We start from the raw sequence: 72,089 nt of genomic DNA, 5'->3' as shown, positions 1-72,089 counted from the left end.
TTGACCCACCTAAAGGGGTTAAACCCATTGGGTGTAAATGGGTGTTCAAAAGGAAAAGAGACGCAGACGAAAAGGTGGAGACCTATAAAGCCCGTCTGGTTGCCAAGGGGTATCGTCAATGTTATGGTATTGATTATGATGAGATATTTTTTCTTGTGGCAATGCTTAAATCCATTCGGATAATACTTGCAATAGCTGTCCATCTGGATTATGAGATCTGGCAAATGGATGTAAAGACAGCTTTTCTGAATGGAGAGCTGACCGAAGAAGTGTATATGATACAACCTGAAGGGTTTACATCCACAGATGAGTCCAAGGTGTGCAAGCTTCAGAGATCCATTTATGGATTGAAGTAAGCTTCTCAGAGTTGGAACATGCATTTTGATAAGGTGATCAAAATGTATGGCTTCGTTAAGAACGGAGAAGAGCCCTGCATCTATAAATAGGCAATGGTCCAGTTATGGTATTCCTTATCTTGTACATAGATGACATTCTCTTAATCGAGAATGACATCCCCGCACTACAGGGAATAAAAGTTTGGTTGTCATCATAGTTCTCCATGAAGGACTTGGGTGAAGCATCCTACATCCTAGAGATGAAGATCTATAGGGATAGATCTAAAAAGATGCTTGGGTTATCCCAGTCCACATATATAGACACTGTGCTGAAGAGGTTCAGCATGGAGAATTTCAAGAAGGGCTATCTACCAATAGGCCATGAAATTTCTCTCTCTAAGAAGGATTGTCCGACAACTCCTGAAGAGAGAGAGCGTATGAGTAGAGTCCCATATGCTTCGATCGTGGGATCTATCATATACGTCATGACATGTACAAGACCAGATGTGGCATGCTCACTAGGAGTAGTGAGTAGATACCAATCTGATCCTGGAGAAAACCACTGAAAAGTGGTTAAAGCCATCTTTAAGTATTTGAGAAATACTAAGGACAAATGGTTGGTTTATGGCGAGTCAGATTTGAAACTTGTGGGGTTTACAGACTTCAGCTTTCAATCTGACCATGATGACAGCAGAAATGTGTCGAGTTATATCTTTACTCTGAATGGTGGAGCTATCTGCTGGAAGAGTTTCAAGCAGCATACTGTGGCAGACTGTTTGTGAAGTGGAGTACATCGCAGCATCGGATGCCACGAAGGAAGCTGTGTGGCTGAGAAAATTCATCACTAAGCTCAAAGTAGCACCCTCCCTCGATGATCCGATCCTAATCTACTGCGACAGCACTGGTGCCATAACTCAGGAGAAAGAACACAAAGCACACTAGCGGACGAAGCACATTTTGCGTCGCTTCCACCTGATCCGGGAGATCATGGATCGAGGTGACGTCGACCTTCAGAAGATCAATGGAAAGGAGAACCTGATCGACCCCTTCATTAAAGCCCTAACGATAAAAGAGTTCGACAACCACAAGCCGAAGATGGGTATTAGATACTGTGCCGAGTGGCTTTAGGACAAGTGAGAGTTGTTGGAAAATATATCCCAAAAGTCAATCGTCAAACTGTTGATGGTTAAGCAACCAAATATTGTAATTGATTTGTTAATAAATAAAATATATTTTTGGTATTTTCATCATAAGCTTTTATCTTCTAATGAACTCCGTTGTTATGATGAAGTCTTTAGGACTATTTAAGTTCGATAAAGAGAGAATTTATTGATTAGTCCTTAAAACTGTTCACGACCAAATGATAGGTTGTTAATAAGGATGACAGCTTCTATCGAGCATAGGTCGTTGTAGGCCATATGGGTTGGTTGTCCTCTTAACCAAGGAGTGTGGAGACACTGGTATGGCATACAGGTGAGATGTAAGGGTACATCATCATTGAACATGACCAACTCCAGAGTATTCTGCTGTCGAAAATGTCTCTGATGGGATATAGGTATAAGTATCCCTTAGACCTGAGATCACCTCAGTGACTTGCAAGCAACTCACTGTAGTTTGGTACTGGACTAACTGAATTTCTAATTCAGTGACAGAAGGCTTCTGGGCATAGTCAAGTACTTGCGAAGTCAGAGTGTGATCGAGATGGGATTGACCACTCCAAGAGTTGGAGAAGAATGAGTCACTGTATTTCAATTTAGCAAAATCTTGGCCAGGGTAATCCATCAGATAGATTTGATATTTTGAAATACAATGTGGACAACCTGATCAGAGTTGGCGGTTGAACTCTGAGGTGTCCTATGAGTATTTTGATCAGGGGGATGAATTATATGAAAACTATATCCGCATGGGTTTTAAGGATGTTGTTCTATACATTCGACCTATCCGATCGTCGGGTACCATTACTAGATGGTCACTTCGATTGGTATAAAAATTTATTTCTATACTACCGACTTAGGTTCGGACCTATGAGGTCACACACATTAGAGTTTATGATCTGATCGGATGGTTGATCAACGATTAAGAATCGTTCTAAGGTTAAATGATCAATACGATTGACATTTAACCTAGTGCAAGTGTTGCAGGAGGATTGATTAGCAATTCGATTGCTAATTGGCTTAATTTAATTAAGCCAATAAGCTGAGATTAAGTCTAATTGAATATGATTTAATTAGATTTGATTTGGGCTTGATTGGATCAAGTTCAATTGGTTTATTGGATAAGCCAAGTGCAAGGAAAAAACTAATCCTAGTTCAATTAGGACTTGGGTCAATCTAATTTTTAATTTGATTAAAAAATTAAATCAGATTTAAATATAATTTAATCTGATTAAATTAGATTTTTAATTAGGTTAAAACTTATTTTAATTGGGTTGATCTAATTTTGGTTTGATTTGGTTTGAGAAGCCAAATTAAAACAAGTCATAAGATAGAATCCTAGTAAGACTAGGATTCCACCTTGCGCCACATAAGCCCCCCCATGCCCTCTCTCTTATTCCACGCCAATCTCTTCTTATTTTGTGTGACAAAAGCCCTCTCCCAGGTCTTTCATACATGGAAGTGGTTGTGGATCAAATCAAAGTAGGAATATGTTTGGATTTCAAATTCTATGAGATAGAGTTTTAGAAATCCAAAACTCTTTCTTTTTTGCATCGAATTTATCCAAATTTTTTTTGAGATTTTTATGGCTTTTAGGGAACATATTGTGCACTTTTTTTTGGTGGTCCATGCACAAAAATAAGGAGGAGGAGCCCAAGAGTTGGGCACCCCTTATCTTGCCATGTTTGGATAAGCTTTGACTAGGTATTTGACTAAGACAAAGACTCTAACATATCTCTCTCTATAAAATGAGTTTTTTCATGAAATTTTCAAAGAAGATAGAGATTTGAGATACCTTTTGGGGCATCTAAAAATCAAAGAGAAAGACCTTTGGATCATGGAGATATAATAGACACAGGACAGGGTGTCTAGGAGAGAGTAAAGAGAAGAAGAGGGTCTTCTTCTAGGGTTGTTAGTTTCATCTCTTCCCTTCCTCCATCTTGAGTTTTCTATGAGCGTCTTAGATCTGAAACTCCTCCTCCTACTTCTTATCTTTGGAAGAGTCCAAATCAAGAAGAAGGAGGCACCTGATCAACCATCGAAGAAAGATCAGCACAGTACTAGCATACTGTGCTGATTTTCTGAAGCAGGACTTTTGATCGAGATTCGTGGGCTCGTGTGGATGACTCCTAGAGGCCGGATATGTGTGTGGCTCGCAACATCATCCTCAAGCCTGGATCAATAAGGTTAGAACATCTAACTTGCAAGGTAATAGATCTGATCTATTGTTTAATACATACATTAGATGTAGTATAGAAACATGTTGATATGATCAACATGTAGTTCATGCTCTATATATTTTAATTTTTGATTTAATGCTATGTAATAATTATGTAATAAGATCTTAGATCTAGAGATTCTCTGATTTTAAAAAATATATTTTAATTTATTATAGTCTTTCGCTGTCTGATCTTGAAAAAATTTTAAGATCTAACCCTGAAACTTTAGATCTAGTCCCTTCATAACCTAGTGCAAGTGTTGCAGGAGGATCGATTAGCAATTTGATTACTAATTGGCCTAATTTGATTCAGTCAATGGGCTGAGATTAAATCTAATTGAATATGATTTAATTAGATTTGGTTTGGGCTTAATTGGATCAAGTCTAATTAGTTTATTGGATAAGCCAAGTACAAGAAAAAATTAGTCCTAGTTCAATTAGGACTTGGGTCAATCTAATTTCTAATTCAATTAAAAAATTAAATCTGATTTAAATCTGATTTAATCTCATTAAATTAGGTTCTTAATTAGGTTAAGACCTATTTTAATTGGATTGATTTGGTTTTGGTTTGATTTGGTTTGAGAAACTAAATTTGAACAAGTCATAGATTGAATCCTAGTAAGACTAGGATTCCACCTTGCGCCACCTTAGCCCCCCATGCCCGCTCTCTCTTATTTTGTGCAACAAAACTTTCTCTCCCAGGCCTTCACGCATACCCAAAGCTTTCCTCTCTTTCTCTCTTACATGGAATGTGGTTGTGGACCAAGTCAAAGTAGAAATTTGTTTGGATTTCAAATTCTATGAAATAGAATTTTAGGAAACCACAACTCTCCTTATGGCACTAATTTTACCCAGATTTTTTTTGAAATTTTTGTGACTTTTATGGCATATATTGTGCACCCTTTGCTAATAGTCCATGGCAGAAAAAGAAGGAGGGGGCGCCCAAGAGTTGGGCACCCCTTTTCTTACCCCGTTTGGATTTTTCTTGACTAGGTATTTGACCTAGACAAGGATTCTTCATATCTCTTTGTTTAAAATAAATGTCTTTTTGAGATTTTTGTGGATTATAGAACATTGAGAGACCTTTGAGGCATATGAAAATCAATGAGAAAGAGTTTAGGGGCATGGAGATATAATAGATACAAAAATATGTATCTGGGTTAGAGCAAAGAGAAGAAGAAGAGGGTCTTCTTCTAGGGTTGCTGTGTTCACCTCTTTTCTTCCTCAATCTGTGAGTTTTCTGAGAGTATCTCACATCTAAAACTCCTTCTCCTACTTCTTATCTTTAGAAGAGTTCAAATCAAAAAGGAGGCATCTGATCGACCATTGAAGAAGAATCAGCACAGTCCTAGCATACTGTGCTGATTTTCTGGATCAAAACTTCTGATCATGATTCGTGGGCTCATGTGGATGACTCCTAGAGGCCAGATGTGTGTATAGCTTGCAACATCATCCTCAAGCCTGGATCAGCAAAGTTAGAACGTCTAACTTGCAAGGTAATAGATCTGATCTATTATATTTTACATACATTAGATGTAGCATAGAAACATGTTGATATGATCAACATGTAGTTCTTGCTCTTTATATTTAAATTTTTGATTTAATACCATGTAATAATTATATAATAAGATTTAGATCTAAGAATCCTCTAATTTTATAAGATAAATTTTGATTTATTTTAGTCTTTCACTACCTGATCTTGAAAAAGTTTCAAGATCTAATCCTGAAACCCTAGATCTGGTTCCTTCAATTGGTATCAGAGCCTAGGTTGTTTATTACATGATTATTTATACATACTTAGATTATTTCTTAGATTAGATCTAATTTATAATCTGATTGTTAAATCTGAAATTAAAATTTTTAGATCAATCACGAACTGTAGGTTGTCCTGCTGTAAGGTTTACCCCTTACAGTGCAAAGGTTATCCTAGTTCGTGTAGATCTATCTTTGATCATAAATTTGTTAGATATGATCTAGATTAAATTTATGATTTATTAGATTTAAAAGATGTTTAAATCTAAAATAAAATCTCTTTAATAATTCTTGAAAAAGAACCATCATATATTTGTCTGAAAAATTTGCACAATTTAAAGTTAAAATTATTTCAATTACATGAACCTGTTTAGATTAGATCTAAAGTAGTTTCATACTTATTTCACTTGCATTTTGATTATGAATCAAACATGCAACTTGGTTGGTAGAACCATTTTATAAAAATATTTTATAAATATAAAAATTATTTTCGAAAAGTCAAACCCCAACCCTCAGCCCAAAATTTAATTGAGAATTAAGAAGTTGTTTGATTAGATTCTAGGATTGTGAATTGAAGAACCTAAGATACAAACCATAACACATTGGGTTAATGGGTTAGTGGGAATTAGGTCCATTAATTGGGTTAGACCTAAGATTAGATTAAAGATGGACTTAATTAGAGAATTGACTAAATCTAATCAATTGTTGTCTTAGATTAGGTCAAGGATTCTCTAGATCAATTACAATAGTTGTAGTTGGTCAAGTGCATGTCTTTAACGAGAACCAAATGGACTTGATTCTTAGCTAAGCGATCTAGCACGAACTGTTAGGTTGATCTAATCGAAACTAATTAAACCAGTTGGTATTTAAGATAAACCAGACCGATGATTTTTAATTGGCAGCCCGCTTATCTGGCTATTTCTGATGGTGTCTAAGGCAAGCTTTGGCAGACCCTCCCATCGATCCAACTTACCTGGCCTCTTGGTGAAATTATGTTTTGATCGGATCACTTGACTATTCGAGCTGACCCATGTCAGCTAGGTAAATCAGTGTGACTGATTTAGGTGCTCCTAAACCAGCCCTTTTGATGGTCTCCCTTAAGCTAACTTGGTGAAGCTAGTGGGAGGATCATGATAAGCTGGTTCTTCTGACCTCCTCTAAATCAATTAAATCTTCTAAAATTATTAGGTCCTTAAAATAAAATAGTTATGGTGGTAACTAGATCATAGCGTCCCATTAAGTGGATGATAATGGGTCCATCAGTTGGATAATCATTGGAGGCCTAAAGGCTTGGTGCTTATCGACTGATGGAATTATCATTCATAATATGATTTCTTGATTGCATCTTTCTAAATGGTGGTTAGGTTAGCCAACTAAAGTTGGGCCTAATCATTCATTAGCTAGATGGGCCAAGTATGGTCATGTTAATGGTTGGACCTAACTAGACCTTTTCAATAGAGGCCAAAGCCTACTGATTAGGGACTGGAGCAAAATTTAATTTACTAAAAATTATTTAAAAAAATAATTGATTATGAACCTATCCTTAAATGTATATGGGTTGGCCAACCAAAGTTGGGCTTGTGTGCAGTCTAAGTGGATTCTAGTACCCACTAAGGAATTAGGATAATTCTTCGAATTGGAGGTAGAGGCTACCAATTCGAAAAAAATAGTGGGAGAAATTTTTTGATTAAAGTCTAAATCTTTAGGTTTAATGAATCAATTACTAATTAGGTTATGATTTTTCTTTGTGCAGATATGGCTACTTTTCTATCACTCTGATCATTGTTGGACAATGATAAGTTGTGGGACCCAACTTCGGTAGCTGGTTTCGAAAGTTGAAGATAGTCTTGGAGCATGAACGGATCCAATATGTGATAACGGATCCTATACCTGAGGAGCCAGCTGCCAATGCATGTGGAACAGCCAGAGATACTTATCAGAAGTGGCTCAGTGATCGGACCATGATGCGCTGCATCATACTGACTGTCATGAGCAACGAGTTCAATCGCAGATTTGAGACGGCTCAACCAAAGAACATGCTTCAAGTGTTGGAGGATGCCTTTGGCACACCCGATAACGTGAAAAGGCACAAGATTAGTTATGCCATCTTCAACGTCAAAATACGGGATGGTGCCTCTGTCACTGATCATGTATTATACATGATCGAGCTGATGGAGTATTTGAGCAAGCTCAGCTTTTCCTTGCATGAGCAGCTTGGGAAAGATGCAATACTGAACTCGCTGCCCAAGTCTTATCTCCCATTCCTCACTCATTATAGAATGACAAAGCTTGAAGTAAACTACCATGGGTTACTGGAGTTGCTTCAGAACTTTGAGAAGGATCACCAACTCCACAAGGAGTCGGTGAACTTAGTGGGAGGTTCATCTTCTGATTCTCGACCCTTTGAGAAAGGAAAGAAGAACAAGAAGAAGAAAGTGAAGAAGGTGCAAGTTTAGGCTAGGATATCAGTGTAGAGCCAGACCAGAAAGATCAAGCCCGATAAGAGTCAAATTGAACACTTTTTTTGCAAGAAGCGGGGGCACTGGAAGAGGAACTGTCCTCAGTACATTGCCCCCTGGACCCAAACAGGCAGAGAAAGAAGCAAGCTGTTACTGGGCAAGGTATTTATATGATAACTCTTTGCAATTTTTCTATTTGTGATATAACTGACTGGGTATTGGATACTGATAGCCCTTACCATATTTGCAATTCATTATAGGGGTTGCAGGTCAGTAGGAGATTCGAGTAAGGCGAGAGGTTCCTGAACGTTGGAGATGGAAGACCAGTTTCAGTTCTAGCATTAAAAATCTTAAAACTTGTATTTGAGTCTCATACCATTATTCTTAATGATTGTCATTTCTGTCCTAGTTTCTTTTTAAATATTATTTCTGTAGGCCTTCTGCCAAAAATGATTATGAAATTTCAATAAAGAAATAAGTATGTAATATCATTATGAATGGTGTTACTATTTTTTATGAACATTTGAACAATGGTGTGTATATGTTATCACAACCTGTTAACGTAGTCTATTCTATTGGCAAGCATCCTAAATTAGATAGTGTATCAGATATCTACTTATGGCACTGTAGGCTAGGTCATATAAACAAGTATAGGATAAACAGGTTGACTCAAAAGGGGATCCTCGAAGTCAGTGATTGTGAATCACTTCCAACCTGTGAGTCCTGTCTTCTTGATAAACTGACCAATCACCTTTAACTGAAAAAGGTGAGAGAGCTACTGAGCTCTTGGGCTTAGTACATGCTGATGTATGCGGGCTCATGAGCACAAGTGCTAGAGGTGGATCTTTCTACTTCATCACTTTTACGGATGATCTATCCAGATATGGATATGTCTATCTGATGAAACATAAGTCGGATTCATTTGAAATGTTCAAACGATTCCGAAGTGAAGTAGAAAAATAAACTGGGAAGAGTATTAAAACTCTTCGATCTGACCGAGGAGGGGAATACCATTTTGGTGAGTTTCTCACATATCTAGGAGAGAATGAGATTCTCTCCTAATGGACTCCTCCAGGAACACCACAGCATAATGGTGTGTCTGAAAGAAGAAATCGAACTCTGTTAGACATGGTCCGATCCATGATGGATTTTGCCAACTTGCTGATATCCTTCTGAGGATATGCACTCGAATCGGCCCATTATCTGTTAAATAAGGTTCCAAGTAAGTCTGTAATTAAGACTCTATATGAGATATGGACAGGGTGTAAGCCAGCACTTTCACACCTTAGAGTCTGGGGATGTCCGACCTATGTCAAATGGTTAGTACAGATAAACTTGGACTTAGGTCTGACAAATGCACATTCATAGGGTACCCCAAAGAGATCAAAAGATATTTTTTCTATCATGCTGATGAACAAAAGATGTTCGTCAACCTTAAGGCAACCTTTTTAGAAAAGGAGTTCCTTGGTGAAGGAACTGTTGCCTCTAAGGTTGAACTTGATGAAATTCAACAGGTAGAAGGACCGACATCAATAGCTGAACCTGAGTCGGATTTGATTAGATCAGATCCGAAGCCCAATGTACTTACACCATTAAGGCGATCCGGTAGAGTACCGCATCAGCTGGATAGATACTACGATTTTTTGATCCGAGATGGTGATCCCATCGAACTCGATGAGAATGATGAGGATCCGATCACCTATATGGATGCAATGCAAAGATCTAATTCTGAAAAATGACTTGAAGCCATGAAATCTGAAATAGAATCCATGAAAATCAATGATGTATGGACATTGGTTGACCCACCTGAAGGAGTTAAACCTATTGGGTGTAAATGGGTCTTCAAAAGAAAGAGGGGCATAGACAGAAAGGTGGAGACCTATAAATCCCATCTGGTTGTCAAGGGATATCGTCAACATTATGGTATTGACTATAACGAGACGTTCTCCCCTGTGGCAATACTCAAATCCATTCGGATAATGCTTGCAATAGCTGTCCATCTGGATTATGAGATCTGACAGATAGATATAAAGATAGCTTTCCTGAATGGAGAGCTAATCGAAGAGGTGTCTATGATACAACCTGAGGGGTTTACATCCACAGATGAGTCTAAGGTGTGCAAGCTTCAGAGATCCATTTATGGATTGAAGCAAGCTTTTCGGAGTTGGAACATATATTTTGATAAGGTGATCAAAACGTATGACTTCGTTAAGAACAGAGAAGAGCCCTACATCTATAAATGAGTAAATGATCCAATTGTGGTATTTCTTATCTTGTACATGGATGATATTCTCTTAATCAGGAATGACATCCCCGCACTACAGAAAATAAAAGTTTGGTTGTCATCGCAGTTCTCCATGAAGGATTTGGGTGAAGCATCTTACATCCTAGGGATGAAGATCTAAAGGGATAAATCTAAAAGGATGCTTGGGTCATCCCAGTCCACATACATAGACACTGTGCTGAAGAGGTTCAGCATGGAGAATTTTAAGAATGACTATCTATCGATAGGTCATAAAATTTTTCTCTCTAAGAAGGATTGTCTGACAACTCCTGAAGAGAGAGAGCGAATGAGTAGAGTCCCATATGCTTTGATCGTGGGATCTATCATGTACGTCATGATATGTACAAGGCCAGATGTGGCATACTCACTAGGAGTAGTGAGTAGATACCAATCTGATCCTGAAGAAAGCCACTGGAAAGTGGTTAAAGCCATCCTTAAGTATTTGAAAAATACTAAGGACCAATGGTTGGTTTATGGTGAGTCAGATCTGAAACTTGTGGGGTTCACAGACTCCAGCTTTCAATCTGACCATGATGACAGCAGAAGCATGTCGGGTTATATCTTTACTCCGAATGGTGGAGTCATCTGCTAGAAGAGTTCCAAGCAGCATACTATGGCAGACTCTGTTTGTGAGGCAGAGTACATCACAGCATTGGATGTCATGAAGAAAGCTGTGGATGAAAAAATTCATCATCGAGCTCGAAGTAGCACCCTCCTTCGGTGGTCCGATCCTGCTCTACTACAATAGCACTGGTGCCATAGCTCAGGCGAAGGAACCCAAAGCACACCAGCAGACGAAGCATATTTTGCACCGCTTCTACTTGGTCCGAGAGATCGTGGATCGAGGTGACGTCGATCTTCAGAAGATCGACGAAAAGGAGAACCAGGCTGACCCCTTCACTAAAGCCCTGGCGATAAACAAGTTCGACAACCACAAGTCAAAGATGGGTATTAGATACTGTGCCGAATGACTTTAGGACAAGTGAGAGTTGTTAGAAAATATGTCTCAAAAGTCAATCGTCAACCTGTTGATGGTTGAGTAACCTTGTATTGTAATTGATTTGTTAATAAATAAAATATATTTTTGGTATTTTCGTCATAAGTTTTCATCTTCTAATGAACTCCGTTGTTGTGATGAAATCCTTAAAACTATTTAGGTTCGATAAAGAGAGGATTTATCGATTAGTCTTTAAAACTGTTTACGACCAAATGATAGGCTGTTAATAAGGACGACAGCTTCTATCGAGCATAGGTCACTGTAGGCCATATAGGTTGGTTGTCCTCTTAACCAAGGAGTGTGGAGACACCGGTATGACATGCAGGTGAGATGTAAGGGTACATCATTATTGAACGTGACCAACTCCAGAGCATTCTGCTGTCAAGAATATCTCTGATGGGATATAGGTATAAGTATCCCTTAGACCTGAGATCGCCTCAGTGACTTACAAGCAACTCACTGTGCTTTGGTACTGGACTAACTGAATTTCTAATTCAGTGATGGAAGGCTTCTGGGCACAGTCAAGTACTTGTGAAGTCGGAGTGTGATCAAGATGGGATTGACCACTCCAAGAGTTGGAGAAGAATGAGTCACTGTATTTCAATTTAGCAAAATCTTGGTCAGGATAATCCATCAGATAGATTTGATATTTTAAAATACAATGTGGACAACCTGATCAGAGTTGGCGGTTGAACTCTGAGGTGTCCTATGAGCATTTTGATCAGGGGGATGAATTATATGGAAACTATATCCGCATGGGTTCTAAGGATGTTGTTCTACACATTCGACCTATCCGACCGTCGGGTACCATTGCTAGATGGTCACTTCGATTGGTATAAAAATTTATTTCTGTGCTACCGGCTTAGGTTCGGACCTATGAGGTCACACATATTAGAGTTCACGATCCGATGAATGATGGATCAATGATTGAGAATCGTCCTAGGGTTAAACGATCAATATGATTGACATTTAATCTAGTGCAAGTGTTGCAAGACGATCGATTTGTAATTCGATTGCTAATTGGCTTAATTTGTTAAGCCAATGGACTGAGATTAAGTCTAATTGAATATTATTTAATTATATTTGGTTTGGTCTTGATTGGATCTAGTCTAATTGATTTATTGGATAAGCCAAGTGCAAGAAAAAACTAGTCATAGTTCAATTAAGACTTGGATCAACCTAATTTCTAATTCGATTAAAAAATTAAATCAGATTTAAATCTAATTTAATCTAATTAAATTAAGTTCTTAATTGGGTTAAGATCTATTTTAATTGGGTTGATTTGATTTTGGTTTGATTTGGTTTGAGAAATCAAATTTTAACAAGTCATAGATTGAATCCTAGTAAGACTAGGATTCCACCTTGCGCCACCTTAGCCCCCCATGCCCACTCTCTCTTATTTTGTATGACAAAACCTTCTCTCCCAAGCCTTCACGCATGCTCGAAGCTTTTCTCTCTTTCTCTCTTACATGGAATGTGGTTGTGGACCAAGTCAAAGTAAGAATTTGTTTGGATTTCAAATTCTATGAGATAGAAATTTAGGAAACCAAAACTCTTTCCTTATGGCATTGATTTTACCCAGATTTTTTCTAAAATTTTTGTGGCTTTTATGACACATATTGTGTACCCTTTGATGTTGATCCATGGTAGAAAAAGGAGGGGGCACCCAAGAGTTGGGCACCCCTTTTCTTGCCCCGTTTGAATTTTTCTTGACTAGGTATTTGACCTAGACAAGGATTCTTTATATCTCTTTATTTAAGATGAATTTCTTCTTGAGATTTTTGTGAATTATAGAGCATTGAGAGACCTTTGGGGCATATGAAAATCAAGGAAAAAGAGTATAGGGGTGTGGAGATATAATAGACACAAAATTATGTATCTGGGTTAGAGCAATGAGAAGAAGAAGAGGATCTTCTTCTAGGGTTGCTATGTTCACCTCTTTCCTTCCTCCATCTGTGAGTTTTCTAAGAGTGTCTCACATCTAAAACTCTTTCTCCTACTTCTCATCTTTGGAAGAGTCTAAATCAAGAAGAAAGAGGCATCTGATCAACCATCAAAGAAGGATCAGTACAGTACTAGCATACTGTGCTGATTTTCTAGATCAGAACTTCTGATCGTGATTCGTGTGTTCGTGTGGATGACTCCTAGAGACCGGACGCGTGTGCGGCTCGCAACATCATCTTCAAGTTCAGATCAGTAAAGTTAGAACATCTAACTTGCAAGGTAATAGATCTAATCTATTATATTTTACATACATTAGATGTAGCATAGAAACATGTTGATATGATCAACATATAGTTCTTACTCTTTATATTTTAATTTTTGATTTAATGCCATGTAATAATCATGTAATAGGATCTTAGACTAGGGATTCTATGATTTTATAAGATAAATTTTGATTTATTTTAGTCTTCCGCAGTCTGATCTTGAAAAAGTTTCAAGATCTAATCCTAAAACCCTAGATCTGATTCCTTCACTCTATCTATGGATGCATAGCAAATAAATCAGATTGAGAGAAGAGAGAAAGAGAGAGAGATGTGAGAAGAGAGAGAGGTCCCTTCTTCTCCTTGACCCTCTCCTCTTGTGGCCTCCCCTCTTCTCTTGGGCGTGGATCCATCTTGGGCATCCCACCTGCTGGTGTGAGGTGTCACACCAGTACATCTTCTTCCTCATTTGATTGGATTGCGAAGGTAATTGGATTGAAGTTTTTCCTGCTTTTCTATGACGTCTGACGTGCATACGAAGTAGAGGGTCTATATATCCAGACCTCTGTGAAGGTTTATATCTGATTATTTGAGATTTGATCTCTGGTTCCACTCCTAATCAGGTAAGGATTTGATTCTTAATCATGTAGATGAATATAATAATTTTCAGATACAACCTGGGTCTTCTGAAGAGAAATAGTTTTTCTTCTCTTCAAAAGCGACGCTAGCAAGACCAGTGCCCTGATGTTCTCCTCAACTTTCTTGACAATGCTGAGGAGGTCGGTGAGGATCTTTTAGAAGTAGCTGAGATACTCCTACATGCTCTATCCCTCGATCATCCATAGCTGGTAGAACTGCCTCCAGAGAAAGAGGATGTTGGTGAGAGACTTCACCATGCATAACTCCTCCAGCTTCAACCACAACATCATTGAAAAAATCTTGCCAAGCACATGAATCACCATCTCATTCGTTAGGTACAAGCAGATCATACTCACCACCTGCATTTGGAGCCGCCTCCAATCCTGTACCTCCATGGTGGTCAGCTTCTCCTCACATAGGAGAGCATCGATCAACCCTTGCTGGATGAGCACGTCCTTCATCCTTACCTGCCACAAGGAGAAATTATTCTTTCTATCAAACCTGTTGATCTCCACCTTGATTGTGCTGTCTTCTCCATCTTCTATCTCGATCACCACCGCTGCAACCTACGCTCGGTACCACCTTGCTCTGATACCAATTGTTGCACAGAATTCGGTACCAAAAGGTGCAACAGAAAGAAAGAAGAAATAAAATAAGAAATACAATATTAATACATGGATTGGTCTCAAGCCTATCTTCACGGGATATGCAAGCTTCACTATGAGAGAATAAAACAAAATCAATACAAAAGGAACTCATCACTCAATCTTTGTATAAGAGTCTCTCAACAAGAAGTTTCAAAATTCTTATAAAAGCTTTCTAAAATCTCTCTTGAAGCTTTTTTACACCTCCAAAATGTCACCAGCTCTCCAACACAACTGACGGCTCATCAATCGGAGTTTTATAGACTCCAAAAACTCTAAAATACTATTATACTAGGAAATAGAGTCCCAATCAAGTCTAGAATCATCCGTGACCGTTTGATCGTGATCGGCTCACACCAAAGCCGTCCGATCATGTAAAATAGCCTTTGATCATACCTGATCATACCCAAAATCAACCTTAGCCATCCGAGTATGATCGGTTGTGATCTGGGCCATCGGATCGCACAAAAAATCATCTGAACCATGCGTGGACCGCATGTTCGGTCCACACGACCCCCATGGACCGCCGCATCGTGCGGTCCACGATGGACCACGCAGGGATGCTGGGCCTGGGTGCCCATGCATGCTAGGCCAGCTTGCGCATGCGCATCTCCACCGAGCCCGGCCGCACCACCGTTGGCCATCGCCTCGTGCACCGTGCCATCCGCTCCAAGCTTCTTTCGCGTGTATTTTCTCCGTCTGGACTCCGTTTGGGCTATTCTTTGGCTTGTTGGACTCCGTTCGTCGTCTTGGACCTCACTGTGGGCTAAATATGGATCGAATCTCGAGACATATTTTCTAACAGTGTCATCTGATTATTCCTATTCCATCTTGTCAATTTCTCTTTCCTCTGATATTATCTCTGTGTGATTTATGAACCTAGTAAGTTTGACTATTGCTTTGAATCTAAATAGATTCCAATAGGAGACTTTGAACCATACTGTCAATCAGGCAAAATGCCTACACCATCCAACCCTTTATCAAGCATTGCAAGATCTGGTCCTTATTAATCTTCATGAAATTATAATATTTTAGGTGAACCTAATTAGATAAAGTTACTTGATCAAATTGATCCCTGACTGCCAATTAATGTACCAACCTCTACTTTGAGTTTTGTCAGGCACTAATAGCATTGATCACCATAGATCTCTATTGAATCATCAATTTTCTATTCTAATTATGATTAAATAAAATTATCTTGATTGAACCGACTAGGATATTGGATGACACCGCTTTTGTCAGCCTTGTAAGAGTGTCGAAATTTAAGATTTTTATTAGTTATGGCTTAAAATTGATAGGAGAATATATTTTGAATATTAGATTTTGAAGGATACTCTTAGGGTTGATTAAATCATCTGTTTAGTATTCTACAGAAGTAAGTAATAAATCATCTTTTCGAGATATTTCATAATTTATTTTAAAAGCAAACAATCAATCTTTGAATTATGCATAATTTATGAAACTATATTTTGAACAAAAAATAATTTTTAGAATATTATGGTTCATTGATTTATTGTGAAATATATGTATATTGAATGGAATTATGATACATGTTATTTTGCAAAAATACTTTGATATGCATCGAATTTGAGTTCTCAATCTATGTTTCAGACCTGCCAATAAGAGATATATGTTAGCTTTTGAACCCTACAAATGGAGATTGTGTATTTGTTTTTAAACCCTATCAATGAAAGTTATATATTGGCACTATGATTGAGCTCACTGTTTATATTCTGATCTCACCATGTAGATAAGTATGGCATAATTAATACTATTGAGTTATATGTGATTTGTTTCGAATCAGATTTGTGATTATGTATATAAATATTTAAAAAAAATTTATTTGCACTAATTAGCATGATATATGTTTTTATGTTGTTCATGATATTTATTTTCTAACATCATATATTACTAAATTATCGAGCTCATGACCTCTTTTTTCTTTTCAAATTCAGATTCTTAATTATGGATGTAGATACTATTTTAAAACTAAATTTAAAAATAAAAATTAATAGTATTAAACAAATTTAGATATGAATTTATTATTATATTTTACAGAATTATTATTTGAGATATAATTGATGTAAAATCTTTTGAATATTATTAAAATTTTATGAAAAATTAAAATTAATTTTGATTAATTAAATTTTGAATTTAATTTATTATAAATTCATGTGTGATGTATTACTATCATTTTTTAAATACCTCACATGCTTATGAAAAAAATTCTCTATAAATATGCAATGTTTATCATAATCCGTAACTTATAAATCTCAGAACGAGGACATGACAGTAATGCTATACTAACACCAAATCAGACAAACCACCATAAAATAAAAAGAACAATGCCTGGATAGCTACATTTACTTGCGACGAACCCCGTATAAGCATGAATTTTGAAGCAATAAAACTTATTTTTAATGGTTCTTTGCCTACAGTGCCGCAGTTTAGCATTGTCAATAAGTTTTGAACAGCAAGTGCTCCCCTCATTGTTGGACAAAACCCTTGGAGGTTTTTTGAGAAGATGAAATGCTCTTACCGACCAAGGTTTTGACAGATGAAATATTCCACAAAAATACAAATGGTGCTTCCTGGAATTTGTAGGGTAGGCAGGACTTGCCATGAACAGCTTTCATGTCAATCGTCAACCTGCTGAGGCACAATTCAAGTGTTTGACAGATGGGACTCTTCTGAATAAAATATAAATTATCAGGTGAGCAGGCCATAATTCGTTTACGTCTTGCAAGTCTTCAGAAGTAGAACAAGTGGGTAGACATAAATGGATAGCTACAATCATGACAATTTAAGCCGCTGCTAACCACACATGATTCAAGTATAATAGATGACTGTACCAGTGGAAAACACACCATAAAAATGTCAACCAGGCCCAATTCATGGAAAAGAAAGAATTGATACAAATGTGAAGTGTATCCTGCTACAAATGCTTCACCCAATACCAAAATGTAGAAAATACATGAATGAAGCTTGCTGATTCCCTATATTCCTATGATGACATAAATGTGCACTTGATGGATAGCAGACATGGCTTGAATTGTGCTGATGACTAGAAGGTGCATTAAGTTGCAATTCCCTTTAGGGCTGGCTGAATCCAGCGTACGCTCCATTGAGCCTCTAATCTTTCTTTGTTCGGCTGCGTGCTGCTCTGGCCATAGTCGAACGTTCAGACTGAGAAAATAGAATAAAGACATGCATGACTACTGTGACCAGTAGTAGTCCCACTGTTGAGAATGCGACTCCTTTCCATGTCGACAACAGCGCAGACCATTTGAAGAATCTGAATGCAGCATATGACAGCAGAGATGACCAAAATGCAACCACCTGTGCCAATAAAATTATTACTTAGAAAAGGATGAAACAGCATGGAATAGGGTAAACAGCATAAGCTGGGAAACATCAAATATATCATTTCAACTGAAAATCACATATTTGTGCACTTATACTGAACCACCATAGGAACTAGACCTTTTATTATTGATTTATATGACAATTCCTACAGGAGCCTAGATTATCTTGAAATGATCAACAAATGCTTCTGCAGGTCATATGGTCACAAGTGATCATTTGCAATTGAGATTTCAGTAAGTGTTGTCATTTTCACCTTCTCCGATATTTTCTTCTAGGTGTTTTATAAAAAAAATGCTGCATGTGAAGCTGGTTCCAACTGCAGCATGTGAAAACAAATTCCAAAAACATAAAAAAGGTGGGAAAAATTCAGAACTACTGTACATGACAGACATCAAATAACACGTTTGCTTCCTCAAGTCCAGGGAAAAAAAACAAGAAGGATGTTTATCATAAAATCATTTTGTATGTAAACACAGAAAGTAATATCTTACCAGCAAAGATTTAATCGGCCGACCAATTGGTCTTAGTTCATCACCAAAAGTGCCCTCTGATATATGATCATCTAGTAAAGCATCCTGTTTGGCAGAAGAGGAAATTAAAATTTGTTGATTGAATTTGGAAAATGACGCAGTGCAGAAAAAGCAGTGACACATCTTCACATAGAAATGAAACAGAGCTCAATAGCATCGAACATTTTACCGCACAACTGAAACAGAAGTTCCTCATAAGCTCCAATTCAGCAATACAGTAACAGCACGGTAACATACCTCTGCCACAATTTTTTCTCTACACCATTGTGCTACTCCATCTGTTCGAGGCAAATCATTCATCAAATGTCGTTTCATGTGGACATGCACCTGTACATAAAGGATATCTTAGCAGGGAAAAAAAAAAGTTAAATATCAAATGTAAACTACAATAGCTCTATTCTGTTCATTGTATCAGTATGTTGACCAATATTTTTTTTTTTTTTGGGTGCAGTTGGGGGGGGGGGGGGGGGGGGTGGTGGCATGAGGGGGCAAATAGGGTTATAGATTTATTGGTCAAATAAACGAAAATTATAGTAGAGGACATTTGGCAATGCATTGATGCACAACAAGAATTTGCTCCACAATCTTGCCAAGCGCTTGAGAGGTAGCAGACAATTTCACCAAGGAATTAGTGGAGCCTAATGAAACTTCATTGTCACAAATATACAAATATAGTTCATTGGCTTAAAAATTGCAGGCTAGTTTAGCATATTGTCAAAAAAAAAAAAAAAAAAAAAAAGATTGTATGCACATATCTTAAAGTGCATTCAAATGGCAGAAAAATTAGGAATCTTGGAAGCAAGAGTGGCAATGGGAGCTAGCCACCAAAGCATATGCAACAACCTAGCTTGACATTTCAACTGAGGCACCAATAATAAGACCATACTCAAAAAGGCTAGCTAAAAGGTACTATGTGGTTTCTTAGCCTTGTATAAATATCTAATCCTCCTAGCAAATAACATGACTGTATAGGGCCTCACATACTTCCCCCATTTAAGTTCAGCATCTGCTCCAAACCAAGGATCTAATTTCACCAGCCAATCACAATCAAAATGACTGGTCATGATCAGCCCCAAAAGGGCTTTTTTGGACACATTTGGCATGGTGCTAGAACTCAAGGCAATGACCAGTAGCTAACCCAAGAGGATGATCAACTACATTGGGACTAAGACATGACCCAAACTCCTATAGGGCAGAGCAGTGGAATATTTTTCACAATGATGCATGGACGTAGAAGGCCCATGGAATTTAATGACACCACAAATAGACTAAAGCAAGTGCTGGATTTAAAGCTGGCGTTAAAGATTACAAATTGATACACATGGGCCATCAGTCAGGTCCACTTTGATATCATTTTGTAATAACCTAGGACCTTAACCAAAAAAGCTAGCCGAAATATTTTGTTTGGGTTACTTGGCCCTATATGAGTACCCAATATCTCTCGAGTGCACAATCGATGTGGGACCAAACACACCTGCATAAGTACCCAATATCTCACAAAGACTATGACTTTCATTCACAATAATTGTGCACCTTTAATGTTAATGTAAGAAGAAAGATGTGATAAAGGCTAGATGAAGAACATTAGTCAAAGATTCATGTCCTAATCAACTGGAAACATTAGAACTAGCGAACATCAAATTGGAAGCCTAAGTATCAATACCAATGGAAAGATGCTACAATGGTATGGGAGGATTTGAATCTTGAATCAAAGGATGCAATCAAACCGTTGAAGTCAAGTATAGGAAGATATGACATCAACGGTGCTACAAATTTGCTTTTCTTTATTAACATATGCTCCCTGGAAGCACATTATAAGACACCAACTTAGTCCAACACTTAGATCTATTGAATGAGAGTGGGGCTGTCATCCAAGAAAGTCTTTTACAACTGCAAATATTCTAGAAGAAAATGTGTGGAAAGTACAGGAGGAAAAGGAAAAAAAAAAAAAAAAAGAAAGGTTTTATTGGGCAGCCAAAACAATTGTTACTTAACTGAAGGGCAAAATGATCTTTTGGCACTTCGATAAGTAGCCAACTCAAATCTGCATCTCTTGTTTTAACAAACACTAATAGTTGGGTGTATGTGAACAGTAACAGAAGCATGATTTTGATCAAGTGGGCCAAAGATAGAAACTAATTTATGATCCTTTAATATGCTTAAGCTTGAAAAAGTAAACAGCCACACAGAGTAGCAAAATAATAAGATTCAATGATAAATTTAAGATGTCTTCCCATAAAAGACAGGGCTCTCAGACCTTGATATACCTAGAAAGAGGTGAAACAAAATGAGGAGGAGATTCTACTAGTTTGTATGCATTATCGAGAAGGGAGTCAAAAGACAAAATGTCATATGCTTGAAAATAAATGATAAAAAAAGCAGAAAAGGAGGTATAACTCTTGAAACTTTTAAACGATTTAAAGAAATTGTTGATATTCAAAAGCTGAACTCAAACATGGTTACTTGATTTTGGATACAGGCCTATAACCATATTATGTTTGGATGGGCATCCCTCATTAACTTGTACACTAGCGGTTGATGTTAATAGTGAATAACCTAATTTGTGTCCAAAAAAAAAAAAAAAATTGTGGGGGACCCGTTTGAATATACATGGCAATTCTGAACTCCATTAAAATAACTGCCCATATTTGACATCTGCAAGGATTTAAGGAATGCATTAGAGGGGAAGGCTCATCATGCTTCCTTTGGTAATCAACTCCAAAATTTAATGAGGCAAGCCTCCTTTTGATTATTTTGACAAAAACCATGCATACAAACTCCCTAATTTTATGAGGATGACTAGTGTCCCTCAACCTCTTGGTTCTGCTGGTGTCAGCATACAAACATGCTCATTTCTAGGGTCATTTTTGCAATGATCCTCATTTTAATGCTGATCTTTAATCCCACTACTTATTGTAGATAATTTCTTTTTGTTTATTAGGAGTGAGAGAGTTTTCATATCAAGGAATTTTCATATCAAGGAAAGGGTGGCTTTAACAAGCTACCATTCCCTTTTTCTTTCATTTTTTTTGTTCAAACCAGCCAAGCGTCTTTAGAAGAAGCTTTACTTCGTTTAGGATTTGATGTTTTTTTTGGTAAACTGTACTTTATTTTTTCTAAAACATGTTGCACTCAATATGGTTATTCTCTTCTTCTTGTTCACAGACTCAACCCTGCCCGCCAGAGAATCCAATGTAGTTATCTATTTGGTCATAGATTCAATCAAATCTCTCTAGACTATATTAAATGAAATGTCCCTTCATTTGTCTAGGCCTTTGTTTCACAGGCTTGGCACCTGACCTCCCTCGTCTGATTTAACTGAAAACTTTATTATATGATCAACATAGGTAGTTTTGAAAAGAAAATCCCACTAATGCACTTTTGCAAACCAGAACCTCTCTACCCTATCTCTTGCAACTCTTCAAAAAGAAAATCAATTATAGAACAATTTAACTTCTCCAAGTTTTATCGTCAGGCATCTACCATCCTCTAAAAGTTTCATGCATGCATTGACATGTCTATTCTCTATCTCTAATTTCCCCATAAGTTAGAGTCTGGATATCTTTCCCTCCTGCAATCCATCTTTTCATAATTCTTTCTCCAACTTCGAGAAAATGCTTCATATAGGAAAATCATTTCCATCTATTTCTTAATTCCTACTAAGCTATGTCTTAGAACTCTTGAAAGGTCAAAATTGTGAGTTGTGTCTTTTTCTTTTGCAGCTCTTTTGTGGGGTTATGCAGTTTCCTCTTCCAAACATAACAAATTCTTAACATGACTAAGAAATAGGAGATGAAAGATGTCTGCCTTCCTCTCCCTCTTTCTCAACAAAATAATACTCAGTCTATTTAATTAGGGAAGAAAATTAAGGCCTTATGTCCTTTTCTTTTGCTTATAAAATATCACTAATCTTATTAAAAGATGTGATGTATAAAAATGAATCTTCCATTTTTTGTGATCTACCTTTGGATTTTGAGTTTATTCCATCTTTTTATTAGATGATTGGTGATGATCAATAATGATTTTTTAATCAAAATTCAGGTCACAGGTTGTTAGAATTGTGCTTAGTTAATAAATCCTTATATAGGAAGGACATATTTAGTATGTCTCTACACTTAGTATATCTCTAAACATAGTATGTACTTACTTTCCAAGTATGTACATCTTTCCTTATGTACTTGTTTCTCATCTATTTAAAGAGATGGAATCTCATTAATGAATTGAATTTTTTTTGAACTTTTCTTTTCAACATGGTATCAAAGCGATTACCGCACCCTCTCCACAGTCCTAGCCCTCCGTTGCCCCTCCTTCTGCAGCAATCCTTCCCACAGCAGCCCATGTCGCAGCCCCTCCTCTTCGCCGGCAACCTTCAAAGCCCTGGCCTCACCAAGGTTTCAACTTTCTTCTCAAAAATCCTACCTGTCTCCTCTCTTCTCAAAGTCTTTTCAACCACCGCCGCCGCCACTTTCCATCTCCTCGTCAGCCTTCTTTATCACCCTTTTCCTCCATTGTTAGAGATCTCTGACGATGGTTGCCTTTGGTTCTTGCTGAAACCCTAGCCACCACCTTGGACTTTGGATTCTTGTCCTTGCTGGATCCTTATTGCTGTAGTCCTAAAATCAATCTGTTCACGCTATAGCAATTCATCCTTTGCCATCTTGAAGGTCTGATTAATACTTCTGCTTATTGTTTCCTGAAATCTTCTTATGATTCTACAAGATTGGCTAAAGGACTTTCTGTGCATCCCGAGCAATCTGTTCTTGGACAAATCAACATAGGTTCCTTTCCTATGCCATGCAAAAATCCTTTAGCTGTCTTTCTGGCTAACTACTAATCATGGAAGTAATACACTGCCCATGATTTCTCTGACTGTCGTGTAAAGGTATGCTTCCTTCCCTCTTTTACCATCTGGCTGTCTGCTTGTTTCGATCCTCCTCTCCAACTGCTATGGCATCCTTAAATCACAACAAACAACTTTCGACACCTCTAACTCTCAATTCTGATGCTACGACAAGGAATCTAACAGCGACTACCGAGGTTCATGAATTCGGTACCGAAAGTAATGCCAGCTGACCGACTGTACGGATCGGTATGGATCCGTACTGGACCAGACCGGTGCAAACCGACATAAGGAAATGAAGCGAATCGAGAGGAAAAGAGAAAAATAGAGAGGGGAGAAAAAAAAGAGGGAAAGCCATCGAAGAGGCCATCGGATGACCTTCGACTGGCCGCTGTGGTCGTCGGACGGCGCAATCCATGCGCACGGTGCTGCGGACGTGAAACAAAGGCGACGACCCTATTTCACGGGATTTTTTAAAAAAATCCAAAACAATGAGTGAAGCTAAAAAACCCATTATCGGCTTCACTATTTTGGAATTTTTTTTAAAAAAAATAAGTGAAGCCAGCAAATCGAGTGCCAGCTTCACTATTCGTCATCTTTTTTAAAAAAAACGATGAAAGAACAGGGGCTATGTTTCGTGGCCACGGCTCCACCCCCGCAGTTTCCTCCGCTCAATGGCCCCAACGGCCACCCAACAAGCTCCGACCGCCCCTCCGTCGGCTGTACCTCCCTCCGGTACATCGCTTTCCCCTCTCTCTTTCTTGCTCGTTTAAAAGTCCTATCGGACGATGGTCGAGCCGCGGAGGCTGCTGTGGCCCTCCGACAGCATCTGCTCTCTTCCTCTCCTCTCTCCCTCTCTTTCTCCCTCGACACCAGCATGTGCTGCTTTCCAAACCGAAATCATCCTGATTTCCTGCTGGTCCAGTTCGACACGCCCCAAACCAACTGATTTGGGACAGTTCTAAAAATCTTGGTGACTACAATAAAGCTCAATGGCCCTAACTACCTTTTGTAGGCCCATCGTTCAAACTATTTGTTAGTGCCCAACAAAAGGTGCGACATTTGATTGAAGATCCTCAAAATTTCAAAGATCCTATCTATGATGACTGACTGGCTAATGACTATTGTATTATGTCATGGTTGTTGAATAGCATGGAGGAAAAGATTAGTACTGGTGTCATGTTCCTAAAGATGGCTAAATAAATCTCATACACCCTCAAAAAGATGCTCTGATGAACAAGACCATCATCACACCATTCACTCCGTCATCTGAGCAATGAACTGATATTTTGACTAAATCTCTATCTTTTGATATTTTCAACTTTATGTGTAACAAGCTGGGCATGTTTAATGTATATGCTCCAACTTGAAGGGGAGTGTTAGAATTGTGCTTATTAAGTTCTTATATAGGAAGGATATATTTAGTATGTCTCTAAACTTAGTATATCTCTAAACATGGTATGTACTTGCTTTTTAAGTATGTACTTCTTTCCTTATATACTTGTTTCTCATCTATTTAAAGAGATGAGATCTCATTAATGAATTGAATTCCTTTTGAGCTTGTCCTTTCAACACAGGGGATTGATTTCAGTATAAAATGACATTAAACTGATGCATGATAACTCCAAGATCTATAGTATTAGAACTTTGATGAAGGCTTATGATTAAGATTTTAATGGTAAACATATGGTAGCAAGTAAAGAATAACTTAAAGCTTAAAACATATGAACAATAGCATAAGTTTTAAGACTGAAGGGAGGAGAATAGAGATAGGAGGAAGCACACTTAACCCATAATCTTAGTAACTCAGGACTTCTGCAACCCAATAAATACCAAAAGGACCACTGAGCACTAGTCCAACTCAAAATAGGGAACTAAGACAAATACTAAATAAAGAACAAACCAACATACAGTAGAATCTAGAAGTAACATAATTTCTTTTTCCTTCTCCATCAACTAGGTTTTCCAAAGAGACATTAATAACATAGAAGATGTAGATGGCTTTAACTTTGGGTCCATACAGATTTATGTGTTTCTATAGAACGTCTGCATAAGATGCTTCTCTCCGTCCATTCCTCTTAACCACAAAATAAAACATTCTACACTCCTTTCACTTCAGTGACAAACATGTAACTTGAAATATGCATATATGTGCATCCATCATGTGCAATTGTACAAAGCCATGTTATCAAATCTCATCCTTTTGCTTTCTTTCAAATAATCTGAGACAAATATTAGCATGAACACCAACTCCAGTTACATACATCCACATCAAGATTGGTAGACTAAATGCAACGATATAAAGGATTTCCAATAAATTATGGATGATCCAAATATAAGCCAATAAGGGAAAAAAACTTAGCAACAATGAATCTGCAATGCTTACCACTGAAGACTGCCCTTTCAAAATTCTAAGCATCGTAGGTGAAGGCTGATCTTTAGGAATAGCTATAGTTACATCATATATGGCTGGGACAAAAGCGTGCATGATATTACAGCTGAAACAAAGCCCTGAAAGTTATTAAGAAAAAAATTGTAAAAATACCACTATTTCAATTTGAATTATAAAAATAAATCTACATGCCAATCTCATAAACTATTGGGAAGGAAGAGATTATTGTGCAATGCTCAGCATTCTTTTGTCGCACAAACTTATAACCATAATAATTTTATAATTGCAAAAAAGAGTAAAAGGTAAGTTTTATGTATGAGGAAGATTTGAAAGAAAAAAACTCTGAATGATGAAGACTTTATTGTGTCTAAAGTTGTAATCCAATTCTTATTTTTTGCGAAGGATGAACTCAGTTATTGCTGCATCATTTAACCAAAGGAGAAAAAAAAAAGAGCTTGCATGAAGATTTAAGATTTACATAACCAGGCAACTATGTCAACCAGCTAGGTCTATATAAAACAGCGAATAATTGTGGCCCTATTAGAGTGCCTAATTGTTGGGTTCTGGTGGCACAGTGGAAAGACTAGATGTTTAAAATTTTCATTCAAAATACCTGACATACCGAAATCCTAATGCCCAGGAATCCTTGACTATAGCAATCAAAGTATAATTAAAATAAACTTAGATAAGAAGAATATCTGTAATGCTTATCCCAATTCCAGCAAAGCTTCCATCAGGCGCCCAAATGTTCGCCCTCCAACGGTGATCCACACAGAAACTGATCCAAGAACAGTGCTCCTTGAACCTTGCTTCAAGAGTTCTAGCCTCTAGAACCCGACTAGCCTTGTATCGATCAGATTTCTTCAAGAACCTGACTCGACCCTCTTAGAACCTTCTCTGAACTTTTGAATTCCCTCCTTTAGGATCTTCCCCACCCTTGTCTGGACCTGATTAGGCTTTGTCTTAAATACCAAAGCCTTGTCCTAAAACTAGGATGGGTTGTAAGAAAGAAAAAGAAGCAGAGAGATGAAATTGGAAAGCTTTTTTTGAATGCCTCGGACACCCAGCGTGCAAGCCCTTTTATAAGCATCAGAGAGGCGCCTAAAAGAAAGAACACGTCCATCTTAAAAGCCGTATGTAATCTACGTATCAGGTTATTTAAGAGTCTTCAGACAGAAGGACTTTATCACCTTGATACGTCGATCAAATTTCTCACCCGCGTGCGCGTCTGAGGAGGATACTTTCATGTCCCATCTCAAATCAGAAAAATCCAAAACTTGCCACATGGTAAGAGGATTTAATTCTGATTTCAAAACATCAGATAAGGAAAGGGGAGATGCCTCCTTCAGAAGGATTTAAATTCACGTCCATCCACCCTCTTTTCTTATCACCGCACGTGTGCGCACAAGGGGTCGCTTCTGGCATCCATTTGACCATGAGATATATCTGAAAAAATTCCAAATAAATATCCATAGAAAAGTAGATCAAATAAGGAACGTTATCTAATAGGTGGCATTCCATTTAAATCAAAAGTTGATCGACAAAAGGACTGTCTAATGCGAGGAGACGGGTTAGTCCAAATCTGCGCACGCGCTGCCTTGATTTCTTTCCAAGCTTATCTCCACGCATAAATTCCAGCATAAATTCCAAAAAAAATCCATCTCATACATTGAGATGTGTGCAAGAGGATGGAGGACGATGTGGGCTGCCACACGCATCTTAAAACCAAAGCAGGACTCTTCTGCTTCTCATCATGCCAAGACATGCACGCCCGCTCCCTTTTGCGCACCAAGAGTCCAACCAAGCTTGGACTCTTGGTTAGGACGCCCCACAAGGCAATGTGGCTCCTTCCAAAGCAGCCACACCCTGATCCAAACTCAAATTAGTCTACGGCTCAATTTGGTTTGATCAAAAAGAAAGATTCGAACCGAATCTGAATCCAATTCAAAAAGCTAGAATTTTTACACGTGCTAGCATGCTTACCGAAAATCCTAATTGGATCCAAAATTCCAATCAACCTTATTAAAAGGATCTTTGGTCAATTTTTTTATATGTGTGACCCATTGGGTTCCACATCTAGCCAGTAGTAGGTCCGGATGCAAGTTGACCTAGTTTGATTAGATTCCTAATCGATTAAAGTCTAAAACGAGCTAATCCGAATTCAACAATTAAAATATTTTCTAATTGGCGATTGAATTAAACTCTTTAATTCGATCAAACCTATAAGTCAAGATTAACGTCTCAAAAGATATGAAATTTGATAGAAATACCAAACATACCCTTCAGTGGCAAGTTACTGTACAATTCAATCCTTCGATCATCTCTGCATCCCGAATATGTTCATGAGTATGAAATTATGTCAAACTCAAATATATATTCATATCGATTCTCTATCAATCAGTGATGATTCCAATGATAAAGTATTAGAAACTCTTTCTAATCTCCATCCCACTTTTGGCCAAAAGATTTTTTCGAGTCATCTAGTGATGAAAATTCATAAGATGCCATCTCTTCTTACTAGGAGTGATCGATTCTATGTTGATCGACTCACAATCTTCGTACATACTTCACCATATCCAGAACATTCTGTACATATCTTAATGCCATGCTTGGGTATGAACCAAAACATGAATTCATATGCACAATTCTATGATAATCTCAGGTCTAAGGATCACTTGCACAACTTTCACTTAGAGAACCATCTTTTGACATGCAAATAAGGCTTACATAAGATATTCTCTATCGACGAGTCAACTCAGTGGACTCATTTCCAAATGAGCACCCATATTCTTGTATTAGTATCCCTACACAAGTGGCTAGTGAAATCAACCATCCTCTCCATCAAGCATACATAGGATGTGCCAATCTTTTCGAAATATTGATCTCCGACTCAATATTCCCACGATCAGAAATATTTAAAATTAGAATTTTAGGATTTTAGATCTCACAGGCATGACCCATTCATGTCTCCTAAAACCATTACTCTAATCTTTGGAATTCATCAATCTTAAACATAGTAAAATGCGGCTAAAATGATGAATCAAGTGCTCATATTATTATCAAATAAAAAATATCACTACATGAGTTGGAAGTTTACAAAAAAAATTTTATCACATCATACATGCGATTGACTTGTAGGGCATTCTTCTTTCAATCTCTCACTTGCACTAAAGGCGATCGCCTTTGTATTTCAATCCCATACAATCAAGATGATGATCAAATAGCTGTTGTGGTATGGCCTTAGTGAATGGATCTACTATATTGTTCTTAGTGTCTACTCATTCAAGGACAGCATCTTGTCATTTTACAATTTCTCAAATGAAATAGAAGCGTCTGAGGATGTGCTTGGATCTTTAATGAAACCTAGGTTCCTTAGCTTGAATAACGGCCCGTGTTATCACAATAGTGGCACCGGTCCTTCAATTTCAAGAATGACTCCTAATTCCATGATGAACTTCTTCATCCAGACAACTTTCTTAGCGGCTTCACTAGCAGCGATGTACTCTACCTCAGTGGTTGAGTCAGCTACTATCGACTGTTTAGAACTCTTCCAACCCACTGCTCCATTTAGGATAAACACATCCTGAAATCGACTTGCTATCATCGGGATCAAATTGAAAACTAGAATCTGTATATCCCTCTAGTTTCAACTTTGACCCTCCAAATATTAGAAAAACATCTTTAGTTCTCCTTAGGTACTTAAGAATATTTTTCATAGCTTTTCAATAATCTTTCCCTGGATCAGCTTGAAATCTACAAGCTATGCCTAAAGCATAAGCTACATCAGGCCTGGTACATAGCATAGCATATATTATTGATCCCATAGCCGAAGCATAAGGGATTTCACTCATTCTCTTCCTCTCCTCTGGTATCTTAGGACACATTTTTTTGGAGAGACGTATGCCATGACTTACAGGCAAGTAACCTCTTTTACTTGCTCCATGTTGAATCTCTTCAACACGATATCTATGTACTGAGATTGGGACAAATCTAGCATCCTCTTAGATCTATCTCTCTAGATCTTTATACCCAGTATATAGGATGCTTCACCCAAATCTTTCATCGAAAACTTATTCGATAGCCAAGTTTTGATCGATTGGATCATTGAGATATTATTTCCAATGAGCAGTTTGTCAACGACATACAAAATCAAGAAAACAATAGCACTCCTACTTGTCTTCTTATACACGTATGGTTCATCCTCATTTTTGATAAAGCCAAACTCTTTGACTATCATATCAAATCGAATGTTCCAGCTCCTTGAAGCCTACTTCAATCCATAGATGAATTTTTTTAGCTTACATACTTGATTTGCCTTCCCACTTGAGACAAATCCCTCTGAGTCATATAAACCTCTTCCTCAAGATTACCGTTGAGAAAAGAGGTCTTGACATCCATTTATCAGATGTCATAATCATAGTATGCAGCCATAGTAAGTAAAATTCGGATGGACTTGAGCATAGCCATCGGTGAGGTTTCATCATAGTCATTTCCTTGTTTTTGTCTGAAACCCTTTGCCACCAATCTAGCTTTGTATATTTTCACTTGGCCATCTGCTCCGTTCTTCTTGAAGACCCACTTGCATCCTATTGGGGTTATACCCTCAGGCGCATCAACCAAAGTCCACACTTGATTAGTGTACATGGAGTCCATTTTAGATTTCATGACTTCCAGCCATCTGTCTAAATCTCTACTCATGATAGCTTCCAAATAGATCAATAGATCATCATCTTGAATGATATTGATTGAATTATCATTTTCAACGATAAAATCATATCTCAAAGGTAATTGATGGACTCTGTCTGACCTTCGGAGAGAAGATGTATATAGTGGATGTACCTAATCCTTGGATACTTCTGGTTGAGGATCTCCTTGTGATCCAACCATAGGCATTTCTAGATTGGTTTGCCGGTCTTGAACTTCCAGTTTAATATTCCTCCCACTGCCTCCTTGGATGAATTCATTTTTCAAGAAAGTGACATACTTGCTAACAAATACTTTTTATTCAGTAGGATGGTAGAAGTAGTATCCATTAGTTTCCTTAGGATACCTTACAAACCTGCACTTGTCTGATCTAACACTAAGCTTATATCCAAAGATATTTTTGACATAAACAGGACAGCCCCGAATCTTAAGATGTTTAAGATTAGGCTTCCTTCCCTTTCATATCTCATATAATGTACTAGTAACAAACTTTGAAGGCACCCTGCTCCATATGTATGAGGCAGTTTCTAAGGCATATCCCCAGAATGATACTGAAAGATCTGTGAAGCACATCATGGATCACACCATATCCATCAAAATGTGATTCCTCCATTCTGCTACATCATTTAGCTGTGGTGTATAAGGAGAAGTCCATTCAGAGAAAATACCATAATTCTTAAGATGATCAAAAAATTCACTAGATAAGTACTCACTTTCTCGATCAGATCAAAGAACCTTGATACCTTTTTCAATTTGTTTCTCAACCATACTTTGATACTCCTTGAACTTATCAAAAGCTTCAGATTTATATTTCATAAAATATACATATCCGAACCTTAATAGATCATCCGTAAAAATGATAAAATAGGAATATCCTCCTCTGACCTGAGTTATCATCAGCCCACATATATCTGAATGTACTAGGACTAACAGCTCTTTTGCCCTGTCTCCATGTCCAGAAAATAGAGTCTTGGTCATCTTACCTATAAGTCAAGATTCACAAGTTCTCAATGATTCATAATCATATAAATCAAAGAACTCTTTTTTTGTATAACTTGTTTATCCTTGACTCACTAATATGACTAGGCGGCAATGCCAGATATATGTAATATTCACATCTTCTCTCTTTCTTTTCATATTTCTATCAATATGAAAAATATTTTCATTGAGTGCTAAAATTAAAAGATTGTTATCAATATAACCACTACCATAAAATTCATTAGAAAAAGAAATGGAGCAACCATTGCCCATTAACTTTATTTCATAACTTTGTTTTAATAACAAAGATACAGAAATAATATTTCTAATGACCTTAGGCATGTAATAATGGTCTTTTAATTCTAAAATTTTACCTTTGACATACAAGTTTCTACAGTCTCTGTGTTAATGGACTCTCCACTTGCGCCATAAAGCTCAAAATCACCTCTTTTCAAACCTCTAATATTCTGTAGTTGCTGTAATGAATTGCATATATGCGATCCATCGACAATATCCAATACCCAAGTATCAGAGTCTGACGCACTCAATGAACAATAGGTCTGTATCATATACACATCTTTTGGTGCAACACTTGCACCCTGCTTCAAGCTTGCAAGATAATTCTTGCAATTATTCTTTCTATATCCTAACTTGCCACAAAAATAATAGATAATATCGATGGGGACACCTTTTGCCTTCTTTTTATTATTGACCGAACCAGGGTCAAGATATTCCAGATCATCGGAGACCTATGCGAATCTAATTCGCAAGTCCCTCAACCAGTCCACATTATATGAATCGGTCAACATATTTTCATTTATGGTATTATGCAATGAGAATAAAGAAGCCATAATACAGAATTGAATCTACATAAATTAAGAACAATAGTATAAACAGATTACTCATGTTTGACATGTATAACTAGATGAGGTCTTTTATTCTAGTTATTATTTCTACTATTTTATCATATACCATAGCCTTCTTTATGATAGACGAGAAAATCCTAAATTGATTTTTTAGTGGGATTGAGATCCTAATCCCTCAATGAAGCCTCGTGGATATCACAACAAATCTCAATGAGTTCAAAGGTTGAAAATCCTATCCAATTGCATCTCATGCAATTCTCAACATAATCCTTGCCTCTAAAAACACTCAGCCTTGTAGATATCACAACAAACTAGTATTTTCTAGTTAAGTCAGACCCTTTATTTCCATACAGCCATATCTGAAAAATACAGCCCTTATAGATATCACAACAAAGCAACATATCCAAATATACCACAAAGTATGTAATATGTACCAAGACAACCCCACATCAATTTTCATAGCAAGCCTTGTGGATATCACAACAAACCTACAATGATCTTTGACAGGATATTGACTAGGCATAAAGGAAGGCATATATAGTGTTCAAAAATACTGAACAACCTTTATTCAAGATTCGAACTAATCCAATTGATCAAGAAAGTGTTAAAATTGGTGGGGATCCCCCATTGCTTTCCTTAAACACCAATAAATTAGTCAGATTAGCGAACAGAACCAATTAAAGAACCACCGCACTTGAAACACTCTTTAGACACTAATTAATTAATCGGTTCAAAAAATTGATCAGCTACTAGTTCATAATACTACGACTTAATATGATTTTTTATGAGGGCTTTAATGGTCTCATGCACATCCTAATTTAACCAATCATAATAATGCATTATTATAGTTGTATCATAATAATCATGACAACTAATCATTAAATCAATGCATTTAATCATATCTCATGATCATAATCATGATATCATACAACTAAACATATCTCTAAAATGTATTAAAATGATCAAAATCATAACTTCAAGCATCTAAACATATCTCTAAGATATATCAAGATTTGGATGTTCAATTGGGTTCAACCATTGATCCGATTTGAACCAAACCAAAAACCCTAACTTGATCACAATCAAGACAACATTCCAAGCTTTGATTGTATAAATCAATATAGGCTCTGATACTACTGTTGGATTTCAGTGGTGCAGCAGAAAGGCTAGATGTTTAAAATTTTCATTCAAAACACCTGACACACTGAAACCCTAATACCCAGAAACCCTTGACTATAGCAATCAAAGTATAATTAAAATAAACTTGGATAAGAAAAATACCTATAACGCTTATCCCAATTCCAGCAGAGCTTCCATTAGGCGCCCAAGTGTTCGCCCTTCAACGGTGATCCACACAGAAACTGATCCAAAAACAGTGCTCCTTGAACCTTGCTTCAAGAGTTCTAGCCCTTAGAACTCGACTAGCCTTGTATCGATCAAGTTTCTCCAAGAACCTGACTCGACCATCTTAGAATCTACTCTGGACTTTTGAATTCCCTCCTTTAGGACCTTCCCCACCCTTGTCTGGACCTGATTAGGCTGTTTTAAATACCAAAACCTTATCCTAAAACTAGGATGGATTGTAAGAAAGAAAGGGAAGCAGAGAGATGAAATTGGAAAGCTTTTTCTGAATGCCTCGGACACCCAGTGCGCAACCCTTTTATAAGCATCAGAGGGGCACCTAAAAGAAAGGACACGCCCATCTTAAAAGCCATATGTGGTCTACGTATTAGGTTATTTAAGAGTCTTCAGACAGAAGAACTTTATCATCCTGATATGTCGATCTGATTTCTCACCCGCGCAAACATCCGAGGAGGGATACTTTCACGTCCCATCTCAAATCAAAAAAATCCAGAACTTGCCATGTGGTAAAAAGATTTAATTCTGATTTCAAAACATCAGATAAGGAGAGACACCTCCTTCAGAAGGATTTAAATTTACGTCCGTCCACCCTCTTTTCTTATCACCGCACTCGCGCACATAAGGGGTCGCTTCTGGCATCCATTTGACCGCGAGATATATTTGAAAAAATTCCAGATAAATATCCATATAAAAATAGATCAAATGAGGAACGTTATCTGATAGGTGGCATTCCATTTAAATCAAAAGTTGATCAGCAGAAGGACTCTCTAATGCGAGGAGACGTGTTAGTCCAAATCTGCGTGTGCATTGCACCAATCGCATGTATGATGCGATGAAACTTTTTTTTTTATAAACTTCCAACTCATGTAGTGACATTTTTTATTTGACAATAAAATGAGGCACTTGATTCACTAATAACATGTGTGATCTACATCATGTCGTAGTGAGACTCTAGGGCTTTCCTTTGGACAAACTTGCATGTGAATATGTAGACCAAAATTGTTTAGGAGAAATAGCTACAAAACAGGATACTGCATAGAGAGATATCAAGTATTAATTAAAGAAGATTTTTTTTTTAATGAATACAGTAGATATACCGTTAACGATCACACGCTTGAGCATTGGTCAATGGTGCCCTACGACGTCACCTGAAAATGTTGATCTTAAAATACTTGATTTTAGAGAAATATAATGTACCATATGTATTCACCTTACTTCACAAAGAAGTTTTATTTTTCTGTTTTTTTTTTCCAAACATGGTATGAAGGCTAGTTTTATTTTCATTACTTATCATGCACATGTATCACCATATGTCAAAATTTATCTCATATCTATGCTTTAAAATTTTCATGTTTGACACCACTATCCTCGTCATCATGCAACAACCATATCCATCTCAACCAAAAAATTGAGTAATGAATCATTTTGCACATGCAATTAGCTAAGCCATTTGAGAAAGCCATTCCAACTAATTTAGGATAAGGTATATAAAACAACCTGGGCAATCATCTGGCAAGTTTCAAGTTTCTCAAACAAACAGATGAACCTAGAAGAAGAAAACAAGGAAGAAGGAAACCATATGCTTAATTAAAAACTTTTTAAAAAAATCAAAGTTGTCAAATGTTTAACCTTGGTTCGGGGTATTAGAACATTTCTCGGGGTAGGCAAACCCTGCGAAGCTGCATATTCTTGTGCTGCTAAAAGCTTTGCCAGGGTAAAGTGAGTCCCCTCAACAAAAAGAGCCAGCCAAAATGGCCTGGGGAAATCCCTGAACCGTTGCAGACCTAACTGCATGATACAACCATGTACGCAAAATCAAGAGGAAGAAAGAAAAAGATCACCACAGAGGCAGAGGCACAGACTTGGATTCATCAGCAAGTAAATAATACCTTTAGTGTATTCTCATCCTTGGCCCAGCTTCTTTCCAGGAATAGATATTCAGCAAACCACATCGACCAACCAATAACCTGCATGGCGGTGAAGCCATATCAAATTTGTGAAAACCATAAAACAAAGGTTTATACCTCCTACACAGAACAGAAAAATAGTGGGCAATGGGCAGTACAACAATGGCTGGAACAGCTTCTAAAGTGGGCAAGGTAACACGAATAAAGAGCATAAGCCATATGTAACAAATCAGTAAAGATAACTGCTTCGCTCAAAATTAATCATGCTTAAATTTCAGATACCACGAAGAATGCAGAAGACCAATATGTACCAGGGAGACATAAAGAAAGGTTGGTTAAAAGAAGATTAAGAGATAACTACAAATTGGGTGGACAAAGCAGAATCAAAGTGCTTCCCTAAAAATTAGTCACCAACAACTGAACCATAATATATGGTTTTATAAAAACACAACAGTTACCAAAGAATAAGTTATAAAACCACATTTTGAAGTTACAAAGATTTAGTTGATCTTGAAAATAATGTGACACACCTATAGACTTGACAATGTGAACTAAGAGCCCTTTTTCACCTAACAAATACAGAGCCTCATTCAACACCTCGTGGGATAGACAAATTCTTTTAATCTGCTCGAACTAAAGAAATACTTTTTCATGATCATTGCAATGAGATACATCAACTTGTGAGAATAACCAGTCCCTTATTCACTCCTACCAATCTGAACTTGGTTGTAATTGAAAAATTGTGGACAAGCTGACATTGATGAGATGATCATTTGATTCCAACATACAGGATGCCTTGCTCCAACAGCTCACTTCCTAATTATATTCTATTTCTATAGCCACCAGTGTGGTGAATTACACATACCATGGTTCGCAAGCTTGGTCCCTTATGGACTAACCATAAAAGCTTTTGAACCATTTATCGTATGTCTCATACCATTATCCCTTTTTATAGTATAACCTAAAGCCCCTATATCTCGAGTCCAAATCCTCAAACCCATGGTCACCTTGCTCAACTCATTAAAAGACTTGGAACTTTGCTTTCTCTGCTACCAAGATTCGTAACATAACTCTTCATTATAAATTACAAGAAAGAACCCTAACCCCCAAAATTGCAAAAACCATGGTGTTGAAGAGGTCCATGTCACCCCAAAACATGTGTTTCTATCTATTGGAATAATAAAAGAAAAAAAAAATCCTCATATTCCTCCCCAGCCACCTCAAGGGCATCCTTCTGCTAAACCTCCACAGCATATACAGTGTTGCCTAATCAGTTGATGAAGCCTTGTAAGGCTTGGTAGTTGGTGCAAAGGACCAGAGTTCGAGTCCCGCCCTCACTAGGATTTTATCTGGGACTTCCCTGTCTAGTTCTCCCAAAAAAAAAAAAAGAAGGAAAAAAAGAAAAGAAAAGTTGATGCAATATTTTTAATTGGCAAATATTTCATATTTAAATTTAATTTAGTCTTCAGCTACTCGAAAGACCAGTGTCATCAGTCACTTGCCGCACATTGTCCTTTTTAAACAGTCAAAGGGTAAATCCTCTAGATTTGAACATAGAATTCATCCTTTCACTGTTCTTTGCAGAGTCCCAACCTTGCACATCCTATCCAAGCCCTGCTTAATCCTTAGAACCATCAGTCCATGGAGGCAATTAATCGACATCCATCACACAAGATACCAAGCTCACTACTAAACAAGGTTATTTAATAATATAAGATGATCGTGATATCATTGATTTGAGCATGAAACAAAAGTCCAACCACCTCAAGGCATGATCAGGATCAGAAGACAGAGTCAACTTTCTGCATCATCAAGTCATGAGAGAATTACATTGTAAAAATATAAAGATATAATGTAATGCATGAGGGCCCTTGTTATCACCCACAAAATAATGAAAAAGAGTCAACTTTCTGAACCACCTCAGAGAAAGAGTTGATTAGAAAATCACTTCAAGAATTCCTCTCAGATACACCTCTTCTGCACTACCCAGATTGTCATTATCACAAACCAAGCAAAGAGCAGCACAGCAGTAAGACTTCCACAATACTCCTCTGCAAGGTCACCATTGGCAGCATTAACACCATGGCATAGTCTACCAAACAGCTTAATAGTCCCAACATGCTATCAGTTCAAATATGACCTCTTGTGCATGAAGATCTAGCCTTTCCAACATGCCCTATCGGGGAGTTTAACTTATGTTCTACTTAAAGGAAGTCATGGTCTAAGAATGAAAAGACATTAAGTTCTGTGAGAGGGCGGCCCACGATTATTGAAAACATCCCCTAGAAGGCCAATGAATGTTCTACTACAGACCCTATTAAGACAAGTAACTTCCACTGCCTCTTCTAAAAATTCTTCACTCATTGTCTCCATCTTAAGAGGCACCTTATTCATTGGTCCACATGCAAATGTCTTGTCCAATAGCACTATAACACAATTTTACCAACAACTTCAAATATATATCTGACATTTGTTCTTTTATCATCATAATCTGAGCTTCTCTTGATGCACATTGCTTCTCCCCAAACTCAGTGAAGGGAACTTTGACTTTCACGATAATAATTTTCTTCTCAAACAAAGCATATGTTTATTTTGATTTCAAAATGGGTATTCTTGACCATAATTAAGTAACAGTACGACTCACAATCCCTATCAAGTAAATACAATTTTCATGCTCCTAGAAAACCCTTTCAATTCTAAAAGGATTGTGAGTGAACAACTAGTTTCATAAGACAAGGCAATGATGAATGACCCAAACAAGTCTCAGCTATCATGCTTGCCATGAAAACGAGGCTATCTTTCCCAACTTATGGATATAAGAAATATATTCAATGTGGACATATGCTCAGGTTCCATGTTCTCTATTCTATTATATAAGCCAAAGTCCAGAATGAACCATTCTTGAGGTTCCACACTGCCATGCATCTCCATCACATGCATCACGTGTCATATCCTTTCTACCACGCCATGCTCCACAGGGTGAATCAATGGATCTCCACATTTTCATGACTTCTCATCACATGTGTGATACGTGCCATACTCTACTTCTAGTGTGCTTTTATTAGAATAGATAGATCTAAGAATATATAAGCTTGAAATCTCAAATGACATTATAATAATATGATCCATCTATTTTTCCTTTTCTCCAAAAATACATGATTATTTTGGAGTGCCCACGCAAAAACCAAGAATTTGCACCAATTATCTACCTGCAAGACTCTTCAGTATCTCAATTTTCTCCAAGCATCTTCCTTTCTTCTCTTTGGCTGTTACAGCAATGAACCTCCGTAACCAAATTTTGGGATATCATCCTCATGTCTCATGTTGATCTCTGAATTCATTTAGCTGATGAGGGACATGGAAAAGATAAAGTTCTAAAAAAAAATTGCTCAATAAATTTTTGGTTTTTGATCATATTTATGCATATGCATGCATAAAGAAGACATTGTTTAGAAATCTCATCTGAAAAAACACATCTCAACTAACACTTTTTTAACATCTTAGCTGTTTCATCTAGTGAACAAATATGAGGGTGTATTAAGGATGTTAGTCAAACCAACACGACTTCATCCAGAATATACAGACATACCCTATGGCTGGTCTCAATTAAGCCTTAACAAGTTACCATATACTATCCAATAACATTTAGTTCATCTATGCTTAATCAACTGTAATAATATTAGACATCAGTCTTTACTACTTCACGAAAATGTTGATTTCCCAATCTAGAATACATTAGCATGTCAATTTCAAAAATTATACAAAACTTTTCTCAAGAAAGCCTGATACTTTTCCTAATTTTTCCTTTTTTATGTATCTGTTGCTGTTTTTTATCTTTTATTTAATTATTTTTTCCCTAATGATTTGGCTTGTTTGGATGAAACCATCGCAAAAATCGAAAATCATCCAAAATAAATGTGTATCATAATCAGGCCAACCTCAATGAAAAAACAAAAATCTAAATCTTAGTGATGAATGTGACAGCAACTCGGGTCTAACCATTTGGTCTGGTAGTCGAGAAATGTGGCTCTCCTATTAAGATTGTTTCTGAATCTCACAGTGCACAGGTTCAAGCTTTTTCTGTTGAATAAGTTGCTTTTTTTGGTAAGAAAACAGTCATAGAAACCCGATCAATTTCCATGGTTTTGACACTTTCCATTTGGAAACATTTACTTTTGTTACATTGTGAAGATTTTGACTCAAATCTAGACACATAAAAAGAGAATCCTGAAGAAATAAACCTTGTGGATCCACATAATTAACAATATTGAAATTTCCTTTGTTGACCTAAAATTTCCATTTTAACATCAGAACAAGATTAGGAAACCAATAGCAACATAACATCCATAAGCAAACTAGGTCTACGATATTATATCAGCTCATAAGGACCACTTGAGAATGGTTAAACATCCCCCTTTGGACCACTCCACAGGACAAGACAAAAGCAAATTTAGGTTAAACAAACAAAGGGATCAAAATGGGCCATCCTGCAAGCCACCGTTTTTACATTGATCAGGCCAAGCATTTGGGATGTAAATTTTTAAAGTACTCGGCCCAGGCCAAGCTCATTTTTCCTGAAAACACCAGTAACAAACAACATATATCTAAATGCACATACACACATATACTAGCACACCTGCACATGCAATTCAAATCTAGATCCAAAAACAGAAACCACATACATGAACCAATAAAAGCTCTTGTATATTTTTGCTGACAGGTTAGGAAATCAAAATTAATAAACATGTACATTTAAAATAACATTTTATCATAATAATATAATAACATACAAAAACTTTAAGAAACTTATTATCTTACACTTCCTTGCTTCTTAAGGGTTCATTCCAAATGAATCCTTGATGTAAACGATAAATCATAAGTTTATCATGTTTATTGCAAGCACAAGGAAGCAATATAAATCACATCGATGAATCTTAAGATATTCAATGACTTTAAATGTAATACCTAGCATGACTTTTAAAGGACTAGAACCCAAAAAAAAAAAAGGCCAGCACGGGCAAAGGGCACGAACCAGAACTCTCAAAGGAGTTTTTCTCCATTTGAGATTCCGAGTTCGGGGGGGAGTTGAACTTCTAATGGCTTTAATCTACCTTTAATCGGCTTTTGTAAGAAGCTCACCTCTCCCTCAAAGTCTCCCACCGCTAACCATCGCCCTTTCTTCCCCCTTTCTTCCTCTCAAAAATCCATCGCTTGAATTCTCTATGGCCACTGGAAATCAAAATCATAAATCATGGAAACAAGGTAATAATCTCTTTACTTGTAATCTAATCTTCCTCCACATCCTCTATAGATCTTAGACCATGGTTTCCAGCAGAATTAGTCACCGGATTTAGCTGAGGAAGGGGTGTTTTGTAATCCCCTATTTTTGTGTTTTCTTCAACCATGTTCCTCCTTTTTCCGGCCATCCCTGCCATCGCCGTTCATCGCCAAGGGCCTTGAAATATCCTTTGCATTCGCCTCTGGCCGAAGCCGGAGCCCCAGCCACCGCCGGCCATTGCCATGCCGGTGGTGCTTCCTCATTCTGAGAGAAAAGGGGGGAAGCACTCCCTTATTTCACCGTGGAACCAAAAAAAAAAGAGAAAAGAAAAAGAAAGAAAAGAGAAAAGAAAAAGAAAAAAGAAAAAAAAAGAAAGAGATTCTCTCTCTTTCCTCTCCCTTTTTCTAAGCTTGAATCCCCACTTTCTCTCTCTAAAAAGCTTCACTCTCTCTCTATAGATTTTCTCTCACTAAAATTATCCCTCTTTAGGTTCTCTTTCTACAACTAGTTTGATAAAGGATATTCTTTCAATGATTCTGATTTGTCCTTAGCAAAGAGTCCTAATCCACAATTGCTAGACAGCATGCCGACACCCATCTTGGCCAGATCCGGATATCACTAGATTCGATTAACTATAATTTTTACTGAATTATCTATACACTAATCCCATCATGATTTGATTAAATCGTCCTAATCAAATTGATCTAGACATCAGAAAGTGTTGCTGATAAATTGTGTTCCATCTCGTCAGTTTCTCTCTCCTATGATATTCTCTTTCTACACGATTTGTGAATCCAGTAAATCCAACCTGTTGCTTTGAATCTAAGTTGATTCCAGTAAGGGATTTTGAACCGATCTGTTAGTCGGACAACATGTCCACAACATCCGACCTTTTATTGAGCATTACAAGATCTTATCCTTGTTAATCTCTATCCAATCATTATATTTTAAGTCTCTGATTAGATAAAGTTACTTGATTAAATTGATCCCTGACCGTCAATTGGTGTATTGAGCTCCACTTTGACCTTTGTCAGGTACTAATAGCTTTGACTAACCTTGATTTTTGTTGAACCATCTGTTTCCTCTTCTAATCGTGATCCGATAAAATTACCTTGATTAGATCGACTAGAACATTGGATGATACCATTTTTGTCAGTCTTCTAAGGGCATCGGAACTTAGGATTTTCATTAGTTGTAACTTAAAACTGATAGAAGAATATATTTTAAATATTAGGTTCAGAAGGATGCTCTCAGGATTGATTGAATCTGTCCATTCAGTATTCTATAAAGATAAGTAATGAACCATCTTCTCAAGATATTTCATAATTTATTTTAAAAGCAAATAATTATTCTTTGAATTGCATGTTTTATTAAACTATATTTTGAACAAAAAGTAATTTGCAAATTTGAGATTTATGAAATATTATGATTTATTGATTTATTATGGAATATACATATGTTCAATGCAATTATGATATCTACATGTTATGTTGCAAAAGTGCTTTGATATGGATTGGATTTGTGTGCTTAGCCTAACTATATTTTAGTGGACCTTGCCAATGGTCATAGTTAAAGGCTGTTGAGATATATGTGTTTTCATTCGAATTGGATTTATGATTACACATGCATATGAATATTAAAAATATTTGATTTATTTAAGTAAACATAAAATATGTTCTTATGTTTATTCATGACATAATTTTCGAACATTATATTTTATGATAATATCTAGGATGTCTAGTTAAAATATTCATTACTTGCTGGGCTATCGAGCTCATCACCTCTCCTTTCTTTTCAAATTCAGATTCTTAATTACGGACATGGTACTGCTTTCAGAGTGAGTTAGAAGTGAGAGTCGACAACATAAATTTATTATTATATTTTACAGAATTATTATTTAAGATGTAATTGATGTAAGATTTTTTGAATATCATTGAAATTTTGTAAGAGATTAAAATTGATTTTAGTTAGTTAAATTTTGCACTAACTTATTATCAATTCCACTGTGATGGATTGATATCATTTTTGGAATATGTTGTATGCTTGTGCAGAGAGTTCTTCATGAGTATGCGGCGATTGCCATAATCCCTAAACTCATGATCTCGGATCGAGGGCGTGACATTAAACCAATACTCCAACATGTGTTGATGCACGTTTGGGGCCAGAAAAGTCATTTAAGAACATTTTGATTTGGTCTGGAGAAATAAAATTTGGACTGATATTGTAATACCCAAAAAAAATTTTAAAAAAAAAGACCCACTCAAAAAAAAAAGGGGACTGTTGCATGTGCTGGAAATTTTTGTGGAAGGAGAAAATTCACGAAAGAACTCCCGAAGGAGTTCTTCTCTGATTCAAACTCCTGAATCCTTAGATATTAGAGATTGAACCAAACCTTAAATCCTCTCCATCGAAACCTATTTAAAGGCCCTAATCCCTCACTTTTCCTCACCAAAAAATCATCAAATTCGCTGCCCTTATTTCCTCTTTCGTTCCTCTGGATTGCCGGCAGTTTACCCTTGCTTTGGCCATCGGAAATTGGATCAAAACCCATCAAAGACTTGGCAAATCTCCTTAATCTTTTGTAAGTCTTAAGCATGAGTTTTGCCAATTTTTTCTGTTGAAAATCGCTTGAAAATCTTTTTTTTTTGAATCCCCTATTTGTGTTTTTTTTGTTCTTGGTTGCCGTCGTGGGTTGCCGTCGGTCGTCGGATCTGGCTCGTCGGTCGTCGCCGGACCTTCCTCTTTCAGCCACGAGTGTTGTCGGAGGAGGGGGAGGTCCTCTTAGTCCAAGAACAAGGGAGCAAGAGCCCCTCCGTTCCATGAAAGAAAAAGAAGAGAGGACCGCACGGGTCCTCTACTCCCTTGAAGGAAAAAAAAAGAAAAAGAAAGGAAAAAGAAAAAAAGAGAAAAAAAAAAGAAGAAAAAAAAAGAGAGTTTTCCCTCTCATCTCTCTCTCCCTTCTCTCTGAGTTTGAGTTCCCATTTTCTCTCTCTCTAAAAGTTTTACTTTCTCTCTCTATATTCTCTCTCTAGAATTTCTCTTTCTAGACTGATTCTCTCTCTCTCGATGGATTTCTCTCTCAAAGTTATCTTTCTAAGATTACTTCAGTGAAAGACTTTCTTTTGACGATTTTGATCGAGCTTAGTGAAGAATCCGATCTTTAGCGGAGTTTTAATTTGAGATTTGTTTAAATTTAGTTTTGAATTAGAATTAATGTAAAAATATAATTTTGAATAATAGATTGTGAAGAATCCACTCAAGATTAACTGATATGTTCATTCAGTGCTCTACGAAAGGTAAGTGATGAACCAACTTCTTAAGATATTTCATAATTTATTTTAAAAGTAAATAATTATTCTTTGAATTATGCATGATTTATGAAATTGTATTTTGAATAGCAAGTGATTTGAAAATTTGATATTTTTGAAATACTATGGGTTATTGATTATGCATATATTCAGTGAAAATTATGATATCTATATGTTATATTACAATAGTGCTTTGATATGGATCGGATTTGTGCTCTTAACCTAACTATGTTTCAGTGGACCCGCCAATGAAAATTATACATTGATAATCAATGGGCCCCACCAATGGGAATTATACATTGGTACTCAATAGGCCCCGTCAATGGGGATTATACGTTGGTACTCAGTGGACTCTATCAGTAGAGATTGTGTACTAATAATTAGTGGATCTTGCCAGTGGGGGTCGTGCGCTGATATTTAGTAGATCCTGCTAATGGAGGTTATATATTGTCCATAATTAAAGGCTATTGAGTTTTATGTGTTTTTGATTAGAATCGAATTTATGATTATGCATGCATATGAGTATTGAAATTATTTGACTTATTTAAATAAGCATGAAATATGTTTCTATATATATTCATAGTAAGTTTTTTGAACATCATATCTATGATAATATCTGAAATATCTAGTTCAGATATTCATTATTTACTGGGCTATCAAACTAATCACCTCTTTCTTTTATTTTTTTTAGATTCAAATAATTACGAGCGTGGGCATTAATATTTGGGAGAAAGCTTTTAGCGACGAGATTTGGCACTGCCAACTTCATTGAACTTAGATTTATTTTTGTGTTAGTTTTAGTAGAACTTTATTCGATGAAAGATATTTGATTTAGTTATTTGAATTAAAATTTAATAATAATTATTTGAATTTTATTCTGCTGTGATGCATTGATATCGTGATGAGATACCTTACATGATAGTTCCCTATGAGTGTGCGGCGGTTGTCGCGATCTCCGGCTCACGATATCAGGTCAGGGACATGACAATTAATATGATATCAGAGCATAAGTGGATAAATCATAAATCATAGAGTTTGACATTGATAAGTATAGTTGGGTAGACATTAAGGACACTAGGACGTTAGACTATGATGAATATGATAAAAAAAATCATCATAATAAATAAATGAACTTAATAAGGATATATATTACCATTTAGGTTATCATGTCCCCTCGTCGAATGGCAAGGACTACTCAAAGGGCTGCAAGAGAGGCATCACAACCGCAGGGTGGCAGCACTCCCCAACTGAATAGTGACACCCCTCAGCAGGAGTCATTGATCCCACTCGAACTACTTCGATAGTGCATCAAGAATCGAACGCGGCTCAATTAATGCAAATCCTAATTGGGATGATGCAGATGCAACAGCAGATATAGCAGCAGATGCTTGAACAGCAACATACGCAACATCAACATCCGCCACAACAGCATGGCCATGTGGAGCAACAATGCGGCGAAACAACATCGTAGAGTTCAAAAGGCTTGCTCCTCCAGCCTTCAAGGGGACCACTGAACTTTTGGAAGCTAATAATTGGATAATAGAAATAGAGAAAGCATTTGCTATCCAAAAGTGCAACAATGAAGAAAAGATTCGGTATGCAGCCTATTTACTATAAGGTGAAGCATTCAACTGGTGGCAACGATTACAACGAAAATATAAACATGATGGGGACAACTCACTTGGGAGAGGCTCCGGATCACATTTTACGACCAATATTTTTCTTGAAGCATAAAAACTCGAAAAGACCAAGAGTTTATTTACCTGAAACAAAAGAGTATAAGCGTGATTAAATATGAAGCCAAATTTACAGAGTTGACTAAATTTGCTTCGAGATTAGTGGATGGTGAGCGAGATCGAGTTCATAAGTTTGAGATGGGACTAAGGACTGAAATTCGAAAACAAGTGGTTCCATATGAGTTCACTACTTATGATGATGTGGTAAACAAAGCACTGATAATTGAAAGAGAAGTCAATGACGAACGTGCAGAAAGAGAGGAAGCAAAGATAGAGAGGTAGATCAAATGATATACGAGAGAGAAACAGTAAGGATACCAAAAGTTCAACTAAGGGAGTAATAGATAATAAGACTCAACAGGCTAATGGTAAGCGATGCTCCAAATATGGCAGAAATCATGCTGACAAGGATTGTCAGTGGATTACAGGTGCTTGTTTAAAATGTGGTCAGATGGATCATAGAGTTGCTAACTGCCCGCTAAGGATTGAAAATCAATTTGGCCAAAGAACTCATGATGGACAAAACAAGGATGGAGGTAAAAAACCTAAAACCCAGAGAAGAGTTTATGTACTTACTTAACAAGATGTACAAGCTTCCAATGCAATGGTGACAGGTAAGAATTCGAGGATGAAATTTATTTTTAGAGGGGTAGATTGTAATACCCAAAAATTAAAAAGAAAAAAAAGACCCACTCAAAAAAAAAGGGACCAGCACGTGCGTGAAATTTCTGTGGAAGGGGAAAATTCACGGAAGAACTCCCGAAGGAGTTCTCCGATTCAAACTCCTGAATCCTTAGAAATTAGAGATTGAATCAAACCTTTAATCCTCCCCATCGAAACCTATTTAAAGGCCCTAATCCCTCACTTTTCCTCATTGAAAAATCATCAAATTTGCTACCCTTATTTTCTCTTTCTTTGCTCTGGATTGCCGGTGGTTTACCCTTGATTTAGCCATCGGAAATTGGATCAAAATCTGTCAAAGACTAGGTAAATCTCCTCCAAATCTACTTCTTAATCTTTTGTAAGTCTTAAGCATGAGTTTTGCCAATTTTTTTCTATTGAAAATCCTTTTTTTTGAATCCCCTATCTTTGTTTTTTTGTTCTTGGTTGCCGTCGTGGGCTACCGTCGGTCGTCGGATTTGGCTTAGCCCATCGGTCATCGGATTTGGCTCGTCAGTCACCACCGAACCTTCCTCTTTCGGCCATGAGTGTTGTCGAAGGAGGGGCAGGTCCTCTTAGTCCAGGAACAAGAGAGCAAGAGCCCCCCTGTTCCGTGAAAGAAAAAGAAGAGAAAGAGGACCGCATGGATCCTCTATTCCCGTGAAGGAAAAAAAGAAAAAGAAAGCAAAAAGAAAAAAAAAGAAAGAAAAAAAGAGAGAGTTTTCTCTCTCATCTCTCTCTCCCTTCTCTCTAAGTTTGAGTCCCCACTTTCTCTCTCTACTCTCTCCTTAGAATTTTCTCTCTCTAGATTGATTCTCTCTTGATGGATTTCTCTCTCTCGAAGTTATCTTTTTAAGATTAGCCCAGTGAAGGGCTTCCTTTTGACGATTTTGATCGAGCTTAGTGAAGGATCCGATCTTAAGTGGAGTTTTGATTTGAAATTTGTTTAGATCTAATTTTAAATTAAAATTAATGTAAAAATATAATTTTGAATAATAAGTTCTGAAAAATCCTCTCGAGATTAACTGATCTATTCATTCAGTGCTCTACAAAAGATAAGTGATGAACTATTTTCTCAAAATATTTCATAATTTATTTTTAAAATAAATTATTATTCTTTGAATTATGCATGATTTATGAAATTATATTTTGAATAGCAAGTGATTTGAAAAATTGATATTTCTGAAATACTATGATTTATTGATTATGCATATGTTCAGTGAAAATTATGATATCTATATGTATTATGTTACAATAGTGCTTTGATATTGATCGGATTTGTGCTCTTAACCTATGTTTTAGTGGACCCCACCAATGGGGATTATACATTGGTAACCAGTGGGTCCCGCCAATAGGGATCATACATTAGTACTCAGTGGCTTCGTCAATAGAGATTATACGTTGGTACTCAATAGACCCTGCCAGTGAGAGTTGTACGCTGGTAATTAACGGACCCTGCCAATGAAGACTGTGCCTGTTATTTAATGGATCCTACCAATGGGGGTTATATATTGACCATAGTTAAAGGCTGTTGATTTTTATGTATTTTTTATTCGAATCGAATTTATGATTACGCATGCATATGAGTGCTGAAATTATTTGACTTATTTAAGCATGGAATATGTTCCTCTGTATATTCATGGCATTATTTTTGAACATCATATCTATGATAATATCCAAAATATCTAGTCGAGATATTCCTTACTTATTGGGCTATTAAGCTCATCACCTTTTATTTTTTTCAGATTCAAATAATTAATTACGAGTATGGGCATTAATTTTTGAAAGAGAGCTTTTAGAGACGAGATTTGACACTGTCAACTTCGTTGAGCTTAGATTTATTTTGGTGTTATTTTTAGTAGAACTTTATTTGATGAAAGATATATGATTTAGTTATTTGAATTAAAGTTAAATAATAATTATTTGAATTTTACTCCATTGTGATGCTTTGATATCATGATGAGATGCCTTACATACTTATAGGGAGAGTTTTTTATGAGTGTACGGCGGTTGCCACGACCTCCGGCTCGCGATCTCGAGTCAAGGGCGTGACAATTAATATGGTATTAGAGCATAAGTAGATAAAACATAAGTCATAGAGTTTAATATTGATAAGTATAGTTAGGTAGACATTAGGGACACTAGGACATTAGACTATGATGAATATGATAAAAAAAGAATCATCATAATAAATAAATGAACTTAATAAGGATATATATTACCATTTAAGTTATCATGCCCCCTCGTCGAATGGCAAGGACTACTCAAGGGGCTGCAAAAGAGGCATTGCAACTGCAGGGTGGCACCACTCCCCAACTGAATAGTGGCACCCCTCAGCAGAAGTCGTTGATCCTATTTGAACTACTCCGACAGTATGTCAAAAACCAGGCATGGCTCAATTAATGCAAACCCAAGTTGGGATGATACAGATGCAACAGCAAATACAACAGCAAATGCTTGAACAGCAACATACACAACAACATCAACATCCACCACAACAGTATGGACATGCGGAGCAGTCGGTGCAATGAAATAATATCACAGAGTTTAAAGCTAGCTCCTCCAACCTTCAAGGGGACTACTGAATCTTTAGAAGCTAGCAATTGGATAATAGAAATAGAGAAAGCATTTGCTGTCCAGGAGTGCAACGATAAAGAAAAGATTCGATATGCAGCCTATTTATTAAAAGGTGAAGCATTCAACTGGTGGCAGAGATTAGAACGAAAATATGAACAAGATGGGAACAACTCACTTGGGAGAGGTTTCGGATCGTATTTTATGATTAATATTTTCCTCGAAGCGTAAGAACTCAGAAAGAACAAGAGTTTATTTCTCTGAAGGAAAAAAAGTAAAAAAAAAAAAAAGAGAAGAAAAAAAGAAAAAAAAAAGAAAAAAAGAGAGAATTTTCTCTCTCATCTCTCTCTCCCTTCTCTCTGAGTTTGAATCCCCACTCTCTCTCTAAAAGTTTTATTTTCTCTCTCTACTTTCTCTCTTAAAATTTTTCTCTAGACTGATTTTCTCTCTTGATGAATTTCTCTCTCTCGAAGTTATCTTTCTAAGATTAGACCAATGAAGGACTTTCTTTTGACGATTTTGATCAAGCTTAGTAAGGATCCGATCTTTAGTAGAGTTTTAATTTGAAATTTGTTTAAATCTAATTTTGAATTAGAATTAATATAAAAATATAATTTTGAATAATAAATTCTGAAGAATCCCCTCAAGGTTAATTGATCTGCTCGTTCAGTGCTCTACGAAAGGTAAGTGATGAATCATCTTCTCAAGATATTTCATAATTTATTTTGAAAATAAATAATTATTTTTTAAATTTTGCATGATTTATGAAATTGTATTTTGAATAGCAAATGATTTGAAAAATTGATACTTCTGAAATACTATGGTTTATTGGTTATGCATATGTTCAATGAAAATTATGATATCTATATGTATTATGCTACAAAAGTGCTTTGATATGGATCGGATTTGTGCTCTCAGCCTAAGTATGTTTTAGTGGGCCCCACCAATGAGGATTATATATTAGTAATCAGTGGGCTCCATCAATGAGAATTATACGTTGGTACTTAGTGGACCCTGCTAGTGGGGGTTGTGCACTGATAATTAGTAAACTCTACCAATGGGGGTTGTACACTAATATTCAGTAAACCCACCATTGAGGGTTATATATTGGTCATAATTAAAGGCTATTGAGTTTTATGTATTTTTGATTTGAATCGAATTTATGATTACGCATGTATATGAGTATTGAAATTATTTGACTTATTTAAGCATAGAATATGTTCCTATACATATTCAAGATATTATTTTTAAACATCATATCTATGATAATATCTGAAATATCTAGTTGAGATATTCATTATTTATTGAACTATCAAGCTCATCATCTTTTTTTTTATTTTTTTCAGATTCAGATAATTAATTACAAGCGTGGACATTAATTTTTGGGAGAGCTTTTAAAGACGAGATTTGGCACTATCAACTTCGTTGAACTTAAATTTATTTTTATATTATTTTTAATAGAACTTTATTTGATGAAAAATATTTGATTTAGTTATTTGAATTAAAATTGAATAATAATTATTTGAATTTTATTCCGCTGTGATACATTAATATCGTGATGAGATGCCTTACATGCTTATGGGGTGAGTTCCCTATGAGTGTGCGACGGTTGCCACGACATCTGGCTCACAATCTCAGACCGGAGGCATGACAGATATAATACAAGAAGAGGGGTAGGTTAGCATGAAGAAGGTTACTTGAAGAAGAATTAAAACAAAGGAAATGACACATACAACCTAAATTGGCCCCTTTTCTAAATCAATGTGATTCTTATCTAATGGGAAGTGAATCTATAGTCCCTAATTTACCCATTGGCATAATCTGCATCATATAAATTTTTAACGATGACTTAGTAATTTTTCAGTTTGTAAAATTTGAGAAATCTTTGAGCATACTTTTAAACATAGTATAGATTAGAAGTTGTTGACAAAATGTACTTAAAATATAAATATGCAAAACTAAAGTTTAAGAATTACAAATCAAAATCGAAAGGAAAGTAGGTTATTACATTGTTTTTAGATACATTTTCCGAACCCCATGCATAGGTTGATTCCAATCTGATATTTAAAGATGCTCATAGAATTTATCAAAGGGCAACAATTGCAATGACCAACCTGGGTGAGTAGTCTGCAGCATAGCTTGTTATGTCAACCATACCACCCCACAACAAGCGTATCAGTGATACCGTTACAGTACCAAGGCTTAAAATAGCACAGAGGTCACTGGCTTGTACTGGGTGGATCCAACTACTCCCCAGTTTCATGTTGAACTGATCCATACCACCCAATTTGGATAGTTTCGTGGCTGGACATGAGAAAAGGTTATCCCAATCCTCTACCCATATGGAAGCTATATCGTACCATGTCACACATACGAGTATGGTACCCAATACAAATATAGCAAATGTTGATCTACAAGAAAGATGGTAAAGATGTGGGGAGAGAGAAAGAGAGAGAGAGAGAGAGGCATGAACACTCAAGACACAATCCTGAGAAAGAGTTGAAGACGGGGAATATGTAACATAGTCAATTAAAGTTTTTTTTTTCTTTAATAGTTGATTGGGGTGAGGAGGGCTTCGATGAGAGAAATATAAGAGGTGATGTGAGATTTTCAAGACAAAAAGAGATTGAGGAGTTAAATTGGCTAAGATTTCTGAATTAGAATGAGCAGAGTCTAGGGGGGCACAATTATAAGAAAGAGTAGCAATATGAACTACCAAATCTCATGAGTATTTAAGGAGACCAAAATTTAAACATTATAACAAAGGAAAAAGGATGAGAGGTTAAAAAAGTATTATATGGGAGTCCATGAAAGATATTTTTTACAAGCTACCATATGATGACTTGGCATTCAATGATTGAAAGGGTGCAATCATGGGCACCACATGCGCACATAAAGCAATCATGTAATTATGTACACTTCTATATGTATATGCAAGGAAAAAGAGACATGAAAAGATTAATATAAAAGGAAAAAAAACAAGGCATGAGAAAGATAATTGAATAATTTAATACAGATCTCTAGATGTATTTGGTAGCTTGTGGTTGGTAGACTAGTGATGCATGAAATATAGGCAATGAATAGTTAGAAAAATATTAAATAAAATAAAAATAAAGAAGAACCAAAGTAGAACATGGAATAATAGAATAAAATAGAAAACTAAGGAACAATACAAATTCTAACGTACAAAAATAAAAAATAAAAAAATGTGAGAAAATTCAATGGGAAATTGTCCTGCCATCTGACTGTACAATCAAAATCATTTATTTATTTCTTATAAAAGAATGTGAATTGCTAATGTACTTCTATTTTTTGTTTAGTTACCTTGCTTCTTTCTGAGAGAACCAAATGGAAGTAACATATGAATGAAAGAACAAGAGTGGATAAAACATTTAAGGATGGTGAAACAACAACTAAGAAAAGGGAAATAGATGTACACCAAAGTGGAAATAAAAATTCAGAGACAAATTTATTAGCAAAGTGAGATGTTAAAAATACTAAAAAATGTACTTGATTGAAAAATTAATAAATAAGACATGATTTGCAAGGATGCAATAGGAAGACACATCGCTATGTGTGTAGTGTAAGAGAGAGAAAGAGAGAGATTCTCAATGGAAAACATTCAAAATCCCCTTTTGAAAAGAAATCAATTAAATGCTCAATCGGTTAGGATATACACGAAGGAGATGTGAGCCATGAATAGGATCACAAGTCCAAAACATCCAAACTCCATTTTTTTAAGAAAAAGCCATATTTGTCAGCAGAATTTCCTTTATTAGTCTCATCAGATTCATGAGAGATGATGAGGTAGGCAGTTAATTGAGTACGGGCAAAAGAGACTATTCATAGGAAAAAAAGATATTTTTTCACATGAAGAATTCCATGAAATTGAGGTTACAGTATTATAGAACAAGAATTGACCAATTGAATATATCTAAAATATTCTATTTTTCATAGTCTTCTCTTTAATATAGAATCAAAGAAAGATAGATGCATTACATACACATAAATGTTTAACTGCAGAGACACAAAAGAGCTCTGCACTCCTAAGTAATTGGTACACTGACAAAAATAAAATAAAAAACTAGAATACTAAATGACAAAGAAACTATATGATTATTGATACAACTCATCGTTTCCAATCTATGACCGTTCAATTTTAAAATAAAAAACAGTGTATGTACCAGAAGAAGTGCAATAATGGTATGTACGATAAAGACTTACTCGCAAGAATTTTGATGATTTCTTCATGACAGCTACCGTGCTACCAAGGCAACCTGAGCGCTAGCGTAGGTAAATAGAAATATCAGGTAAATAAGGAAAAATAAAAATGAGTCATCTACATTTGAGAAAATAAATTAATGCATGTTTCCAGCATGCAAGTTTACAACTGGTAAACATAACAAGATACATGATAAACCAAATTAAGATTCCCATATGTCATGCTATTTGAATTTGTTATGCACCTGAGCTAAAATCCATCGAACAAGCCAGTCAATGTCACTTTTGTGGTTGCAAATGACCAATGCATGCTCTTTACCTATAAAAGTTTCTATGTCAACTCAAATTGCAATCTAAATAAGCTCTAGGTTTAACATGATTAACAATATCAGTCCACATCAAATGACATATAATTCTCAGGATCAAAGTTGAAAATTCAGTCCTCACCCAGTGATTTGTAAGTTTCAGAATCAGCATATAACTGTACCTGTAACCAGGAACAACACCATATTAATCTTCAAACTCTGGGAGCAAAAGATGGTACCAGCAGAAATTCCTATATCTTTTAAAACATCTTCTAAAATGATCAATCAACTCGACGTAATATGGAGGATGTAATTCTAGTGAAGGATACAAGTACCACAAATACTAATGACACAACTGCTTGTGTTAGACACAGCATATCAACAGAATCAAGGTTTGGCTGTAAATTGGAGGTCTGTAGTGGTAGTTTACGAAGTCATAAAGAAAGCTTTACAAACTATGGAGTTTAAAAAGGAAACAATAAATAAGTTCTACAATAGCCAAGCAGGAATTAGTAACTTTTACTTTTTTTAACTAAAAGATTTACCTTAACACCTGCCCACCAATCAACGAGCCAAACAAGCTGGAGCCACAACAATTCTGCCACTACTCTGTTGATCTTCCTATAGAGATTCTTTGAGAAAGGCCTTATCATAACAAAACAAGTAGCCTGTAGCAAAACCCAAAAAAAATACAAGTCATCATGCCAGGAAAATGCTGAAAAACCACAAATCAGATCTTTCCTAAGACTACAGAAGCGTGAATCAATTTCAGGCAATGAGACGAAAAGATAAAAATCAAAATCATAACTTTAGTGCATTACTGATTCCAGAACCAAAAATGCGAAACAAAGAGGAAATGAACCAGAAAACGGACAATCTTAACATGAATATTTGACATACCAAATGCTAATAAACGCCCATCAAAGAAATCAGCTAACAATCAAAAACTGACCATAGGAACAGTTAAAATGGAGAGAATCATCGCAAATTGGAAATATCCAACGATCGAAAAAAACCACGAAACTCCCCAAAAGCTATCGTAGCAAGCATCACGGACTAAAAGAGCCAATATAACGGAATCAAACAATCAAATCCACGATCCAGAACAAAATAGGCTTTCTTTTCCCTCCAAACTTGCTCCATCTCCGACCTGAATTAGGTTTACGACCAAACCCGAGAGAAGGAAGAGAAGGCCGAGAGGAACCACCACCAACGCCGCCACAATCGCCATGGCGGAGAGAGAGAGCCGAAAAAGGAGGAGAAAGAGGGATTTTCTTCTGACAAATTGGAGGGAAACGGATAAAAAAATTTAGCGTTTTTCTTTCCTACTTCAAAAAAAGGGTTTTTTTATCGAGCTTCCGTCGCGATTTGAAAGCCAAAAAGGGTCGTTTTTGGCATTCGAATGGGTTTGCAGGGGACGTACGGGCCGTCGGAAAAGGAGGTGGGCCTTTTTGGGATGGAGTTTCCCTCCAGCACGGTGGTCGTGATTTCGACCCTCGTACGAGCGAGTTTTTTTTCCCCTCGTACTACCCACGTGCTCGCTGTTGAGGGCTAGCCTAGTTTGCGGATCCTGTTACCGGTCGGTGAGTGGCTCGATGATTCAGTAAAAGAGGAGAAAGCTGGAGTTCCAGAGGATGCTACCTTTGATGGGCGCTATTAGTAATGCTGCTGTTGTCTAGCTCCTGCAATGCAGGTTTGCTCGATCTGGAGGATAGATGATTGATTTTTCCTTTTTTTTTTCTTTTTTTTTCTTTTTTTTTTTTTTTTTTTGGGAAAAGCAGAAGTTATTCATGTAACCAAACCAATACAAACTCAACAGTATAGCACTAGAGCCGTAACAAAATCAGGAGGTCGTATTGCAAAGAGAGAACATCCAAAATTAAAGTAGAAAGGACAAAATAACAAAAGTATAAAGAAAATAGATCGGAGTGTACAGATGTCGAGCTGGCACAAACATGGTTGCTGAAAAGGAGGGGTAAAACTAGATAAGATGGAGAGCATGGATACTCATTGTTTCCAAGAGATAAAGTCCTGCTCAGAGTACAAGAGAATAGAGAAAGAAACTCGCAAGTAATTTACCAAACATTTGATAATATTGCCCTATCATAGATACGTCATTGCTGAAAATTGAGTTTACTTTGAGTCCACTTAAGTGGAAGCTCTCGAGATATTTTTATTTTTTAACTCAAAAAATTGTAACTAAATTGGAGCAGCCTTATTACTTTAAACTCAACCACGTTACTCGATCATTCAACTTTGAGCCACTCGATTAAATCACTTGATCTACATCTAATCCAAAGATTGAGTTTGGAACAAATTATTGAAATTTGTATCCCAAAACTAATCATCAGCCTGTTGATGTTGATGGTTGAACTTATTATGTAAATATATATGAATTGATAAATTAATAAAATTATTATTTGAATTTTTTATCATAAAGTAGTGTATATCTCCTTAATGAACTCCAATATTGTGATGAAGTCCTTAGAACTATCTTAGTCGATATAGAAGGATATATCATTTGATTCTTAAAATAAGTTCACGACCAATTATACGCTATTACTAGGACGATAGCGATTATCAAGTATAAATCATTGTGTATCATATGCGTTGGTTGTCTTCGTAACCAAAGGATGTGGAGACACTGGTATGGCATATAAGTGAGATGTAGGAGTACATTTCATTGAACGTGATTAACTGCTGAGCATTCTGCTGTCAAGAGTAGCTCACAAAGTATATGAGTATGTGTCTCTCCGACCTGAGATCACCACGATGACTTGCAAGCAACTCACTGTACTTTAGTGTCGAACCATCTGAATTTCTAATTCAGTGACAGAAGATTTCTACGTAAAGTCAAATACTTGCGAAATCGGTGTATGAGTCAAAATGAAATTGATCTCTCCGACTAAGTAGGAGTTAATGCATCAATATATTTCAATTCAGTAAAATCTTGATCGGGATAATTCATACGATGGATTTGACAAGTTGAAATACAATGTGGTTGACTATTTCGAAATTGACAGTTAAACCCCAGGTCACCTTGAGCATTAGGATTAAAAGGATAAATTATACAGTAACCATATGCTGATAGGTTCTTGAATGTTGCTTTGTAATCTTTCAATCTATTCAGATGTCGGGTATCATTGCTAGATGGTCATTTTGATTGGTATAAGAAATTCATTACTATATTACTAGCTTAAATTCAAACCTATAGGGTCACACTCAAAAAAAATTTTGACTGATCTTATGGCTGATCAGCAATTGAGAATCGTTCTAGAGTTTAATCGTCAATTTGATTGATGACTAATCTTATATAAAAGTTATAATAAATTAATTTATTAATTATTGATAAATTATAGGATGATTGATTGATGATTAGATTGTTAATCAACTCAATTTGATTAAGCATTAAGATTTGAATCAAATCTAATTGAATTAGATTCAATTTGGTTAGATCCGATTAGGTTATGAGATGATCTAATCGCTAAGGGTGTTCGATTCCTAATTTGAACTCGATTAATTTTTAATTTGATTAGAATTTAATTGAGATCATTTACTATCTAATTGAATTAGATAATCTAATTGATCTAACCTAATTTAGTTGGATCAAGAACCTAATTAGAAATGAATTCGAATGGAACAAGAAAACCCCTTGTGCCACCTTTCACTATGCCCATCTATTCTTCACGGGTGAAAGTGGTTTTTGCATGGAATGTCTCTCGCCCAAAAGGTATGTGATGCCTTCTTTTGATCTTCTTTGGATTAAAATTTGATTGGTTCAAGTTTGAGTTTAAATTGATTTGAAATCAGATTGAAACCAAGAGTCCAAGTTTTGTTGGACTCCTCTAAGCTGCCGACCACCTTTCTCATCATGCCAAAATAATTTTTTGCATGAATGTTTTTGCACCAATCTGAGTTTTGTCGCCCACTTTTCTGAGTCTCTAAGATATGGATTGAGTTTGGTTCAAATTAAAATTCAAATCTGATTTGAATTGGTGATAAGATCAAATCCTGTTTGAACCTGAACCAAAATAATCAAACTCTATCCTTATCTTGATGAGATGCCAGCTTAAGAAGGGGTGTTTTTTTGTGCACCCCATCAGATGAGTTTTTGGCATGAGAGAACCTAAGAGGGCATGAAAAATATAAGAGAGGGGTGAGCATCCATGCGCGAGAAAAAAAGGAAGAAGGTTCCTCCTTGGGTGTTAGATCTAGGGTGGGCTTCTAGGTTTCCTAGTTCCAGATTTGTGAGAGAAAAACACAAAAGAGTTTTGTTCTTTTTCTTCCACACCATCTCCTTCTCGAAAGGCTCCATCTTCTGATCTAGTGGTATCCATTCGATCCGAAGAAAGGAGTCTCCATCAGCCATCCAGAGCCTTCGATGCGAGCTAGCACTCCTGATAAGGACGATCTGTTCGGGACTTTGAGTGGACTATCTGTAGAGGTCGGATGCACTGTGCAACTGCTCGATATCAGAAAGGACCTCATACCATGTTCATCAGCAGTGATGATTATTGACCCATGATCAGATGATGAGTTCTGAACTCATCGAATTAGATCTAATGGTTAGATCTAATTCAGGGCATCGATATGATCGATGCAGTCTTTTATGTTAAATCAGATTTTTTTATGTATTATTTTCATATCATAGATCTTTAGAAAGGAAGTTTAGATCTGATCTAAAAGATGTGTAGAAGATTAAATTATTTAATCTATTATTTTTGCTGTAAAAATTTTAAAAAATGCATGCATTGAACTGCCTATTTTCCAACAATGGTATCAGAGCTAGGTTTCTTATGACATGAATTTTTTGCATATAATCTGATATTAATTTAATTTTAATTATTTAGATTAGATCTAAATAATTAAATTAATATCCAAGTAGTATAGTAATCGAATTGGATAGATCATCATTGCCGTTCGATCATAGGAGAAAGTAGGTTTTACGGCCCTCTTTTTCCATTTGATGGGGATCTCCTATGGCGTGTAGGGATACTACACAGTTATTTTCTATGAAGATGAATAATGAAAAAATTTTAAAACTTTATTAGATCTGATATAATGTATCTTAGATCTGAAATTAGGATTTTGATCATTGTATGATTGTGTATAAAAATATTTTACAAAACTTGAAACTATTTTCAAATACCTAACCCTAACTCATGTTAGCCCAAAATTTAATTTAAAATTAAGTGATCTAGATTTGAGAATCAAAGATCTAAGAAATTAATTTCATAATTTATGGGTTAATGGGTTAGCTCAAGTCAAATCCATTTAACTGGGTTAGATCTAGGGTTAGAAATCATTGATAATGGATCATGTTAGTAATTGATCAAATCTAATTAATAGTTAATCTAATTGGGTCAATTTCTTTTTTGATCAATTCTCAATAGTTGTAGTTGGTCATGTTCATGTCTTTAATTAGATCAAGATGAACTTTGCTCATAGCTCCGTAGTCAAATCCAAGTCTATAAATCGATCAAATTGAAACTGTTTAACCAGTTGGTATCTAAGATAAATTTAACAATCTTGATCAGTGGTTACTAATTGAGAGCTACTCACATAGATTGAGTCTATGATGAGTTAATGGTATATCTCTCCCACCAAACTCACTTATCTAGCCAACATGGTCAACCATATTTTGATTAGATCATTTAATGATTGGAGTTGACCCATGCTAACTAGAAAATCAGTATGACTGATTTAGGTGCCCCTAATTCAACTTGTCTTGAGTCCTCTTCATGATTTGATGAAGTTAGTAGGAGAATTTATGACTGGTTGGGTGTGTTGAAAAATATATCCCAAATACCAATCGTCAGCCTATTGACGATTGAGCAACCTTGTATTGTGATTGATTTATTAATAAATAAAATATATTTTTGGTATTTTCATCATAAGTTTTCATCTTCTAATAAACTCCGTTGTTATGATGAAGTCTTTAGGACTATTTGTTAGATGTGTGCCCTAGATGCCAGATTGGCTGACACATTCCTGTATAAATGTAACGGATTGCTGTTTATGAAATGTGCTGATCTGTTTGTGAAATGAGTCAACATATTTGGTGAACAGAAAATAAAACCTTTCAAATTTGAAAATTATTTTCGAAATGCCAAATCCTGACCCATCAGCCCAAATACTTAATTAAAAGAATTAAGTATTGTCAAGTTGGTCTAGAATTATGAATTAAGACCTAAGATAATTGCATAAACTTGTGGGTCAATGGGTTAGATGGATTAGGTCCATAATTGGGTTAGACCTAAGGTTAGCTTAAAGAAATGGACTAAATTAGAGTAATTGATCAAATCTAATCAAAAGTTGAATTAGATTTGGTCAAGGACACTCTAGACTCAACTCCAATAGTTGTAGTTGAATGGGTCCATGTCTTTAACTAGACTAAGATGGACTTAATTTATGGCTACACGGTGGAACCCTATTTACTAAGTTGATCAAATTAAAACTAATGAACCAGTTGGTGTCTAAGGTAAGTTCGGCAATTTGACCAGTGGTTCTTAAGTGGGAGCTACTCGCATTGATTTGATCTCTGACGAGTTAATGACATATCTCCACCACTGATCTCACTTACCTGGCCAACCTGGTGAGTTAGGTTTTGATTAGATCACTTGGTGATTAGGACTCACCCATGTCATTAGATAAATCAGTCTGACTGATTTAGGTGCTCCTAATACCGGCTTTAATTAAATCTTTTTTTAATCTGACTTGGTGAAGTCAGTGGGAGGATTGAAATTGACTGGATAATTTCTTCTCTTCTATCCTTTAATAAAATCCTCAAAATTATTAGGTCCTTAAAATGATTAAGTTATAGTGATAACTAAGTCATAGCCTCCTATTAAGTGAGTGATAATGAGTCCATTAGTTTAATAATCACTGGAGGCCCAAAGGCCTGGTGCTTATTGACTAATGGAATTATCATTCATAGTATGATAATTTGGTTGAGTCTTTCTAATGGTGATCAAGTTGGCCGACCAAAGTCGGACCTGATCATTTATTGGTCCGATTCACCAAATCAAGTCATGTTAATGGTTGGACCTAACCAGATCTTTTCAGTGGAGGCCAAAGCCTACTGATTAGATTCTGGGGCAAAATTTATTACTAGAAGTTGTTTAGAGAAATATCTGATTATGAACCTACCCATAGATGCACATGGGTTGACCAACCAAAGTTGGGCTGGTGTGTGGTCTGTGTGGATTCTAGTACCCACTAAGGAATTAAAGTAATTCTTCAAATTGGAGGTTGAGGCTACCAGTTCGTAAAAATACTGAGAGAAACTTTAGACTAAAGTCCAAGTCTTTAGTATTAATAATTAATATACTAATAAAGGTCTAATTTTTCTTTATGCAGCTATGGCCACTATCCTGTCGCTCCGATCATTATTAGATAATGACAAGCTCATGGGACCTAATTTGATAGCTGGTATCGAAAATTGAAAATCGTTCTTGAGCATGAGCGGATCCTTTATGTAGTAATGGATTCGGCACCTGAGGAGTCAACCCCAAATGCTAGAGGAACGGTCTGAGACACTTACCAGAAGTGGCTCAACGATCGTACCATCATTCGGTGCATAATGCTGACGGCAATGAATGATGAGTTTAGCTGCAGGTTTGAGAACGTCCAGCCACAGGAGATGCTTCAAATGTTGAACGACTCCTTTGGCATGCCTGATGATGTTGAAAGGCATAAAACTAGTTGTGCCATTTTCAATGCTCGGATGAGAGATGGGGCCTCAGTCACCGATCATGTACTGTACATGATCGAAATGATTGAGCGCCTAAGTAAACTGGGCTTTTCCTTGTACGAGCAGCTCGCTAAGGATGCGATCCTTAATTCTTTGCCCAAGTCCTTCCTCCCCTTTCTTACTCATTTTCGGATGACAAAGCCTGCAGTGAACTACCACGGCTTGTTGGGGTTGCTGCAGAACTTTGAGAAGGATCACCAGCTCCATAAGGAGTCGGTGAATGTTGTGGGAGGGTCTTCTTCTGGTCGTCGATCCTTTAAGAAAGGGAAGAACAAGAAGAAGAAGAACAAGAAGGTGCAGCCGCATGCTGGGACGTCAGCACAGGGTCAGACCAAGAAGCGCAAGCCCGACCAAAGCCAGGCGGAGTGCTTCTTTTGCAAGAAGTAGGGGCACTGAAAAAGGAATTGTCCTCTATACATTGCCTCCCTGGACCCGAACAGGCCGAAGAAGAAGCAAGGTAATTATATGATAACACCTTGCAACTTTTTCATTTGTGATACTGCTGCTTGGGTATTGGATACCGGAAGTCCTTATCATATCTGTAATTCGATGCAGGATCTGCAGGTCAGTAGGAGATTTGATGAAGGCGAGAGGTTCCTGAACGTTGGAGATGGAAGAAAAGTTTCAGTTCTAGCTTTAGGAATCATGAATCTTGTAATCAATTCTCGTAATATAATTCTGAGTGAATGTCACTATTGTCCAAGCTTTTTATTAAATATTATTTCTGTAGGCCTTTTGGCCATGTACGGTTATGAATTTTTAATAAAAGAAAACGTTTGCAATATCATTTTGAATGGTGTTACAATATTTGTTGGACAACTAAATAATGGAATTTGCTTACTATCACAGCCTGTTAATGTGGTTCAAACCTTCGATAAACGTCCTAGAATAGATAATATGTCAGAAGTCTACCTTTGGCACTGTAGGCTTGGTCATATCAATAAGAACAGGATAAACAGGTTGGCTCAAGAAGAAATTCTTGAAGTTGGTGATTGTCAATCAGTTCCAACCTGTGAGTCCTGTCTTTTTGGAAAGATGATCAAGTCACCTTTTATTGAAAAAGGTGAGCGAGCCAGTGAACTCTTGGGTCTGGTACATTCTGATGTATGTGGACCCATGAGCTCAAGTGCAAGAGGTGGATATTTCTACTTCATAACCTTCATAGACGATCTATTGAGGTATGGGTATATCTACTTAATGAAGCATAAGTCGGAGTCATTTGAAATATTCAAACTATTCCGAAATAAGGTAGAAAAACAAACTGAAAAGTGTATTAAAATACTTCGATCTGATCGAGGAGGTGAATACCTTTTCAATGAGTTTCTGACATATCTTGAGGAGAATGGAATTCTCTCTCAGTGGACTCCTCTTGGAACACCACAGCATAATGGTGTGTCTAAAAGGAGGAATCGGGCCTTGTTGGATATGGTTCGATCCATGATGGGGTTTGCTGATCTGCCGATCTCTCTCTGGGGATATGCGCTCGAATCGACTTGTTACCTTCTAAATAGGGTTCCGAGTAAGTCTGTAACCAAAATGCCATATAAAATATGGATAGGACGTAAGCCAGTACTCTCGCACCATAGGATTTGGGGGTGTCCGGCTTATGTTAAACGTTTAATTACGGACAAGCTTGGACCTAGGTCTGACAAGTATTATTTCATAGGGTATCCAAAAGAGACCAAAGGGTATTATTTCTACCTAGCTAATGAGCAAAAGGTGTTTGTCAGCCTTAAGACAATCTTTTTGGAAAAGGAGTTCCTTGGTGAAGGGACTGTTGCCTCTAAGGTCGAACTTGAGGAAGTTCGACAGGTGAAAAAATCGACACAAGTAGCTGAACCTGAACCGGATTTGGTTAGATCAAATTCAGAGCCCATTGTTCCTGCACCCTTAAGGCGGTCTGGTAGAGTACCACGTCAACCGAACAAATACTATGATTTCTTGGTCCGGGACGGTGATCCTATCAAACTTGATGAAAATGATGAAGATCCGATCACCTACATGGATGCAATGCAGAGACCTGACTCTGAGAAATGGCTAGAGACCATGAAATCCGAAATGGAGTCTATGAAGGTCAACGATGTGTGGACATTGGTTGACCCACCCGAAGGAGTAAAACCCATAGGGTGTAAGTGGATCTTCAAGAGGAAGAAGGGCGCAGACGGAAAGGTGGAGACCTATAAAGCCCATCTAGTTGTCAAGAGATATCATCAACGTTATAGTATAGACTATGACGAGGCATTTTCTCCTGTGGCAATGCTTAAATCCATTCAGATTATGCTTGCGATAGCTGCCCATCTGGACTATGAAATCTGGCAGATGGATATGAAGACAGCTATCCTAAACGAAGAGCTGGACGAAGAGGTATATATGATACAACCTGAAGGGTTCACATCCACAGATGAGTCTAAGGTATGCAGGCTACAGAGGTCCATTTATGGACTTAAGCAAGTATCCCGGAGTTGGAACATACGTTTTGATAGGATGATAAAGACGTATGGCTTCGTTAAGAATGGAGAAGAGCCCTGCATTTATAAGTGGGCTAATGGTCCAGTAGTAGTATTTCTTGTATTGTATGTGGATGACATTCTTTTAATCGAGAATGATGTCCCTGCATTACAGAGAATAAAGATTTGGCTGTCATCACAGTTCTCCATGAAGGATTTGGGAGAAGCTTCCTACATCCTAGGGATGAAGATCTATAGGAATAGATCTAAAAGGTTGCTTGGCTTATCCCAGTCCACGTACATTGATACTATGCTGAAGAGGTTCAGCATGGAGAATTCCAAAAAAGGCTATCTATCGATAGGCCATAAAATTTCTCTCTCGAAGAGGGTTTGTCCGACAACACCTCAAGAGAGAAAGCGTATGGATAGAATTCCATATGCTTCGACAGTGGAATCTATCATGTACGCTATGACATGTACACGACCAGATATGGCATACTCACTAGGGGTAGTGAGTAGATACCAATCTGATCCAGGGGAGAACTACTGAAAGGTTGTTAAAACCATCCTGAAGTATTTGAGAAATCTAAGGACCAGTAGCTTGTTTATGGTGAATCAGACTTGAGACTTATAGGGTTTACAGACTCTAGTTTCCAATTTGATCACGATGACAGCAAGAGTGTGTCGGAATTTATTTTTACCCTTAATGGTGGGATTGTCTGCTGGAAGAGTTCCAAACAGCACACATTGGCTGATTCAGTTTGCGAGGCAGAGTATGTCGTTGCATCATATGCTGCCAAAGAAGCAGTGTGACTGAGAAAATTCATCATCGAGCTCGAAGTAGCACCCTCCCTTGTTGGTCCAGTTCTACTCTACTATGACAGCTCTGGAGCCATTACTCAGGCGAAGGAACCGAAGACATACCAGCGGACGAAGCATATTCTGCGCCGCTACCATCTCATCCAGAAAATCATGGATCGAGGTGACATCGACCTTCAGAAGATCGATGGGAAGGAGAATCTGACCGACCCATTCACTAAAGTCATTGCGGTGAAGGAGTTCGATGACTTCAAGTCGAAGATGGGTATTAGATACTGCACCGATTGGCTTTAGGCCAAGTGGAAGATTGTTGGGAATAGTGTCCCAAAGCCAATCATCAGCCTGTTGACGGTTATGCTCTTTCTTGTATTAGTATATGAATTATAAATAAATAAAAATTATTTTGATATTTTTCATCACAAATTATTTCATCTTCTAATGAACTCCTGTGTTGTGGTGAAGTCCTTAGGACTATTTAGACTCGACAAAGGAGGATTTATCGTTTAGTCCTTAAACCTATTCGCGACCAAATGATACATTATTACCAAGGACGATAACGTTTATCAAGCATAGGTCATTGTGTGCCATATGGGTTGGTTGTCCTCTTAACCAAGGAGTGTGGAGACACTAGTAGGGCATACAGGTGAGATGTAAGGATACATCTGCACTGAACGTGACCGACTCCAGAGTATTTTTTGCTGTCAAGATTTGCTCCAATGAGATATGGGTATAACTGTCCCTCCGACCTGAGACCGCCACAGTGACTTGCAAGCAACTCACTGTACTTAGGCACTGGACTATCTGAATTTCTAATTCAGTGATGGAAGGCTGCTGGGTGTAGTCAAGTACTTGACTTGTCGGTGCGTGTGTCAAGATGGGATTGACCACTCCAGTTCAGGAGCTGTGTACAGTCGTGTTTCAATTTAACAAAATCTTAACCAGGGTAGTCCTAGTGAGGAGTCACAGGACTGTTTAAGTTGAGCACGATTCGGATGATCTGATCAGGATTGACAGTTTAACCCTGAGTCGTCCTAAACATAGGGGTCAAAAGAGATGAATTATACAGTAACCATATTCACGTAGGTTCTGAGTATTGTGATTGTGACTATTCGATCTATCTGAATATCTGATACCATTGCTAGATGATCACTTTGATTAGTACAGGAATTGGTTTCTGTGCTACCGACTTAGGTTCGAACTTGTGGGGTCACACATATTAGAGGTTCCTATCTGATCTGATGGTTGGTGAAGAGTCCTATTGCTCATAGACTTTGAGTCCTACATGTCTGGGACTCTGTGATCGAGAATCAGGATCTCTGATCATGAGTTCCATACATTTTGGATACTGGGGTCAAGAGTCCCACTGGTTTGAGACTTTTTTTATCAGGGTTTCATATTGATGGACTCTGATGTCCGATTGCCCATCGGATTTTGACTCAGTATTTATGAGAGATTTAATTAGTAATTTGATCACTGATTAACTCAATTTAATTGAGTAATTATTTTTAAATTAAGTCTAATTGAATTGGATTCAGTTGGGTTTGACCCGATTAGGTTAAGTGTTGACCTAATCGCTAAGTTATTTTGGTCCCTGATCTGATCAGGGGTTGGGCTTAGTCAATTTCTGATTTGATTAAAATTTTATTGAGTCTAAATAAGCCTAATTAAGTTGGATTTAATTTAGTCTAATTGTGCTTAACCTATTTTGATTAGGTTGGTTCAATTATGATCAAACCACCCTTTGAATTCAACTCCCTGCGCCACCTCACTTCTCTACGCCCATTTGAATTCATGAGAAGCAACTTTTCATGAATTTTCTCTCACACAGAAGGCATCCCATGCCCACCCTTGTGCACCAGTTATCTAGATAAAAATAAGTTAGTTGGCCATTCAAATTCAAAGGATGTTTGAATTTGAATGGGCTACCAACTAATCCATGTGCCACCCACCTTATCTTGTGCGCCCCTTGCTTTACACGAGAAAGAGTTTCTCATGTAAACTCTCCACACACAAAGAAGCCACACCTCCTCTCTTCTCACACTCAAAGTGGATAAGGATGAGTTGATTTGCATTTGAATTCAAATTCGATTTGAATTCAAGTGTGCAACCACTTATCTTTATTCTTTCACGTGGATAAGACACGTCTTGCACTGTTTTAAAAGAGAAAGGGAGGTGGAACGTGCGTAGAAATTTTTAGAGAGAGAATAGTGGGTGTGAGGAAGCCTTGTGCATGAGTAGGAAGTTCAAAAACTTTTGAGAGAAAAAGAAAGAAAAGAAACAAGAGTGGGCACAGGGTTTTCAGTGAGTAACCTAGGGTTTTTGTCTGGGGTTCGGGAAGTGAGAAGGTGAGCTACGAGTGTTGTGAGCTCACCAAACTTTAGAGAGAGCTTCATCAACCTCTCTACCATCTTTGCTGATGATTCAAAGCATCTAAAAAGTCAACAAACATCGATCAAAGGAGTTCGATCAGCATCAGCCATCGAAAGGGCTCTACAACGAACTAGCATTCATGAGGAGCAGATCAGACCGGGAGCTTCGTGTGGATGATTCGCAGAGGTCAGATATACTATGTGACTATGTTGCAATAATCAGATCTTTCAGACGGTGATCAGATTGCAGCGATCGACTACCTGCACGAAGGTAATGTGTTCTGAATACATAATAGTAAATTGTTTACTGTAGAAGTTTGAATTTTAAATTTAAATGCATGCTATGTATATATCATATTTAGATCCTTGTGTAGGATATATATATATTAATTAATTAGATTAATCAATAATTTTTACTGTAAAATAATGATTTTGAAAAAGTTTTAAAATTATCGTTTTACCCCTGCACTAAAATTCACTTCACTCCAAGGTGGCCCTCAAGTCTGCCGAGGTCTGCCCCTCCTTCTGTAGCACCTCTTGGAGACTTGCGACTTCGACGGTCTTCTCCTTGAGGTGGGCGGTCTCAGCCAGACGACCTTCCTCCATCTGGGTGGCCTCCTTCCTAGCATTGTTCATCGTCTCGATGTTGGCGATGAGCTGGTGTCCAATCTATAAGAGCGACCAGGGAGTCAATATAAAAATCGAGGAATAAGCAAAGTAAAGAGGCAAGAAGAAAAAGTAAATTGACCTACCTCAAGAAAGGACCCCACAGAGTCCCAGACCCACTGTTCAGGATCGGTGTGAACGATCCTGTGGACGACCTCGGGCAGGATGCACCCGTTGATCAATCTCTTTATTAGATCTCTATTGTTGAAGAGATTCTCCCTCGGATCTTCTTCGGAGCCATCGGCCCCCTCGATGGCAGCCCTGCTGCTGCGGTTCTTGCGGGCCAATATCTTCTTTCTCCTTCTCCGTTCGGCCCCTGGTGCCTCCTCAGGCCAGGCCTCTGGAGCGAGAACCTCAATCGGGGGGCTCCTTGACGAGGCCCAGGGGACTGCGGGCTCGACATTGGAGGAAGCATCGACGGTAATGGCCGCCTGGGCAGGCACGATCGGGCTGGTCTCTTCTGCCCTTGCCCTCTTCGCCACCCCCGAGGATGCTGTGCCTTTCCTTTCATGGGTTTTGAGACCCTGGGCTAGCATTCGAGCTGCATCAGCATCCATATCTGCAATGAAAGAAGATCGGCACAGCTTAGCAAAAAAATAAGAAGAAAACGGAAGCAGCGAACGTCAAAGAAATAAAATATATATATATAACAGGGTTGAGAGGGCTTAGGCCATCGTTGAACAAGAGTTGTTCCTTCAGGAGGTTGGAGAGAAGAGGAGCTGGATAAGCCTCGAGTTTATTGGAGGCTTCAAGATCATCCTGTCCCAAGCTAGAAGCCTGACGGATGGAATCCCTCAGGGAGCCCCAGGGAGGCAACCCCAACTCCAAGGTCGGGCATCGGATGTAGAAGTACCTCTCCTTCCAGTTGTGGATAGAAGAGGGGGCACCTTTCAACAACCCCTTTCTACCGAACTGAGGAGAGAAGTACCACCAGTCTTTTGTCGAGGGATGACGCTTGAAGGTATAAAAATTCTTAAACAAAGAAAAGATTGGTCGAACTTTAGCTAAACTACAGAGGGAAAGAAATCCTATCAGAAATCTAAAGGAGTTTGGCGCTACAGAAAGTAAAGAAATGTTTAAGAAGCGAAAAAGAGCAATAACAAAAGGTGGAAGCGAAAGTCAAAACCCAGCGCAGAAAGCTTCTTGGTATAAACAGAAGCAGCCGGGAGGAGGAGCGCTAGCCCGACCAGTCGGCCCGGGAAGCTCCAGTTCGTACTCCAGAGGAACTCCGTACTGAATCCTAATCAGTGAGAGTTCATCCGGAGTCAGAGAGCTGGGGATGGTGTTCGGTACAAAGATCGGACGAGGTTCATCTACAGAACTAAGATTTTGAGGGGTTGGAACGGACGAACTCCTAGAACTGCTAGAGGAGGAAGTGTTGGAGGATATTTTGAATCAAGTGAAAATCTTAAAAATCTTAAAAAAATTGGAAAAAATAAGAAATGGGATGCTCGTGGAAAACAGAACAGGTGGAATATAAAGGAGGAAAAATGGAAGAAGAACAGCAAGAAAAAAAAATAGGGGGAGAGTTCTGGAACTAACCTAGGCTAGTCCGAAGGATGCAGAGGTGCAGAGATGGAGACGACTCGAAGAATGCCTAAGGCCGAGAAGGATGCTGGAGAAGAATGGAACTCTCAGGAAGAAAGAGAGACTGAAGAAACCTCTAGGTAAAGTGAGACCTCTGAAGGAGGGAGGCGGGTTTAAATAAGCGACAAGGTCTGCGCAATAATGATTGCGGATCTCCTCTGGCCGGTCTACAATCGCCATGTGTCCCACTCACCATGGCAGGCGACTGAAAGTGGCTGACAACTGACAGAATCATTATTGGGCCATACCTAGAGCAATGCTCCAGTGAAAATTTCGAAAAAATCTTTTCAGATCGCCTCGATTTGAAAAGGTTCCAACGCCAGCGCGCCAAATGCCAAAATATCTGGAAACAACCGAGTACAAAAATCGAGAGAGGCAACTTCGGCCGTAAAAATTTTTCTGTACTTCTTTTATTCGAAACTCAAACTCAAAAGTAGGGGGACTGGTGTTGGGTATAAAATAACCCCAGTCGAAGTTCGTAAAAGATCGATCCTTCCAGGGCTCTTCCAACTTCCGACCTTGTGTGGCGTCTTTCTGAACTCCTCCGACCGTCCGAGCTTCCATAATACCATCCGGACTTCTCCGATAATGAGCTCCTCCATTCATTCATCGGACTGCTCCAAACGCTTTCTGAGCTTTATTATCAGCCTATTTTCTACAGTGATCGACTATTCTCTGAATCTCTTCCAGACTTTTTCTGGCCATGAACGACCTTACTCCGAACTTCTTCTAGACTTCATCAATGTCCGAGCTTCTTCAACAGTAGGACTTCTACAGTAACCAGACTTCATCCAAGTTTCTACGACGGTCGACCGCCTTTCAAATTTTATCCGAGCTTCTACAAGAGCTAGATCCTAGTTGAACTTCTATAGCGAACGGATTTCAGAAGAATTTCTATAACGGACGGGCTCCACCGACCGGATCTCTACTCCGAACTTCTATCGTAAGCGAACTTCATCCGAGATCCTACAAGAATTGAACTCCGTCCGAACTTCTACAGTGGATGGATCACAAACAAACTTCTACGACGAATAAGCTCCACCAGTCAGATCTCTACTCCGAACTTCTTTCGAACCTCATCAATGACCGAGCTTCTCCAGCAGTGGGGCTTCTACAATAAGAAGTCTCCATCCGAGCTTCCACGATAACTGATCTTCGATCGAGCTTCTACAACAAGCGGACTTCATCCAGACTCTTACGAGAATCGGACTCCATCCGAACTTCTACAATAGAATTGAATCCCAGACTCCTCCAACATTCGACCTTCAACAGTGTCCTCAAGACTCCTCCAACGGATGAATCTCCACAATGCCATCCGAACTCCACTGTCGGTCGATCCTCTGTCGGATTCCTCATGAAATTGGACCTCTCCGACAGATAGTCCTCAGATGAGCTTCTACATCAGGCAAATTTCAGACGGACTTCTTTAGCAATCGGACTCTTATCAGACTTCTCCAACAGAAAGTCTCCATCTGAGCTTCTACAGCAGATGACTTCCGCCTGTAGCATCAGTGCCCAATCAGCGTCCAAGGCACCCGACAATAGTGGATTCATCAGCAACCTCAAAAACATCCGAGCTTCTCTTAGATTACAGAGATAGAGAGCCATTCTGCTCCATTAGACGTCCCAACCGAGCTTCAGCCGTCAGGTCCGAACTCTCTGGCAAGTCACGACAATGGCCACTACCCCACTCCACTCTCTGTAACAGATTCCATGCGACCCCACTACTCTTTGGCAAGTTGCGACAACGGACACCACTCCACTCTCCATAACAAACTCCACGTGGCCTTGAACGGTCCCCTGACGCCACTTCTCTCCGTAACAAACTCCACGTGGCCCTGAATGGCCCACTACCAGGCGGTTACAGACGTCGCTATCAATCAATTACGCTCTCCGTCTATAAAAAGGGACCCCCAGATACGTTCTTCTCTAAGCTCTAAACTTTATCTCGAAACTCTGCTAAAATTTCATTCGAGTGCTTCATTTCTGTTGAGGCAGAGTACTGACTTGAGCATCGGAGGGTCTTGTCGGAGCACCCCCAACTCCGGTTTAGACTTCCCTTGTAGGTCCCGACGGTGGACGCGCTCCCCTCGACTCCAGCTTCTCCGACATCGACGGAATTCTGCACCAACAACTATGTTGTAAAAATATTTTATAAATATAAAAATTATTTTCGAAAAGTCGATCCCCAACCCTCAGCCCAAAACTTAATTGAAAATTAAGAAGTTGTTTGATTAGGTTCTAGGATTATGGATTGAAAAACCTAAGACACAAACCATAACACATTGGGTTAATGGGTTAGTGGGAATTAGGTCCATTAATTGGGTTAGACCTAAGGTTAGATTAAAGATGGACTTAATTAAAAAATTGACTAAATCTAATCAACTATTGTCTTAAATTAGGTCAAGAATTTTCTAGATCAATTACAATAGTTGTAGTTGGTCAAATCCATATCTTTAACGAGAACCAAATGGACTTCATTCTTGGCTAAGCGGTCTAGCACGAACTATTAGGTTGATCTAATCGAAACTAATTAAACCTGTTGGTGTTTAAGGTAAATCAGATCGGTGGTTTTTAATTGGCAGCCCGCTTACTTGACCATTTCTGATGGTGTCTAAGGCAAGCTTTGGCAGATCCTCCCACCGATCGAACTTATCTGGCCTCTTGATGAAATTATATTTTGATCGGATCACTTGACTATTCGAGCTGACCCATGTCAGCTAGGTAAATCAGTG

At 37.4% G+C, this 72,089-nt stretch overlaps 1 protein-coding gene across 1 annotated transcript; it reads right to left on the bottom strand.

Annotated features, from left to right (window-relative positions):
- Positions 1-17,577: 17,577 nt before the first annotated feature.
- Positions 17,578-55,130, bottom strand: LOC105035850 (1-acyl-sn-glycerol-3-phosphate acyltransferase PLS1-like). The gene is given in 12 exon segments (XM_010911558.4): positions 17,578-18,025; positions 18,544-18,627; positions 18,820-18,909; positions 25,809-25,912; positions 25,915-25,933; positions 35,354-35,512; positions 35,614-35,691; positions 53,412-53,471; positions 53,654-53,727; positions 53,856-53,895; positions 54,259-54,381; positions 54,864-55,130. Coding segments are annotated over 12 exon segments (1,119 nt in total). The 5' UTR covers positions 54,945-55,130; the 3' UTR covers positions 17,578-17,818.
- Positions 55,131-72,089: the final 16,959 nt, after the last annotated feature.

The sequence above is a fragment of the Elaeis guineensis genome, chromosome 15, assembly GCF_000442705.2.
Source record: "Elaeis guineensis isolate ETL-2024a chromosome 15, EG11, whole genome shotgun sequence".
Classification (NCBI taxonomy): Eukaryota; Viridiplantae; Streptophyta; class Magnoliopsida; order Arecales; family Arecaceae; genus Elaeis; species Elaeis guineensis.
Note: the sequence above shows the minus strand (reverse complement) of the source record. Positions and strands in the feature narration are given on the sequence as shown.